The following is a 71,509-nucleotide window of genomic DNA, read 5'->3' as shown; positions in this document are numbered from 1 at the left end:
CAATATCATGGTAATCCAAGCCTATGCCCCAACTAGTAATGCTGAAGAAGCTGAAGTTGAAAAGTTCTGTGAAGACCTACAAGACCTTTTAGAACTAACACCCAAAAAAGATGTCCTTTTCATTATAGGGGACTGGAATGCAAAAGTAGGAAGTCAAGAACCACCTGGAATAACAGGCAAATTTGGCCTTGGAGTATGGAATGAAGCAGGGCAAACGCTAATAGAATTTTGCCAAGAGAATGCACTGGTCATAGCAAACACCCTCTTCCAACAACACAAGAGAAGACTCTACACATGGACATCACCAGATGGTCAACACCGAAATCAGATTGATTATATTCTTTGCAGCCAAAGATGGAGAAGCTCTATACAGTCAGCAAAAACAAGACCAGGAGCTGACTGTGGCTCAGATCATGAACTCCTTATTGCCAAATTCAGACTTAAACTGAAGAAAGTAGGGAAAACCACTAGACCATTCAGGTATGACCTAAATCAAATCCCTTATGACTATACAGTGGAAGTGAGAAATAGATTTAAGGGACTAGATCTGATAGACCGAGAGCCTGATGAACTATGGACAGAGGTTCATGACATTGTACAGGAGACAACGATCAAGACCATCCCCATGGAAAAGAAATGCAAAAAGGCAAAATGGTTGTTTGAGGAGGCCTTACAAATAGCTGTGTAAAGAAGAGAAGCGAAAAACAAAGGAGAAAAGGAAAGATATTCCTATTGAATGCAGAGTTCCAAAGAATAGCCAGGAGAGATAAGAAAGCCTTCCTCAGCGATCAATGCAAAGAAATAGAGGAAAACAACAGAATGGGAAAGGCTAGAGATCTCAAGAAAATTAGAGATACCAAGGGAACATTTCAGGCAAAGATGGGCTCAATAAAGGACAGAAATGGTATGGACCTAACAGAAGCAGAAGATATTAAGAAGAGGTGGCAAGAATACACAGAAGAACTACACAAAAAAGATTTTCATGACCCAGATAATCACGATGGTGTGATCACTCACCTAGAGCCAGACATCCTGAAATGCAAAGTCAAGTGGGCCTTAGGAAGCATCACTATGAACAAAGCTAGTAGAAGTGATGGAATTCCAGTTGAGCTATTTCATATTCTAAAAGATGATGCTGTGAAAGTGCTGCACTCAATACACCAGCAAATTTGGAAAGCTCAGGAGTGATCACAGGACTGGAAAAGGTCAATTTTCATTCCAATCCCAAAGAAAGGCAATGCCAAAGAATGTTCAAACTACTGCACAGTTACAGTCATCTCACACACTAGCAGAGTAATGGTCAAAATTCTCCAAGCCAGGCTTCAATAGTACATGAACCATGAACTTCCAGATGTTCAAGCTGGATTTAGAAAAGGCAGAGAAACCAGAAATCAAATTGCTAACATCCTTTGGATCTTAGAGAAAGCAAGGAAATTCCAGAAAAACATCTACTTTTGCTTTATTGACTATGCCAAAGCCTTTGACAGTGTGGATCACAACAAACTGTGGAAAATTCTTAAAGAGATGAGAATTCCAGCCTTATCTGCCTCCTGAGAAATCTGTATGCAGGTCAAGAAGCAACAGTTAGAACTGGACGTAGAACAACAGACTGGTTCCAAATCAGGAAAGGAGTACATCACAGCTGGATATTATCACCCTGCTTATTTAACTTATATACAGAGTACCATGCAAAATGCCAAGCTGGATGAAGCACAAGCTGGAATCAAGATTTCCAGGAGAAATATCAATAACCTCAGATACACAGATGACACCACCCTTATGGCAGAAAGCGAAGAACTAAAGAGCCTCTTGTTGAAAGTTAAAGAGAAGAGTGAAAAAGTTGGCTTAAAACTCAACATTCAGAAGACTAAGATCATGCCATCTGGTCCTATCACTTCATGGGAAATAGATGGGGAAACAATGGAAACAATGACAGCCTTTATTTTTGGGGGCTCCAAAATCACTGCAGATGCTGACTGCAACCATGAAATTCAAAGACTCTTACTCCTTGGAAGAAAAGCTATGACCAACCTAGTCAGCATATTAAAAAGCAGAGACATTACTTTGCCAACAAAGGTCCATCTAGTCAAAGCTATGGTTTTTCCAGTAGTCATGTATGCATGTGAGAGTTGGACTGTAAAGAAAGCTGATTATTGAAGAATTGATGCTTTTGAACTGTGGTGTTGGAGAAGACTCTTGAGAGTCCATTGAACTGCAAGAAGATTCAACCAGTACATCCTAAAGGAGATCAATCCTGAATATTCATTGGAAGGACTGATCCTGAAGCTGCAACTCCAATACTTTGGCCACCTGATGCGAAGAACTGACTCATTAGAAAAGACCCTGATGCTGGGAAAGATTGAAGGCAGGAGGAGCAGGGAATGACCGAGGATGAGATGGTTGGATGGCATCACATGCTTTATTCAGATTTCCTTAATTTTTACCTGATGTACTTTAGCTGTTTCGTGATCCCATCCAGGATACACATTCCAAAATATAGAATGCGAATTCCTTTCAGATACACAAGGAACGTTTACCAAAATTGACCACATGCTAGGCTTAAAGCAAAATACAGAATGCTTTAGAGGATTTAAAGCCTATGTTCTCTAATCAGAATGAAATGAAGTTAGAAATCAGCAACAGATACAAAAACTGTCTAAGTTTAGAAATTTAAAAATACTTTTCTAAATAGTGCACTCTGTCTTTGTGGTTTCTATATATTTCTATTAGGTTAAGTTTTGATTACATTGTTCAAAATTTATATTTTAACTGTTTGCTACGAACAGAGTTATTGATATCTTAGGGTCATTGAAAATCTAACACTGAGAAAACTGCATGGGCTCAGATAGTATTTTTCAGTGGTAATTCTTAAAATTTCAGGAAGGAAGTAGAGAAAGTGAGATAGGAAAGGAGCAAAAAGTCAATAGAAGAACATACCACTAACCTAGATCCCACCTTGAAAACTGGGGCTTACTGCTATGGGGTTGCACAGAGTCAGACACGACTGAAGTGACTTAGCAGCAGCAGCAACTGCTGTTTGAGAAAAATGTGTATCACTGCCCTCAGAATTTTCCCACTCTTGTACAGTAAAGCAAAATAAGTGACCTCCTAAGTTCCATCCCGTTTCTCAGAATACAAGTCTTGCAGCACACTGAGATTGTTAGATGAGCTGAGAGGAAAGTGGCACAGAATGTTGGGATAATGCGAATTTCACTCCCTTTTCTCCAGCATCCTGACCTCGCAGGTTCTGGGTAATTTGATAGTTCTCTGATAATTCATCTTCGTTGCAAAAACTTTTTATTTGTATTGTGCTTATTTATTTTGTTCCTTTCTGTGGGATGACTAGTGTAGTACAAGATAGTCTGTTATAGCCAGAATAGAAATGTATGTGTCTTGGTTATTGATTTCTAACTATTCTTCCCATTGATGTTCTCTCTTGCTCTGTCTGAATTTTATTATTGATTGCCCCTTGGATCTTTATTATTTCTTTCATCCTCCTTGCTTTGGGTTTATTAATAATTAGCTTTTCTTTTAAAAAAAAATATTGATTGATTTGGCTGCATTGGTTCCTAGTTGCTGCATGTGGGATCTTTGTTCCCTGACCAGAGATTGAACCCACACCCCCTGCATTGCAAGACAGATTCTTATCCACTGGACCACCAGGAAAATCTCTTTTTCTGGTTTCTTAACACAGAATTTTGATCACTGATTTCAGATATTTTTTCTAATGTAAGTATTCAGTGCCGCATCTATTTAAACACTGCCTTATCTACCTCCTACATGTTTTGATATTTTGCATTAATGTTCTGTGAAGACGTACAATATCTTCTAGTGAGGAAAAAGTGAAAAGTGTTAGTCACTCCATTGTGTCCAACTCTTTGTGACCTGTGGCCTGTAGCCCACCAGGCTCCTCTGTCCATGGGATTCTCTAGTCAAGATTACTGGAGTGGGTTGCCATTCCCTTCTCCAGGGGATCTTCCTTACCCAGGGGTTGAACCTGGGTTTCCTTCATTGCAGGCAGATTCTTTACCATCTGAGTCACCAGGGAAGCCTTCTAGAGCTAACATGATAAAAAGACATACTCTTCATTTTAGGGGATTGGAATGCAAAAGTAGAAAGTCAAGTGATACCAAGAATAACAGGCAAGTTTGGCCTTGGATTACAAAATTAAGCAGGGAATGACTAACAGAATTTTGTCAAGAGAAAATGCTGGTCCTAGCAAACATTCTTTTCCAACAGCCCAAGAGATGACTCTACACATGGACATCACCAGGTGGTCAATACCGAACTCAGATTGATTATATTCTTTGCAGCCAAAGATGGAGAAGTTCTATACAGTCAGCAAAAATAAGACCTGGAGCTGACTGTAGCTCAGATCATCAGCTCCATATTGCAAAATTCAGTCTTAAATTAAAGAAAGGAGGGAAAACTACCAGGCTATTCAAGTATGACCAAAATTAAATCCCTTATGATTAAACTGTAGAGGTGACAAATAGATTCAAGGAATTAGATCTGATAGACAGAATGCCTGAAGAACTATGCATGGAGGCTTACACTCCATGTACACTCACTGTACAGAAAGGAGTGACCAAAACCATATCAAAGAAAAAGAAATGCAAGAGGCAAAGTGGTTGTCTGAGGAGGCTTTCCACATAGCTGAGAAAAGAAGAGAGGTGAAAGTCAAAGGAGATAGGGAAAGATATACTCAACTGAGTGCAGAGTTCCAGAAAATAGCAAGGAGAGATAAGAATGTCTTCTTAAATGAACGATGCAAAGAAATAGGGGTAAGCAATAGAATGGGAAAGACTAGAGAGCTCTTCAAGAAAATTGGAGGTATCTAGTTTAGGGAACATTTCCGGAGAAGGCAATAGCACCCCACTCCAGTACTCTTGCCTGGAAAATCCCATGGATAGAGGAGCCTGGTGGGCTGCGGTCCATGGGGTTGCTGAGTCGGACACGACTGAGCGACTTCACTTTCACTTTTCACTTTCACACATTGGAGAAGGAAATGGCAACCCACTCCAGTGTTCTTGCCTGGAGAATCCCAGGGACGGGGGAGCCTGGTGGGCTGCCGTCTATGGCGTCTCACAGAGTCGGACACGACTGAAGTGACTTAGCAGCAGCAGCAGGGAACATTTCATGCAAGGATGGGCATGATAAATGATAGAGAAATTAAGGATGTAACAGAAGCAGAAGAGATTAAGAAAAGGTTACAAGAGTATACAGAAGAACTACACAGAGAAGGTCTTAATGACCCGGATAATAGGGATGGTGTGGTCAATCACCTGGAGCCAGACATTCGGGAGTGTGAATAGGCCTTAGGAAGCATTACTATGCACAAAGCTAGTGGAGGTGATGTAATTTCAGCTGATCTATTTCAAATCCTGAGATATGACGCTGTTAAAGTGCTGCATTCAATATGTCAGCAAATTTGGAAAACTCAGCAGTGGCCATAGGACTGGAAAAGGTCAGTTTTCATTCCAATCCCAAAGAAGGGAAATGTCAAAGAATGTTCAAACTACCATAAAATTGCTCTCATTTCACTTGCTAGCAAGTGCTTAGAAGTGCTAAGTTGCCTCAGTCATATCTGACTCTTTGCAACCGTTTGGACTATAGCCTGCCAGGCTGTTCTACCAGGCTATCCTTGAATAGGATTCTCCAGGCAAGAATACTGGAATGGGTTGCCATTTCCTTCTCCAGGAGTTCTTCCACACCCAGGGACTGAACCCTCATTTTTTACATCCCCTACACTGGCAGGTGGGTTCTTTACCACTAGCACCACCTGGGAAGCTAGCAAGGTTATGTTCAAAATCTTTCAATCTAGGATTCAGCAGTATGTGAACTGAGAACTTCCTGATGTACAAAGTAGTTTAGAAAAGGTAGAGGAACCAGAGATCAAATTGCCAACATCCTTTGGGTCTTAGAGAAAGCATGGAAATTCCAGAAAAATATTTGCTTCTCTTTTCATTGATTACATTAAAGCCTTTAACTGTGTGGGTCACAACAAACTGTGGAAAATTCTTAAAGAGATGGGAATATCAGACCACCTAATTATCTCCTGAGAAATCTGTATGCAGGTCAGGAAGCAACAATTAGAACTGGACAAGAAACAACTGAATGGTTCAAAGTTGGGAAAGGAGTATAACAAGGCTGCATATTATCTCCCTGCTTATTTACCTAATATGTAAAGTACATCATGGGAGATGCCAGGCTGGATGAATCATAAGCTGGAATCAAGATTGCAGGGAGAACTGTCAATAACCCCAGATATGCAGATGGTACCACTCTAATGGCAGAAAGTGAAGAGGAACTAAAGAGCTTCTTCATGAGGGTGAAAGAGGAGAGTGAAAAAGCTGGTTTAAAACTAAACATTCAAAAAACTAAGGTCATGGCATCCAGTCCCATTATTTCATGGCAAATAGATGGGCAAAAATTGGAAGCAGTGGCAGAGTTTGTATTCTTGGGCTCCAAAATCATTGCAGATGGTGACTGCAGCCATGAAATTAAAAGATGCTTGCTCCTTGGAAGAAAGGCTTCTCATACACTTGTAATACACTAGACAATGTATTAAAAAGCAGAGACATTGCTTTGCTGACAAAGGTTCATTATATTCAAAGTTACAGGTTTTTCCAGTAGTTGTGTATGGATGTGGGAGTTGGACCATAATGAAGGCTGAGCACTGTAGAATTGATGCTTTCAACTTGTGTTGGAGAAAACTCCTGAGAGTCCCTTGGACTGCAAGGAGATCAAACCAGTTGATCCTAAAGGAAATTAACCCTGAATATTCATTGGAAGAACTGATGCTGAAGCTCCGATACTTTGGCTACCTGATGCTAAGAGTCAACTCATTGGAAAAGAAGCTGATGCTGGGAAAGATTGAGGGCAAAAGGAGAAGAGGGTGGCAGAGGATGAGATAGTTAGCACCACCAACTCAATGGACATGAATTTGAGCAAACTCTGGGAGATAGTGGAGGACAGAGGAGCCTGGGTGCTGTAGTCCATGGGATCACAGTCACATACAACTTAGTGACTGAACAAAAACAATTGACATTTTCATTCAATCCCAAATATTTTCTAATTTCACTTAGCTTCCACTCTGCCCCATGAATTATTATTATTTAGAAGTGTGCTATTGATTTCCAAATTTGGGAAGCTGTCTTTCTGTAACTGATTTCAAGTTTAATTCAATTATTGACAGCAAACATATTTTATGTGGTTTCTATCCTTTTAAATGTAAGGTTTATTTTATAACCCAGAGTATGATCTGTCTTAGTGACTATGCCACGTTCACCCAAAAGGAATGTGTATTCTGCTATTGTAGGAGGAATTGTCTATAAGTGTTGATTAGAGCAAGTTGTTTGTTCATGGCTTCTATATACTTACTAATTTTCTGCCTCTGTTCTATCAAAATAACTCCTTTGAGTGTTGAAGTCTTCAATAGTAATTGTAGATTTTTAAATTTTCTCTTTCTTTACTGTAAGTTTTTTTTTGTCAGTGTGTTTTGGTCTCTGTTGTTATGTTAATATTCATTTAGGTTTGCTGTTTTCTTGTTGCAGAACTTTTTGGCCATTATTTAATGTATTTCTTTATCTCTAGTAATATTCATGCTCTGATGTTAGCTTTAATATTAACATAACTACTCTTTTCCCATTAAAATTTTTAGCCCATCTATGTGCTAATATTTAAAATATGTATCTTTTAGACAGCATGTAGTGGGGTCTTTAAAAACTGAATATGGCAGTTTCTGTCCTTCATTTGATATGTTAAATCCATTAATCATTTAAACTTAATTAAAATATTGATATTGATGTGATTGAAATTTACAGTTTGTTCTCTTGCTCGTAGGTTTTCCTTTTCCTGCTTTCTTTTGGATTATTTAAATTATTTAAATATTTCACATTAACTAATCTCTTTTGTATCTCTGAAGGATTTATTTGAGATTATAGTACATATCTAAATTTTCCTTTTGTTCATGTTTAAATTTATAAATTGATGATGATTTTAAAGTTTTTCTCATATAAGTTTTAAATATTTTATCACTTCAAACACAGTGTACATAGAATTCCTAGAACTAAACAGGTTCCTTTACTCTCCCCTGGATCTTCATGTTACAGTTTGCACATGTATTAATCTTACATCTACATGCATTGACAACTCCAGCATTATAAGTTTTGCTTTTCAGCAATCAAAGATATTATAATGAACTTGAGAAGAGAAAACTTAATCCTTGATATTTACCCAGATATTTATCATTTCTGCAGCTCTTAATTATTTTAATTAAATTAATAATTAAATAATTTAATTAATTAAAATTATTAATAAATTATTAATTTATTTTTATTTGGAGGATAATTGATTTGCAGTATTGTGTTGGTTTCTGCCATACATCAACATAAATCAGCTGTATCTATTCATATGCCCCCTCCTTCTTGAACTTCCTTCCCACCTCCCATCCCATCCCACCCCTCTAGATAGTCACATACCATTTAAGGGACTTTCCAGCTGGTGCAGTGGTAAAGAATCTGCCTGCCAATGCAGGAGGTGCTAGTTTGATCCCTGGGTTTGGAAGATCCCCTGTGGGAGGAAATGGCAACCCACTGCAGTATACTTGCCTGGGAAATCCCATGGACAGAGCACCCTGGTGGGCTACAGTCCAAGAGTTCACAGAATTGGGTGGGGCTGAAACCATCATTGTTAAATTTGGTATGCTAATTTTGAAAACTAAGGTAGAATATATAGAATATAAAACTTACCATCTGAATCATTTTTAAGTGTACACTTCAGCAGTGTTAAGTACATTCACACTGTGGTGTGAATCTTTGGAAGTCTTTCATCTTGCAGGATGGAAATTCTATACCTACTAAACCACAGTTCGCCATCCCTCCCTCCCTCCAGCCCTGGTAACCACCATTCTACTCTCTGTCTTTATAAATGTGACTGCCCTGGCTTCCTCATATAAGTGGAATCACACAGTCCTTGTCTTTCTGTAACTGACTGGCTCATTTCACTTGCCCTCTTCTCCTCAAGGCTCATACATTTTAAAGCACGTGTCAGAATTTCCTTCCTTTCTAAGACTACTAATACTTCCTTGTGTGTGTGTGTATATATATATATATGTATATAGTACATTTTGTTTACCTGTTCCTCAATCAATGAAGACTTAAATTGCTTTCTACATCTTGGCTTTTGTGAATAATACTGCTCTGAGAATGGTGTACAACCATCTCTTTGGTATCCTGCTTTTAATTCTTTTGGATACACACCCAGAAGTAGAATTGCTGGATCATTTCTGATATGTACTGCACCATTTTACATTCGCACCAACAGTGCACAAGGGTTCCAGTTTCTCCACATTCTTGCCAACACTTGCAACTTTCTATAGTAGCTGTTCTAATGACTGTGAGGTGGTGGCTTTCTAATATTTTAGTTTGACTTTTTGCTTCTCTTTTCATGAAAAGTGTTGGCCTATAACATACCTGTCTTTCATTATCTTTGTCTATTTTTTATCAAAATTATTTTATTCTATATGAAATGAGCTAAGGAGCTTGACCTTTCTATTCTCCAAAAAGTTTTGCTTTGTAAAGGGAGTAGCATTTCTTAATATTTGGTAAATCTTTACATTTAAAATGACTTCTCTATATGCTATTCTTTCTTTTTTATTTTTAAGAGTGTTTATTTGTCACATCCATTTTTTCCTTCTGATCAGTTCTTTCCTTTATGTATACATTATATAAAACTAGTACTTCCCTCCATGTACAGCTTTAGCTGTGTCCTGTGAATTTTGATATAAAGTTATCATATGAGCTTGGTTATTTGTGTTGTTCTGTTTAATATATTCTATAAACTCTGCATTATGATTTTCCCAAAAACTGGTGAATATGGCAGTTTTAAAATGCAAAAAGCATATGCTTGGTTTCTAATTTTAATAATCAGTGGTCTATATGAAACTAAATTTTTATAAATTAAGAATAGTATAAATAAATGTATCTGCTCATATTGTGTTTTAATGAGTGAATGCAAATAAAAATATGGATGTTTATATGCCAGAAAGTTAAAAGTACTTATCCCTAAGTGCTGGAATTTAAAAGTGAAAGTGAAAGTGAAGTCACTCAGTTGTGTCTGACTCTTTGTGACCCTGTGGACTGTAGCCTACCAGACTCCTCCGTCCATGGGATTTTTCAGGCAAGAGTACTGGAGTGGGTTGCCATTTCCTTTTCCAGGGGCTCTTCCCAACCCAGGGACTGAACTCTGGTCTCCCGCATTGTAGGCAGACGCTTTACCCTCTGAGCCACCAGGGGAAGTTGGAATTTAAAAAGGTATCTTTAATTATTTTTGCATTTTTCTGTATCTTCTTGATTTAAAATGTAGATATGTATCTTTATTAGAAAAATAGAGCTGTTTGCAATATATTGGGGATAAAAAAGAGCTTAGATGAATATAAACTATCCATATAAAGAACCCATTTATAACCCTCTACAGATTATAGAGTTCAGATTTTATTCACTGAAATATCAAAAATGAAATAAAAATTTAAAATCCTATTAATTCCTTTGGCATGGATTTAAGGCAAATATGTGATTAGTTATTATAAACTTTTTGTTTATATTTGAAGAGATCCTTTAGTTCTTTTTTTTTAGCTTTCTCCAATTTAAAAAATTTTTTATTTATTTATTTTTCATTTATTTTTATTAGTTGGAGGCTAATTACTTTACAATATTGTAGTGGGTTTCGCCATACATTGACATGAATCAGCCATGGATTTACATGTGTTCCCCATCCTGAACCCCCGTCCCACCTTAGTTCTATAATTGTTGGAAATTAGAGAATTTCCTTTCTTTAGAGTTCATTTTTTAAAAAAACCTTTGATTTATTTTATTCAGTATTTCAGCATGTTTCTAGTTGAAGTATGAGGACTGAGTCTATAGGGTCATGAAATCTGGAGGTTTATGTCTTGTTTGCTTGCTTGTTTGATTGTTAATATATCTGAATCAGTACTGGATTATTATGTCCTGCAGGACAGAAATCAGATATTATTATTGATCTCTGTATTCCGAGACGCAGAACCTAGCATATTATAGAAACTTAAAAATGTTTCATTAATGGTTATTGAAATAGGTAAAAAAAAATATAAACTTCTAGCTATAAGATAATTAAGTACTACAGATGTAATGTACAGTCCATGACTATAGTTAACACTGCTGCGTGGTATATATGAAAGTTGCTAAGAGAATAGATCCCCGAGTTCTCATCACAAGGAGTATTTTTTTTTTAAGAAATAAAACACTTTATTTACAAAATTCAAATATGGTCCAAATAAAAGCTGTCCCTTTATTAAACACCCACAAAGTTCCGAACATTGTACAAAATGTTAAAACACTTATTCATACTCTTTTGAAGCAAATTGCCTGTTCTGCCGCACTCATTTTTTGCATGACGTTGACATTTTAGCGCCACTTTTCTTAAATGACCAGTTCTTCAAAATTTGCTCAAGAAACAAGTTTCTGATCCACTGAAGTAAATTATGAGGTTAACGCAGAAGTCAACTGGTGAAGTTTCTGTCAACTGTTACACTTAATGTCCTCTTCCTCGGAAACCACCACCCCCTCTTCCTCCTCTGAAACCTCCACCTCCTCTTCCACTTCTAAAACCACCACCACTACAATATTGTAAAGTAATTAGCCTCCAACTAATAAAAATAAATGAAAAAATAAAATAAAATAAAACCACCACCTCTGCCACCTCTGCCTCCTCCTCCTCCTTCTCCTCCCCTGCCACCGCCTCTTGGAGGCCCCTTTTCACCAGGAGGTCGAGGTAGAAACCTCTGCAACGGCAGCAGCTTATATGGGCCTATATAAAACTTCTGTAGTGTTTTAAAGGAAGATGCTTTCATGTTCTCTGATAATTTAACTGAAAAATAAAAATCTCTAAGCTGTCCAAATATTTCATCCACTTTTCCAATTTGTTCTTTGTTTTCTAAATAAACTGGAGCATTGAAATAAGGTACTTTATTTTCATCGGTGGTACATTTACACACTATGTCATCTTCATAAGGAGGCAGGAACTCTCCTAATAAAACTACTTGTTCTGGAGGTCCTTGATCTTGGCCTTTGTTAAAAGCCTCCCCGGCCGCCCCCTTGTCTGAACCCTCCTCTGCCGCCGCCTCCACCTTGGAAGTGGTGGTTGCTGCTGCCGCCGCGACCGAAGCCGCCACGTCGATTAAATCCTCCGCGACCTCCGCCTCGAAAGACGCGCTCGCTGCTACCCGCGCCACGTGCGCCTCAGGCCCGGGTGCGCACACCCACACGCCGGTACTTCCGCCTCACGGGAGCCTTTTCGCCACCGTCCCGGGACCAAACTGAAGTGGGAGGGAAGCACCTGGAAACTCGAGTAACTGGTTTAGAAAAAGTCAGGCCCCTGCGGAAGCAGGTCCGCTGTAGCCTGTCCGAAAGAGCCTTCAGTGCTGGAAGAGTATCAGTAATATCTCAACATCAGCCGTTACTTTACGACAATCAGCTTTACTTGCCTATGGCGAGCAGAACAAGGAGTATTTTTTTTCCTTTTTTTAACCATATGAAGTGAGGGATGGTAACTAAACTTATTGTAGTAATCATTTTGCGATATATATAAGTCAGTTCATTCTGCTATATGCCTTAAACTTTACACGGTGCAGTATGTCAATTGCATCTCAATAAAACCGAAAGAAAAAAATAGAAAAGTGATTTCTATGGAAATGCTACTTTTAACTAGTTCTTCCCTGAACTTAAAAAATTCCTTGAGGGCAAAGACTGCATCTCAGAGTCTATTACATCCTCAGCACATCGCTGGGCACCTAGCAGTGCCTCAATAAATATTTGCTGGATGAATGAATGGTTGGCAACTTGACTGTGATCTTGTTCAAGATCACTTGTTATTAAATCAGATGAATTTATACCCTTCTTATTTGAAGGGAGAGCACAGGTAAAGAAAACCAGGATATCAATACTTTGCTTTCTAATCAACACTACTCCATCTGTAAGTCAGACTTATATTACACTGTCCTTCCTTTTATCTGTTCTCTCTCCTGCAGCATTTGTGTTTACTCTTCTGAAATCAGTAAGTAAGAATTCTTTCAATATAGGCTCAATGGACCGGGACCAACAGAGACAGTGATGTTCCAGTTTAACTTCAGTTTATACTTTCATAGCCCCTTGAACTTCTTCTTTTCTGAGCTTTGCTTTAGGCCCACTTCTGAGAAAAATTTTATAAATCAATAAAAGACCCTCAAATTTTCCCTGTATTAATAATTCCTTACTCTCTACATTTGACAGTGTGCTGACAAAGAAGATTTTTGTGTTTGAGTAGCATTTGCTCCAGGCAGATTGATAGCTTGTGCAAATGCCCTCTGTTACCCTCTAGTTGACTGACACACAAGTAGGATGAAGAAGTACTGTGTTTTGTCTTATTGGTCCTTGTACTTGATGACTGTAGGCATATATATATATATATATATATTTGGTTCTGATTTTAAATTGTGATCTTTCACATTTTGTGACCGTTCATTCTGACTGATTTCCCCTAATACCTTTGTATCACCCCATTATACAGACCTATGAACATGCACACACCGAAAGCTGATTCTAATGCCCTCAAGACTATGCACAGGAGGTGAATGGTGCTTTGGTATTTCAGTGAGTAGATTTCCTTGGAAGGCGTACAAGAGAAACCAGACTGACATTAAGCTCTATAGTGGGTTAAAATGTGTTTTGATATACTTGTAACATATATTCATCTGAGTTCCTTTTTTCCTGGGGATTAACATTTACATTTTGGCGTTTATTCTTTCAGATTTTCTTTCTTAGCATTCACTCATTCAATACAATGTGTAGGTATATATATATATGTGTGTGTGTGTGTGTGTGTGTGTGTATGCATACATATTTATATTTGTGCTTCTCTGTGATCATAATATACATAGATTTTAACCTGCTTTTCCCACTGAGATCTTTCATTCAACTCTGAATCAATGTGCCTTTATATAAGCAATTACCTTACCATCTAATATCAAAACACATTTTCCTTCTAAGGCTTTTCTGTGTTTATTATATACAGTTTTGTAACACCTCTTCACTAAGCGAGTGCAAGGCACAGTCTGTAAATCTTTAAGTGAAAACCTCCAAAAGGAGGAATGGAAATAGGAAGGCAAGTGAGAAAGAAAGCAAGAGTATAAAAAACAAACAAGGAGGAAGAGATGGCGTGTAGCTTTGGAAATGAGGGAGTGGGTAACCTCATGTTTTGAAAATTATTGGATCTCAAGTTCTCCCGGTTCTCTAAAAACATTTAGCTGCTTTAACCCTATTTATGTTACGTCACAATATGTGATATGGTCTCACAGAAGTTCCCCCGGTGTGGGAGATGCCACTGTCCCCTCAGGCAATGGCTTAGGTCAGCCCCTTCTGGCCTTCCTGCCCTCCTATTTCTTCCCATGTCTGCTAAGGGACACTATGTTGAGGCTAATTTGCATGACTTTCAGGCTATTTTAGTGTTTTCTTAGCTGGTTTGGGCTGCTTTAACAAAATACCATTTAGAGTGTGTGTCTTAAACAATAGAAATTTACTTCTCATAGTTCTGGAGACTGGAAGTCTGAGAAGAGGGTGAGGGCAGGGTTGAGTTTTGGTGAGGGCTCTCTTCCTGATGTGCAGAAGGCCACCTACTTTCTGTGTCCTCACATGGCAGCAAAAAGAGAGGAGGCTCTGGTCTCCTCCTTCCTAGGAGGCTACTAGTCTGATCACGGGTGCTCCACCTTCATTGCTGTGGATGTTGTTGTTTAGTCGCTAAGTTGTGTCCAACTGTTTGCAACCCCATGGACTGCAGCATGCCAGGCTTCTCTGTCCTTCACCATCTCCCAGAGTTTGCTCAAACTCATGTTCACCAAGTTGGTGATGCCATCCAACCATCTCATCCTCTGTCGTCCCCTTCTCCTCCTGCCCTCAATCTTTCTCAGCATTAGAGTCTTTCCCAATGAGTCAGCTGTTCGCATCAGGTGGCCAAGGTATTGGAGCTTCTGCGTCAGCTTCAGTCCTTCCAATGAATATTCAGGGTTGATTTCCTTTAGGATTAACTGATTTGATCTCCTTGCTGTCCGAGGGACTCTCAAGAGTCTTCTCTAACACCACAATTTGAAAGCATCAGTTCTTCAACACTCAGTCAGCCTTCTTTATGGTCCAACTCTCACATCCATAGATGACTACTGGAAAAGTCATAGCTTTGACTAGACAGACCTTTGTCAGCAAAGTGATGTCTCTGGTTTTTAAAATGCTGTTTAGGTTTGTCATAGCTCTTCTTACAAAGAGCAAATGTCTTTTAATTTCATGGCTTCATTCACCATCTGTAGTGATTTGGGAGCCCAAGAAAATAGAATCTGCCACTGTTTCCATTTTTTCCCTATTTGCCCTGAAGTGATGGGACTGGATGCCATGATCTCAGTTTTTTGAGTGTTGAGTTTTAAACCTCCATGACCTCATCTAAACCTGTTTGCCTCCCCAAAGCTGCACTTCTAAATACAGTGGGTATCAGAGCTTAAATAATTAATTTTAAGGGGGGGGTGGGAAACAGACATTGAGTCCATAGCATTTTCTTAACACTTAAAGGTTAGAATTCCCTGATAAACCAAGAATCTTAATGATCTTGTGAAGGAAGCTCATCAATGCAACTTAGCTGCTTCATTAGAAATAAAATGGAAAATTAGAAGTGATGGTATTTTGAATGCAGGCTTGATACTGAGGAATAAAGCAAAGGAATAAAATCACTACAGCATATCTTAGAGGGTCCTGAACACAACGAACTCCCTACAGAAGATGATGAAGATGCTGGGGCAGGTGGCGAGGATGTGATCACAGAAACGAATTGCACAGAGGAAGGACTCAGCACTCAGAAATAACAGAGGGGTGAGGTGGGAAGTACCATAATTCTGTAACGCTGAGCATATGATAGCAGAATTCTGAGTCTCTGTTTCCCAGCAGCAGAGTAGAGAGTATACTCTTTGAGAGGTTCATCCCACCTCTATAATGCGTGAAAAGCCTGGAAAGCCTTGGATGCCCTGGAATAGCTTTATAAACTCTCAAAGCAGTAGAAACTCTTTTAATTGGCATGTCCAAAGCTGACTCACTAAATTAACGAGTGATTTCAACTCTTTCTTTAAAAGATACTGACTGATGCCTCCACCCAATGTAGGCTGTAGGCTCCTTTTTAGTATCTCATCCACATCGGCTCCTTCTAGATCTAAGAGTCAGTGGGTAGATGCTAGTTGAGTTTGTTATTATAACAATATATGTTAATTAAACATTATATGATATAGTGAAATATAACTGTGAAAATTGTTGCTGTGCCCATGAAAACAAAGTTAAATATTTCAATAAGAATTTGAAAAATTATTAAAGCTTTGCTGTTGTTTCAGGTGTGAATTAGAGGAATTTAAATTATCAGGAAATTTTTGAGAGATCAACTCTTCCTTCCATATTCTTTCCCAAGGGGCCTTGCATTGCATCATCTTTAAAGAAACTGAAATTAGAAGTCACAGACTTCTAATGAATTGAATCACACTCAATTCACATTGAGTGTGAATCATGCTTTTGAAATGGTAAAATGGTGTGGAACTTTAATCACTGGTCATCCATGTTGAAAGCAGGGATTGACTATTGATTAATCAAAAAATATTTTTACTTAAAACATGAAATATATGTATATTCCACATATATTTTTCACATATACTTTACCTATATTATTGCTTTCATATATAATTTTAAAACTGATTCTCTGCTTTAATGAACTATTTTGATTAGATGACTATGGTATTCTACAATATTTCACTAAATAAACTGTGTGGGTCACCTGTGAAATAGGATTTTCAGAGCAGTCACCACAATATCATATCCATTCCTAAAGCTAAATGCTTAACTTGGTGCAGAAAGGGATGGTAAGCTTTTAATTTTTATTCACACTAACATATATATATACACACACACACAGACATACATATATAGGCCTTGCCACCCTTGTAAGAGCCAAGTCTCAAAAATGTCTCATTAATATATGCTCACCAACAATGAAAGAATAATACCATTTTAGAAATGAAGACTAAATTATGCAGAACAAAACAAAATAGTCATGGTCTGAAGAGTAATTGGGAACAAAAAGATTAGAACTGAGACAATAGGAAAAGAATATATTTAAAAAATGGATGTGGAAAAAATGATATAGAGAAGAGGAGAAGGAAATTTAATATTTCTACAATTGAAATTCCTCCAAAAGAAAATAAACACAGTGGAACAAAGAACAAATATCAAGACTATAATTCATATCATTTTTCTTGAAATGAAACAGATGTTAATGTGTCACCAAAAGTGAAAATTGACCCCAAACTGCTAATGCGGACTCAACACTGATTGCAATTTGATTTGGAAGACAAAGCAAGTGTCTTTATGGCACTCAGGTAAAGGAAAGCCCTTTCAAGGGAAAGAATATTGGGTTGGTTGGCAGCAAGCTTCTCAACAGCAACATCCTATAGCAAACATCATCAAACAATTTTTAAGGCATCTGAAGAGGAAAAGTGTAATCTGAACATTTTATATGCAGGCAAGTTGCTCACAGTTATAAAGACCAATCTGAACATATATTGCTGAGGAATCCACTAGAGAATGAGCTTTGGCCAAACAAGATGAGATTGATGCCATTTTGGGAAAAGAACTAGTGGTACATTTTAAATATATCTAACTCAGAGGAAAGTTATAAGTAATTGTAATAAAATAACATGTACATTTCTCCAAGCAAGGCTTCAGCAGTACGTGAAACGTGAACCTCCAGATGTTCAAGCTGGTTTTAGAAAAGGCAGAGGAACCAGAGATCAAATTGCCAATATCTGCTGGATCATCGAAAAAGCAAGGGAGTTCCAGAAAAACATCTATTTCTGCTTTATTGACTATGCCAAAGCCTTTGACTATGTGGATCACAATAAATTGTGGAAAATTCTGAAAGAGATGACCACCTGACCTGCCTCTTGAGAAACCTATATGCAGGTCAGGAAGCAACAGTTAGAACTGGACATGGAACAACAGACTGGTTCCAAATAGGAAAAGGAGTATATTGTCAAGGAGTATACGTCAAGGCTGTATATTGTCACCCTGCTTATTTAACTTATATGCAGAGTACATCATGAGAAATGCTGGGTTGGAAGAAGCACAAGCTGGAATCAAGATTGCCGGGAGAAATATCAATAACCTCAGATATGCAGATGACACCACACTTATGGCAGAAAGTGAAGAGGAACTAAAGAGCCTCTTGATGAAAGTAAAAGAGGAGAGTGAAAAAGTTGGCTTAAAGCTCAACATTCAGAAAACTAAGATCATGGCATCTGGTCCCATCACTTCATAGAAAATAGATGGGGAAATAGTGGAAACAGTGGTTGACTTTATTTTTCTGGGTTCCAAAATCACTGCAGATGGTGATTGCAGCCATGAAATTAAAAGACACTTACTCTTGGAAGGAAAATTATGACCAACCTAGATAGCATATTAAAAAGCAACGACATTACTTTGCCAACAAAGGTCCATCTAGTCAAGGCTATGGTTTTTCCAGTGGTCATGTATGGATGTGAGAGTTGGACTGTGAAGAAAGCTGAGCGCCAAAAAATTGATGCTTTTGAACTATGGTATTGGAGAAGACTCTTGAGAGTCCTTTGGACTGCAAGGAGACCCAACCAGTCCATCCTAAAGGAGATCAGTCCTGGGTGTTCACTGGAAGGACTGATGCTGAAGCTGAAATTCCAATACTTTGGCCACCTCATGCGAAGAGTTGACTCATTGGAAAAGACCCTGATGCTGGGAGGGACTGGGGGCAGGAAGAGAAGGGAATGACAGAGGATGAGATGGCTGGATGGCATCACCAACTTGATGGACATGAGTTTGAGTAATCTCCGGGAGCTGGTGATGGACAGGGAGGCCTGTAGTGCCGTGATTCATGGGGTCACAAAGAGTCGGACACAACTGAGCGGCTGAACTGAACTGAATTAAACATGTATATTTTATACCCTCTGAAAATGTAGAAGTAGTATATCAATAAAAATGGGAGAATGGGAAAAAATGATTGAAAGTTCTGTAAGATCATACTTTTCAGAGGTGATAACTGGGAGTCCAAAATTATCATCTAAAGCTGACAAAACAGGCAGTAAATGTTTTAACTTATTGTATAGCACAAGGCAAAATAAAAGACAGTAATTGTATTGCTTAAAATTAGGTGATGAAGGAAAGGAAAGAAGCTTACAAACTAATTGTTGCTTTTAATAAGAAACTAATATATAATATCTAAAGCAAAGAGAGAATTAGGGACATTATATAAAAGTTTAATGTAAAGTAATTCCAAGAACAAAACAAATAACTTTCTAAATATTAAACAAGAAAACCAACAATAGCAAACCAAATTGAAAAAAGAGAGCACATTGTGAAAATTAAACATGCATATTCATGCATACACACAAATATAAACATTATATGAATTGGTATTACAGCCTAGCGAACATACTTATCTGTTACATGAGTAAATAAAAATAGACCTAACTCACTTAAAAAAACTCAGATTGGGTTACAAAGCACACATAACTCTATGCTATATACAAAAGAGAAAACTAAAAATGATTAAGAAAAGTTAAATAGCAGGACAAAGTTATGCCAGGAAAATGCAAACAGAAATAGAAATAAAGGTTATAATCTTAATATGAAACAAGGAGGAATTCAAGCCAAAGAACATTAATAATGACAGAAATGAGACCTTATAATGCTCAAGGCTACAATTCAGACAAGATAAAATAATTAAGAATATTTATACAGCAAATGACATTGGGAACTTCTCTGAAACAGAAAACACAGCAGATATAAGAAGTTCACTGATTAACTAGAGGCTGAAACTCACCTCTCTTAGTGTTAAAAAAAGAACCCAAACAATAAAAGAACACAGTAAGTTAACTCTTCTGGATATATTTCAAATACCCAAAACTCCTCCTACTTTTTAAGTGCTCATACATCCTTCACAAAATAACTGATCACATGCCAATTAAGACACAAAGAAAATCTCAGTAAATTCTAATAAAGTAGAAATATAAAAATAGCACAGCAAAATTATCTGGCAACCATGCATTGAATCTACAGTTCAATTCAGAACAAGGCCCTCTCACTTAGAAAGCAAAATAAAAGTGCTAATTATTGGGTCAAAGAGGGAATGCAAACAAAAAATACAAAATTTAATATTGATGAAACGTATGTCAGAATTTTGGAATATAAGTCGTTTTGCAAATGGTCATGACATAAAATGCTTAGATCAATAAAAAATAAAACAAAGAAGATAAGATACGTATCTGATGTATGTATTACATGATTCCAAATGTTGGAGAAACAAAAGAAAATAATTATGAAGATACAAGTATAAATTTATGAGTTAGAATACAGAGAACATGTTCTTAATCACTTCAATATTTATTATTTAATTATATTTGTTATTATATAAATAATTATTTATTAATAATAAGAAAAGGTTAGAAATAGCACAAATACAGAAGACCAGGTGGATGACTGACCATGTTGACACAACGTGACTTTGGAGGCATAGGAGGCAAACAGGGAAGATCTCTAAGCACTAATATGCAACACTTATTAACTGGAAAAGCAAGGTGCAGAATGGTATAAAATGAAGAGAATTTAAAGGTACAGTTTCTTCTACTCCTTTTTTCCATCAAGAAGCCTTGGAGGTCCCCAGGAGAAACTGACACAAATGATTTGTTGTCAGGGTCCAGGGGGAAAGAACAGGGGTTGGCATGAGACATTTCGCTCAATGCATCGTTAAACATTCTCTTGGGGGACCATCTTAATATAGGAAAAAACAATACAAAGAAGTGAGCCAAATACAGGCAAATAAGAGATATGTTTTCCTACATCTCTGGGCTGAGAAAAAAAGAGCTTGTGAGAAGGTTGAGTGCGAGCCTGGCTATCATTAACCCTTTTGTGTGTGGTCACAGACGGGAGACACGTACATCAAATGGAAGAAACCCAACTGCTCTATTAACAAGCTGAGTAGTGTCTGTCAACGGCAGCTGCCCCGTCTCATCTGGGCCTCTGTCAAGGGGCCTGTGCTCCTGGTTGGACCACCCGTTCCCTTCTCCCCTGCCTGCCATCTCAGGATGCAGAGAGGGAGACAGACTCTGATTCTCTTCCTTCTTCCTCTGGGCCTGCCCGCCCACCAGCTTCCCAATGGGGACTGAGAGATGGGGGCCCTGAAGTGTGCTTAACAGTGCCTTATCTGAAATGGCTTAAAGTTCGTGTACGTGTGATACGTGAATGAGTATACTGTATATTTAGATAAGTTAGCCCACAGACACAGGCACATACCCAAGGAAGAATTTTTAATCGGAGACTGGCAGTTTGTCTTTTTTTAGAAATCAGAATCTGTTTTCCTCACATAGTAGGAACACAAAATATCAAGGAACTCATGAAGCTCCTGAATTTTATTTTTACACTCACAATTTCGAGAAGAATCTTAACAGATTTAGTCCAAATTTAGTGTTAAAAAAAAATGCTGCTCTGGGACTGCAAATGTAACTGCCAAGTTTCAATCCACAGCAAATTTTTACAGCTGAGCTGGCAGGTCTTTAAAGAGGTCTTGTCAAAACAGAAACCTTCAAGAACCAAAAAAAAAAAAAAAGAAACACCTCACCTGCCTTACCACTAATGTCTCTAGGTGTAGAAGTGAAGAGATATTACACAATATTACAGAGTTAGAAGGCATACACCCCACTCCAGTACTCTTGCCTGGAAAATCCCATGGATGGAGGAGCCTGGTGGGCTGCAGTCTATGGGGTCGCTGAGTCGGACATGACTGACACGACTTAGCAGAAGGCATACCTGTGGCAAATGAGATGTCTCTTTATCTTCTCCTTCCTTCCTTTTCTCCAAGAAGAGAATTTTTAGTAACACAGCAAATGGACATAATCATTTTATTAAAAGAAAATACCTGATTAAAAGTCCCTTGGACAGCAAGGAGCTCAAACCAGTCAATCCTAAAGGAAACCAACCCTGAATATTCATTGGAAGGACTGATGCTGAAGCTGAAGCTCCGATACTTTGGCCACCTGATGCGAAGAACTAACTCATTAGAAAAGACCTTGATGCTGGGAAAGATTGAAGGCTGGAGGAGAAGGGGATGGCAGAGGATGAGATGGTTAGATGGCATCACCAACTCAATGGACTTGAATTTGAGCAAACTCGGAGATAGTGGAGGACAGAGAAGCCTTCGTGCTGCAGTCCATGGGGTCACAGTCAGTCAGATACGACTTAGTGATTCAACAACAACAATTAGCATTTTCATTCAACTCCAAATATTTTCTAGTTTTGCTTATACTGACTAAACAACAACCACCACCCAATCAAGGTTTTGCTGGGAGGGTGATTCATATTAGTAAGAAAAATCACATTTGTTTAGCCTGCAGAAGCTCTGCTCTGGACTATCTGAGTCAGAAATCCTTGCTCAGAATCTTCCTTTGGAGATGATAGAATTTTGGCTGGGTGGGGAGAGGGAGAGGGATAATGTTGAAGAGAGAGATGAGAGGTGCACAGGGAACAGTCTAGGGGGGTGCTCTAGGATGCCTGCCTCAGGTAGATCACCTCTGACAGACTTTTGTGCGGACCCTGCCTGTTTGGTGACTGACTCTGGAATGGTTGGTCATGTGGAAGTGGCCTGGACCTGCCCAGACGGAAGGTGTGATTCTCACTGCATCACTGCCTTCACTGTAATTGACAGGGCATCACTTCCTTCACTCTTCACTCCCATGGCTCTCTGGAGTCTAACAGTTGGTCCTTAAGAGAAAGAAGAGGGTTTGTGTTTTAGGTATTGAAAGCAAGGTAAAAGGACGTTGCAAGTTTTGATAGATTTGGAGGCGGGGGACACATTTTGCCATTAAAATTATTTTTAATTGCTTTCTAGATTAAAGCATAAGCATAGATCAATGAAGTTAAACGTCTTAATAGTTGTCTCTTAATAGTGTTTTCCAGTTTCCTTTGATGCCCCTTCCCTGAAACAAACAAAACAAATAGAAAATAGTGGGATATAAATGTATTTTCGGCTTCCCAGGGGGCACTGGTGATGAAGAACCCACTTGCCAATGCAGGAGACGTAGAAGATGCAGGTTCAATCCCTGGGTCGGGAATATTCCCTGGAGGAGGGCTTGGCAATCCACTCCAGTATTCTTGCCTGGAGAATCCCATGGACTCAGGTGCCTGGTGGGCTACAGTTTATAGGGTCACAAAGAGTCGGACACAACTGAAGCAACTTAACACACACACACACACACACACACACACACACACACGTATTTTAGTTATGGGGTTGCAGATAGTCAGAGGGTGAAGGCAGAGTTCCCAGACTCCCAACCTCCTCGAACACCTTTAAATAAACACCTCTTTCTCTCTTTCCCTCTCTCTCAAGGGAAATGGCACAACTCTGTTCTGCTTTCACTCCTTCGGCATTGAGTCCTCTGAGAAAGGGATCTCCCCTTCTCCTCCGCTGTCCTCTGCCTTGCCTTCCCCGCACCTCTTGCACCTTTCAGGCTGGTGTCTTTGTCCTCCAGTCTAGACCTGTCAGCGATAAGCACCACAGAAGCCCTTCAGGAGAGGCCCAGGCGCCTCAAATCTGCAGAATCCTACCCGTATATAAAACTGGCTCACAAATCTCCTCTTCCTGTCTCCTCTCGCTAAATGCCTGGTGTTCAATATCTGATTCCCTCTGCTTGATTTGTGACGTCCCCAGCATTCCTGGGAAAACCTCACCTGTGTAATGAGAGCAGGCCTTCCTATCTCATCCTATCTCTGCCGATACGTCCCCTTCTCAACTTAGCTCTGTTTGCTTCCCTGCATCCCTGGAGCCTTTGGGCGGACATGGACTATCAAAACTCCAACCTTCCTCATGCACTTAAAAAGAAAAAAAAACAAAAAACAAAACATGTAGCTGCAAACAAACCAGAGAGGCCTGGGAATTAAAGACAAATCGACTGGCAAGTGGCAGCTCTGTTGGGATATTAAAAAAAAAAATGGTTTCAGTCTCTTAATTCAACAAGCCCAGTTGAGGTTATTTTGAAAGTCACTAACTGCTCTGGCTGTAACAGGAGTGTCGTCCAAACGAAATCATTATTCCCTTCTTGTTGAGTTTTTCTTATTGGAGTTTCTAGCTCTCTACTCTCTGGTGGTAAAACAGTAGCTACAAATAACATCCTTAAAGGTGGCATTCTCTATGAGATGACTTTTTTTTTTTTTTTTTTCTAAATAAACTTTAGCACCTTCATCCTCCAGGAGGAAATGTTAGCAGAGCCAAGATGTGGAAACTTCTGAGGGAAAGTTTTAGTATTTGTTCCCTTTGGAATTTGTGTTAATTATAGGGTCAAAAATCAGGTTACAGGTGGTGCAGTGGTAAAGAACCCGCCTGCCAATGCAGGAGGTGCAAGAGATGGGGGTTTGATCCCTGGGTAGGGGAGATCCCTGGAGGAGGGCATCGCAATCCGCTCTAGTATTCTTGCCTGGAAAATTCCATAGACAGAGGAACGGTGGTGGGCTACAGTCCACAGGGTCTCAGAGTCCGACATGACTGAGCATTTACAGTATAGTAATAGGGCCAAATACAGTGCCAACCCAGTACCTTCTATGGGCTACATATCACTTGCATTTTAATTTCCTTTTGCACACAGGTTATGGGAAGACTTTATGTTCTATGGTGATTCATATATGAAACATAACAATATTCTTTCCCTTTTGTCTACCCCACCCCCCGCCCCATGCTCCCAAATCTGCTATCTATAGTTCTACAGCAGAGATCTTTTAAATCACACATTTGGTTACTTTGCTTTCCCCGTTTGTAACCTCCAAAGTCTCCCCCTCAGCTGCTGCAGACATGGCCAGATGATTTCATCCTGCCCTCAGACGGATTGAAATGGACTCCCTAGAGACACGAGTGGGGGTGGGGTGGGGAGAAGGATTCGGAGGCTGCCTCAGGGTTCCTGGGAGTGCTGTGATCGGTTAGCTATGCCTGCCGTAGACCTGGGAAGAAGGTGCGGTGGTGGGTATGTCATACTTAGGGTACGTGTTTAGTCAGACCATGGCCATGGCATCTGTCTCTCCATGCAATATGCTACTGTTAAGCAGTACAGAAAATTCTTCCCATTTTCTAAAGACAATATTGTTTCCAGGCAATTTCAAGAGTGATCTAAGATTCACTTCCTAGAGAAATCATTTTTCCCCTCTCTTTGATTGTAGACCAGGTCCTAAGCCTATATGCTGCTGTTGCAAACTGTGTTTTTGCCGCTACCATTTTTCTTAACCCACTGTTTGAGGATTACCTATGCAGGTGACTGATACCTTCATGAGGTAGACTTCAGAAGTCTCTGAGGGCTGAAGTGTTCAATTTTCTCATTAATTACCTAGCATAGGGCTTGAACTCTTAGCTGGCATACAGTAATTGTTTATTAAAAAAATAATAAATGCATGAATGAATGAATGGCATATTTCCTATGGGGTGAGAGGAAATAAAACAGAACTTACTGGTATTTGCACTTGATAATAGCCATACAAGCAAATGTAAAAAATGAAATTCTAAAAAAATAACAAATGGAACTGTTAGATGATTTTAGTAACTTCTCGTAACATTTTTTAGCATTTTTTGGTACATTGATTTCGTGTTAAATTCAAGATTTAAGGTTGTTCTTTTTTTTTTCCTTTTTTTTTTTTTTGTAATATTCCTGAACCCTTCAGGTGAAAATCAGCTTTCTATTGCCTGTCTCACTGTTTCTTCAAATAGCATTCATATATATCTTAGTCAGCTTAGCCTACTATAACAAAATACCGTAGACTGACTTAAACAACAGATATTTAGTTTTCATAGTTTGGAGGCTGACAAGTCCAAGATCAAGGTGCTGACAGATTGAGATTCAGATTCTGATGAGAGTTCTCACCCTGGCTTCTTCCTATGACCTCATGTGATGGAGACAGGAGAGAGAGAGAGCGTGGTGTTTCCTGATTATTCTTATAAGGGCACTGTTCCCAGTGTTCCACCCTCATGACCTGTCTACTCCCAAAGGCCCCATCTCTGAATCCCATCACATTGAAGGTTAGTGCTTCGGCACATGGATATATATATATATACATGTATATGTGTGTGTATATATATAGTGTGTATATATGTATATATGTATGTATGTATGTGTATATATGTATACATATATGTATATATATAGTGTATATATGTACACATAGGTATATATGTATATATATAGTGCTTCCTTGGTGGCTTAGACAGTAAAGAATCTGCCTGCAGTGCAGGAGACAGGGATTTGAACCCTGGGTCAGCAAGATCCCCTGGAGAAGGGAAGGGCTACCCACTCCAGTATTCTTGCCTGGAGAATCCCATGGACAGAGGAGACTGGTGTGCTACAGTCCGTGGGGTCACAAAGAGTTGGACATGACTGAGTAGCTAACACTAGCTCTATAAATACATACATATGTGTATATATATATATTTCCTTTGTTTGTTTACCATATATACTTAGATATGTAAATAGAGTAAATATGGATTCCCAGAGTTCTTTACTATATTTATTCACTCTTCAAATATTTACTGATCGCCCACTATATTCAATGTACTGGGAAAACAGTGATGAAAATACAGACATAATATACAACCTGATGCAACTTATAGCCAGATTTGCCCTGCCTACATTTCTCCAATTTGAATGCATTGATGAACTTCCATTAGCAGTTACCTTGTACCCATTGACCATCCCCAAGAAAAAGAAATGCAAAAAAGCATAATGGCTGTCTGAGGAGGCCTTACAAATAGCTGAGAAAAGAAGAGAAGTGAAAAGCAAAGGAGAAAAGGAAAGATATTCCCATTTGAATGCAGAGTTCCAAAGAATGGCAAGGAGAGATAAGAAAGCTTTCCTCAGTGATCAGTGCAAAGAAATAGAGGGAAATAATAGAATGGGAAATACTAGAGAACTCTTCAAGAAAATTAGCGATACCAAGGGAACATTTCAGGCAAAGATGGGCTCAATAAAGGACAGAAATGGTATGGACCTAACAGAAGCAGAAGATATTAGGAAGAGGTGGCAAGAATACACAGAAGAACCATACAAAAAAGATCTTCACAAACCAGATAATCATAATAGTGTGATCACTCACCTAGAGCCAGACATCCTGGCATGTGAAGTCAAGTGGGCCTTAGGAAGCATCATTATGAACAAAGCTAGTGGAGGTGATGGAATTCCAGTTGAGCTATTTCAAATCCTGAAAGATGATGCTGTGAAAGTGCTGCACTCAATATGCCAGCAAATTTGGAAAACTCAGCAGTGGCTACAGGACTGGAAAAGGTCAGTTTTCATCCCAATCCCAAAGAAAGGCAACCCCAAAGAATGCTCAAACTACTGCACAATTGCACTCATCTCACATGCTAGCAAAGTAATGCTCAAAATTCTCCAAGCCTGGCTTTAGCAGTACGTGAACCATGAACTTCCAGATGTTCAAACTGGTTTTAGAAAAGGCAGAGGAACCAGAGATCAAATTGTCAACCTCTGCTGGATCATCAAAAAAGCAAGAGAGTTCCAGGAAAACATCTATTTCTGCTTTCTTGACTATGCCAAAGGCTTTGACTGTGTGAATCACAATAAACTTTGGAAAATTCTGAAAGAGATGGGAATACCAGGCCACCTGACCTGCCTCTTGAGAAATCTGTATGCAGGTCAGGAAGCAACAGTTAAAACTGTACATGCAACAACAGACTGATTCCAAATCGGGAAAGGAGTGCATCAAGGCTGTATATTGTTACCCTGCTTATTTAACTTATATGCAGAGTACATCATGAGAAACACTGGGCTGGATGAAGCACAAGCTGAACTCAAGTTTGCTGGGAGAAATATCAATAACCTCAGATATGCAGATGACACCACCCTTATGGCAGAAAGTGAAGAAGAACTAAAAAGCCTCTTGATTAAAGTGAAAGAGGAGAGTGAGAAAGTTGGCTTAAAGCTCAACATTCAGAAAACTAAGATCATGGCATTCGGTCCAATCACTTCATGGCAAATAGATGGGGAAACAGTGGAAACAGTGGCTGACTTTATTTTTCTGGGCTCCAAAATCATTGCAGATGGTGATTGCAGACATGAAATTAAAAGAGGCTTGCTCCTTGGAAGGAAAGTTATGACCAACCTACACAGCATATTGAAAAGCAGAGACATTACTTTGCCAACAAAGGTCCTTCTAGTCAAGGCTATGGTTTCTCCAGTAGTCATGTATGGATGTGAGAGTTGGACTATAAAGAAAGCTGAGTCCTGAAGAATAGATGCTTTTGAGCTGTAGTGTTGGAGAAGACTCTTGAGAGTCCCTTGGACTTCAAGGAGACCCAACCATCCATCTAAAGGAGATCAGTCCTGGGTATTCACTGGAAGGACTGATGTTGAAGCTGAAACTAATACTTTGGCCACCTCATGCAAAGAGTTGACTCATTGAAAAAGACCCTGATGCTGGGAGGGATTGGGGGCAGGAGGAGAAGGGGATGACAGAGGATGAGATGGTTGGATGGCATCATCGACTCAATGGACATGAGTTTGAGTAAACTCCGGGAGTTTGTGATGGGCAGGGAGGCCTGGCGTCCTGTGATTCATGGGGTCGCAAGGAGTCGGACACGACTGTGTGACTGAACTGAACTGAACATGAAAGTACTAATATCTCTTTGAGATTCTTATTTCAATTCTTTTAAACTAGTATGCAAATGTGGGATTACTGAATCACTTGACAATTCTTTGTAAATTTCTTTTTTTTGAAAACTGTGTACTCTTTTCCATAAGTTTCACTGTATTGCATTCCTACCAATAGGTGTAAAGGTTTCAGTTTTCCACTTCCTCACTGACATTTGTCGTCTTTTTAAAAAAATAATAGCCACACTGACAGTTACTAGGTGGTTTGCATTTTAATTGTAATTAGTGACATTAAGCATTTTTTTGTGTATCTGTGGACCATTTGTATTTCTTCTTTGGAGAAATGTTTATTCAAATCCTCAACCCATTTTAAAATTGGGTTATAAATTTTCTTGCTATTGAGTTATAGGAGTTCTTAATATATTTTCAGATTAATCCCTTTTATGATATATGATATACAAATATTTTCTCTCATTTCACAGGTTGCTTTTTATAGACATCCAATGTTCATGATTTAGAAGACTTAGTATTATTAAAAAGTCCATGCTACCCAAAGCTATCTACAGATCCAGTGAAATTTCTATCGAAATCCCAGTAGCATTTTTTTTTTTTCAGAAATAAAGAAACAATCCTACGTTTCATATAGAACTACAAAAGACTGCTGCTGCTGCTAAGTCGCTTCAGCCATGTCCAACTCTGTGCGACCCCATAGATGGCAGCCCACCAGGCTCCCTGTCCCTGGGATTCTCCAGGCAAGAACACTGGAGTGGGTTGCCATTTCCTTTTTCCAATCCTTGAAAGTGAAAAGTGAAAGTGAAGTCTCTCAGTCGTGTCCGACTCTTAACGACCCCATGGACTGCAGCCCACTAGCCTCCTCCGTCCATGGGATTTTCCAGGCAACAATACTGGTGTGGGTTGCAATTTCCTTCTCCAGTAAAAGACTAAGGGTAGCCAAATAATCTTGAGAAGGAAGAATAAGGCTGGAGGCATTAACTTCCTATTTCAAAATGTGTTGCTAAGTTGCAATAATCAAAATAGTATGGTAAAGGCATAAAGTCAGACATAAGAGCCACCTCACTGGAAAAGACCCTGATGCTGGGAAAGATTGAAGGCAAAAGGAGAAGCAGGAAGCAGAGGATGAGATAGTTAGATAGCATCGCCAACACAATGGACATGAAATTGAGCAAACTCTGGGAGATCGTGAAGGACAGAGGAGACTGGTGTGCCGCAGTTCATGGCATGGCAAAGTAGGACACAGCTTCATAACTGAAAAGCAATCAGTCAGTGGAACAGAATAAAAAACCCAGAAGTAAATCCATGAACATGTGATCAACAAATCTTAAGGATGCTAAGAATGCACAATGGGTAAAAGATAATATCTTCAACAAAGCATAAAAAGACTATTTTAACCAAAAGAATTAAATTAGACTCTTACCTTACACTGTACACAAAAATGCAGCTCAACCTGGCTTGAAGACATAAGCATAAGACCTGAAACTATAAAACTCCTAGAACGCAAAAGGGGGAAAGCCTTTTGATGTGGGTCTTGGCAATAAATCATTCAAGAATTCATTCATGGATAGGACACCGAAATTTCAGGCAACAAACACGAAATAAAAAAGTGGGACTACACCAAATGAGTTAGATTCCACATGAGGGGAACAATCAATGGAGTGAAATGATCCAATTTACTATTATCTTGGGGAATTTGCTCTAGGAGGGTAGAAGTAAGTGTATGACTATTTATTCCCTGTTGTTGTGTGACAATAACTTTACATTTTGTGCTTTCAAAATTGATTCTCAAAATAGCTTTATGAGCAAAGTTATTACAGTCTTTGTATGGATGAAGAAGAATCAGAAAGTTCTGCTGTTTGCTCAAGGCAGCCCAATCTGAGAAACCGGGGTGCTTGCCAAGACTTCAACAACTGTTGGGTGTCTCTTAAGTCCCCTCTGCCCCACAAGCCATGCACAAGCCTTCCTATGTTCTCTTTTTCTAAGACAAGGATGATGAAATGGTGGCCAAGAGTACTGGTTGGTAGACTCTGGTAGTAAATGGAAACCTCTTCACCTCTCCTGTCACCTGCTGGCTCAGATCTTTGCAAATACTCATCTGTTTTGCATTTCTGGTGGGAATTATGAGTAAACTAAGGGCTAGATCAGTAGCAGGAGGATAGAATTGTGCAATCTTCATGTGGGTCTTTTGGATAGCTCGATGGGCCCAGCCTACTGTGCCTCACTTTGAACCCCCTGCTTTCTACTTTCTTGGACTCCCATCTCCATCCTCTGCCCCTGCACTCAAAAATGTTTTAATACTGTTCACTCTCTTCTCTCACCCCATCCTCCACTCTGAGCCTTCTCTCTACTTCACCAATCTTTCTTCCCTTAAAAAATGCTTCCTCCCAAGTGAAAATGAATAGGTAGGCTTCCCCTGAGAAAAATCCTCTCTTGCCTGGATAGCTATGCTTTTCCTGAACTATCAGCCTGTTTTTATCTTGTGGAAACTGAACTGTGTAACTTATCAAGTTTTCTTCATTGGGTTCTCTGTTAGAAAAGTGAGAACCAAGTTAATTAATTTCCTGTAGCAAATACCTGGCTCTCTATCATAGTTATTATTTTATTAACTTCATTTCAGGGTTAGCTTAATATCCCTCCCTGTGTGTCGCTTTTTCCATTCTCACTTATTTTAAAACAGGCTCAATTGCTATAATTTATGTATCTTTCTAGGCTACTAGAATCTTGTTTGGAGCAAAGTGAGGGGAGAAATAGTTTTATGGGAAACTACACTTGTTTTTCAATGTTTTTTTCTCTCCTATTCCCTTGCTTATGGAATATTTGACTTTTTAAAATTGAAATTATGGCCATTTGGAATAAATACTGTATTTTCTGATCTCCTTTGCAAGGTGTGGTTTTGGAATCAGATCTGACCAAGAGGGATCTTTGGAAGTATCACTGTGTGACTTTGGGGAAGTGTCCTAAAAGGGAGGGCATATGCCCTTACTCTTTTTCTTACTGCTTGTTGAAATGTGAGTGTAATGACTGGAGCTCAAGCAGCCATATTGGTTCATGAGTCAATAGCCTAGGCTAAGAAGCAATTATATAGAAGAAACCTGGTTTTCTTATGATTATGAAGTGTCCTCATGAGTTCTGTATTGTCTGCTTCTATGTTGTCTACATGAGAAAATGAAACTTGATATATTTAATACACAGTTAACTGGGTTTTATTTCAGTTGCACCAAGACATAATTCTAATACGGTGGACTTCAATCTTGCAGGGTGAGACAGAGAATGTATCTGCCGTGACACGACGCGAGCCCTAAATAGACTAAATTTCTGTGAGCAGTAATAATGTCTTTAAGGGATTTGATTCTTATATTTGTGCTGCTACCCATATTTTTATGAAACTGCATTCTTATATTTTTCTCTTGTATTTATCACTCTTACAACTGTATATATTAGACTAGAGCTCTTATAATCTTTGCACAATGCCCAATACTGTGCATATGGTTCCACATACATCCCTACTTTCATGTAACCTTCTTTACTTCTTCTCAATGTGTCTTCCGGAAAGACTCATAACAGGTTGGACCTTTGCATCTTGTTTTTTCACAAAGGTAAGTAATAGATCATCTGGTTGAGGTGATAATCCATAAAACTTTAACAAAGCCTGAAAATGATAAGTCCCGTGAGAGAAGCTGAGATAAGTAGAATTTGTGTCCCATGGAGCTTTATCTGGTTCCTGGTAATCTCTTTGATCTCATCTTCTGTTCTTTCCTCTCACTTACCCTCCTCCAGCCAGAGTAGCCTACTTGCCATCCACAAACATGTGTGCCTAAGGTACTCCTGCCTCAGGGCCTTGGCACATGCTGTTCCCTCTACCAGGAATGTTGTTCCCTCAAGTTATAGCCTTCTCTCAAACTGGACCTTCGGTCTTGTGTCTCTGTTTTATTTTCCTCCATAGCCCATGTCAGTAAGGGCCATTCTGTTTATTTAACCTGTTTATTTGGTTATTGCCTCTCTGTACTGATTGCATATGACTGCAATTGACAGCATGTGACTCTACTAAGGATTTACTTATTTATTTTTTGTTTACTGCCAGACCTCCAGAATCTGTAATAAGGGATATAATATAGTGGGGACTCAGTAAATATTGTTTGAATGAATGAATGAAAGGTTTAAAGAAAAAGTATATTTCTGATGGCAGTTTACTTGTAGGGGTGGTATTTAGGTTTGAATTTGACATGTATGGTAGAATTAAGTTGGCATGAAGATGCTTTCCAGAGCACTGCTTTTACTGGCTAGCAACTGGAGACAACTTAGATACTTACACTAGAGGGTGGGGATGAGTAAAAGTAAAAATGCAGCAGATGGAGATAATGACCTAGATTTACAAGGCATTACACTCAAAAGGAGGCAAATTGAAGAGATCAGAAAAATACTATAACATAATATCATTAATGTAAGTTTCAAGTTCACAAAAACAATATTCCATGTTTTAAAAGAAATGTATATATATCTAGATAGTGTTATATATATATATATGTAAATAAATATATACATACATAGATATCATAGAAGGATATGTATTATGTGATTGGAGACGAAAAAGACGTGAGGATGAGAGATAAGTAATACAAACAAATATAAACAGAAGAAGGACCTCACAGAGACCTTCAGTGAAGTATGCCAGGCCTAGAGGGTTCACTTAACTTTCACACTTGTCACACAGCACTAAAAACAAATGGAGGGAAATTCTCTGGGGACCAGGAGGGTAGAAGAAAATGGGAAATGAGTATTCTCATACTGATAGAGCCATCGCCAGGAAATACCAAGGAAAGGAACAATTAGGACAGTAGTGGGTAATAAAGATGGAAAGATAGGTTGGGCCTAAAATTTTAAAGAGACCCAAATGCTAGGCAAAGGAGATTTTCTCACTTCATTAAACAAGGAGGAACCATTAAGAGTTTTTGGACAAGGTGAAATAACAGGAAAATTAATGTAGTGTGTAATGTATTAGATAAAATAACAGATTCACAGGCAGGGAAAAAGAGTTAAACAGGAGAATGCAATAGTCCAAGCAGGAAGTACTGCTTAGTGTGAACCTGGAAAACAGTGATATGAAGAAGCCTGTGATTTAATCTCTATCTGATATTTACAAATTTTGATGAATTACATACATCTGACTGTGTTAAAAACTAGAGGAAGGAATCAAGTGTGGGATATTTAAATGACCTCTGTACAGTCCTTTGGTGGGAAACCAGCATGGGGACAAGTGCTTTGACATCTTGTGGGTGTTACAGAAAATTCAGAAGGAACAGAAAGGACTACATTTGGTGCATGCAATGTAATGACTAGGGCTTCCCAGGTGGCTCAGTGGTAAAGAATCTACCGACAACACAGGAGACGCAGGTTCCTGGATTTGATCCCTGGGTTGGGAAAATCCCCTGTAGAAGGACATGACAACCCGCTCTAGTATTCTTGCCTGGGAAATCCCATGGACAAGAGGAGCCTGGCGGGCTACAGTCCATGGGGTCTCAAAAGAGTCAGACATGGAGACTAAACAACAATAAATGTAATAACTACGTGAGTTGCCATGTAGCTGAAAACACAGTTGTCAGGACCTGAGGACAAGTCTGATTTTGGTGGAGAAAGCAAGCAAAGGAAACTAGAAATGTTCTACCTTCATGACTAAAGAAGCTGATATATGATTAACAGCTAAAAGCTGGTGAGCTGTTTTAGGGGTAGATGCTTTTGGTTTGTGGGAGAATCCTATTTAAAATTATGCCAAGTCACCCCAATAGATAGGTATAGTAGGCTGTTGGGCACATGAGATTAGTATTTGAAGAATCCAAGGCTGTCATTATTGAGCTGGGACCCACTCTCTCAGAGGGGACTGTCAGAGCCGTGGTCATCACCGTGGTTACAGAAGCAACAGATCAGAATGCGTTTGTGTGATGGGACTGACCAATAAGGAGTAGATCTTTCTAAATGTGAAGCGATGGAAATATGAATAATGAATTTTTTTTAACAGTAGAAGATTAATAACAGCATATTTTAAAAGTAAGCTCTTTTAAAAAGGGGAATCTCCACGAAGCCCCATCTATGAAGCCCCATCCAGAAGCTTTTGGCTGAGAAGTCATATAAAATGCTCTGGAATGAAAAGTCATAGGAAAAAAGCAAAAGGAAAAGAGACCAGAGTAAGATTTTCAAGTCAAATCATAGGTAAACTAGAGTTTGGAAATGGTTCAGCTGAAATCAGATCAGGTGACACTTATATTTCTGTTCAAGGGTTGTACTGAAATTCAAGGTCTGAACTGGAGCAGGGTTGGTCCAGAGGGGACCATTTCTGACAGAGGGATGGGTCCTTTGTAAGAGGACGTGCTCTTCAGAAGTTTCCTCACTGAGATGTGCAGGGGAACCTTTCCACCACGTGGGAGATGGCAATGTATTCTGTCTGCATTTTATCCTCACTTACAGGTAAGCTGACATTAGTTTGCCAACAAAGGTCTATATAGTCAAAGCTATGGTTTTTCCAGTAGTCATGTGTGGATGTGAGAGTTGGACCATGAGAAGGCTGAGTGCCGAAGAATTGATGCTTTTGAACTGTGACGCTGGAGAAGACTCTTGAGAGTCCTTTGGACCACAAGGAGATCAAACCAGTCAATCCTAAAGGGAATCAGTCCTGAATATTCATTGGAAGAACTGATGCTGATGCTGAAGCTGAAGCTCCAATACTTTGGCCACCTGATGCAAAGAGCCAACTCATTGGAAAAGACCTTTAGAGAAGATTTCCTAGAAGGGGCAACAGTTTTGCTTTGGCTAAAAGGGTGTGAGAGAGTTTGTTAAGATGGGCAGGCAGAGTGAGGCCTGGGGTGAAACTCTTTAGGCCACGACATGTGCAAAATATATGGATGTTTGAGAGTGGGTATGTTCAGGGAATGCTGGCTTAGGGTTCATGGCAGGCTTGTTGAGAGATTAGGTTGGAAAAAAGCAGGCAGGGGTCAAACAAAGCAATTTCTGTTCTCTTGTAGAATTTAGTCTTCCTTACATTTGAAACTGAACCCATTGATGAGAGACTGTCCTAATTCCAAGGTACTAATTCTAATGGTTCCCATTGATTATTAATTGATAAAAATTAACAACCAGTAGTCTCTGAGTCGATTTTTATCTATGGCACTTATAAACCCACATTGCAGTTTGACATGGAAAATAACTTTAAAGCAACTGCCCTATTACTTCTTAGTTCATTACCGTCAGAATTGATTTGAATCCAGAGTGGTGTCAGAAAAATGGTACAAAGTGAATCTGGTCTCTGAGCTTCATCTTAACAAAGACAGCACACCATTTAAAATTTCCTCCTTACAAAAAAGGAGCTACTGCTTTTACTATTGCAGGATGTTAAAATACCTGTCAGTACACCCTTGGCCACAAGTATGACTTCACATTTTTTTTTCTGAAAAAAAAAAATTAAGGTAAGAAAGGACATGGATGAAAATCTTAGGGACCATGAGATTGATTTTGTTTTCATTAACTGTGCCCAAGTTTCTTCTTAAACACTAAGATTATACAGAATGTAGCACTTTATTTAAAACTAAAATGTCAGTTGTTGTGTTTGGTATAAAAATGTAATGACTCCAGGACCCACTGAAGATTTTCAGTCTGAGCTCTGAGACTGTGCTTCTTGTTCAGTTTTTAGACTCTCCACAAAAACATTTCTATAAAAAAATATCCTCAACTAAGGAACATGGAGGAACTCCAGGCTCTTAGCTGATCTCGGTGAATTGGCAAGCTTGGAAAAACATTTTCCAGCTGATTTTCAGTTACAGCATTAGCAATCAACAAATATTTTCTGAACTTGCACACACACATTAGGGATTTCTTTGAAATAAGATGCTAGAAAAATAGGATGTGCTATTAAGGGCAATGTGGACCCTGCTTCTTCATGGAGACATAATATATTTGTTTTCTCTCTTTAATATAGCCTTGTAAAAGCACCATGAACCTTTTGGGGAAAAATGATATCAATCAAATAAATATCCCTTTATGTAGTCTCAAAGAGAATGATACAATTTAAACTATAGGTCACTATTAAAGAAAATGGGCTCCATCCTCTATGGTGTGTATGTGTGTGTTTCTATTTTGAGGTAGTTAGAAAGTTGAGTTAAAAACAATGTGAGTGGTTAATTTTTCATGTTTCTTCCTTTGCAATACTGGATTTCATCCCTCTAGTATGTAAACAGTGTACTGTGAAAGGGGAAGGAAAAGCCTATTCTTCCCATAGCATCAGGAGATACCATTGAGCATTGCTGTCATCTGCGTCACTTGGAACCTAAGTGTATAATCACTGCTGAATCAGTTTTCTTTATCATTGCAGTGGATGTGGGTCTGATTCACCACACCAAAGATATTTGGCTCTGCTAGTCAAAAGATACCTAGGAAGAGTAGTGTCTGCAATCCGACCACCGAAACCATGAGTCATGGGGATCCGAGGCTGGGATTTGGGGGTGCACAGATGGTGGTGCTGCTAAGAGCCCACCTGCCAATGCAGGAGATGCGGGTTCCATCTCTGGGTCAGGAAGTTTTCCTGGATTAGGAAATAGCAACCCACTCCTGTATTCTTGCCTGGAGAATCCCACGGACAGAGGAGTCTGGTGGGCTATAGTCCACCAGGTCACAGAGAGACGGACATAACAGGCCCGTGGCACAACAAAGAGATTTTGCTGCAAGGGGTGTTTAGACCCAGCTAGTGTGAGTTTCTGAAGATTCACTCATTTTTTTTTTTTCCTTTTTCTTTTTAACAAGTTCATGTCCACAGTGATTTCTTTTGATTTGTGTTGTTGGGAATGCGGACCTGGTATGTTTCTCATCCTTTAATCAAGACCTGATAGATGAGAGATTCTTTTTGGAGTTAAAGGAAAATTAATAAAATTGACCTGAAGTGCCTATTTGGAAGTTAAACACAAGTATGAACTGACTGTTTAAACTTTTCCTTCTGAGGGGGAAGGCTTCATGGAGTGTATACACGTGCAAGTGTGTGCGTGTACATGCGTGTCTGAACTCTGCTGGTGAAAGCCTCTGCTTCCTCTGCCAGGAAAGGAAGGGCTCTGCTTCCTTTTGTGTGGAGCGAGGTCACACCCAGTGGCCAGTTAGGTTAATGGCACGTGTGTGTTCCCCGAGGTTACCTGAAAAAGAGCAGCTGCCCCAGCCGCTTCCCAGAGTGGGTGCCAGAGGCCAATTTGGATAATAGCAGAACCTCTGTGTTCCTTTCCTTTGTTCCCGAAGGTGGAGCCTGGGTAGGAAAAAGCCCCACACCATTCATGATGTTAACAATAGCGGCATTAACGTTCACTGGACTCCCACTGCGTCTGTTATTCTTTAAATGAGGACCCAAGAATATAATGAGATGGATTTTCACAGGCTAAAACAAAGAGGGATTGCTTTTTATTTTTATTTCCCTTTATTTGGGCGTAATTGAAATATGTTGAACTTAACTATTCTTTTCATTTTGTTTTATTTTTGAGTTGGGGGTGGCAATCGCCAATAATATTTTCAAAAAAAAATGACTGTACCTTTTTAGCATACAAATCAGGGCAGAAACCCTAATTATAAGTTTTTAAACAACTAGTTGACGCAACTCCAAACTGACGTATCCTCTAGGAGCACCAAAATGACACTTGCCTTTCTTGTGAGCTTGCTTTTAAAAACTCTCTTCGTAGACACCGCTGAGGTTCTGTTTTCACTCAGGGGCAGGCATGATCTGTGGGGAGAACTCTGGGAAGTGAGTTTGTGACATGTACCTCCTTGTTAGACTGAGCAGAAAGTGGACTTTGTGACCATGCGAGATGGCCCACCAAGTGAAAATTCAGCCCATTTCTTTTTAGGAGAGAGCCTGTTACAGGCTTCCCAGGTGACCCTAGTGGTAAAGAATCCACCTGCCAATTCAGGAGACATAGGAGATTTGGGTTTGATCCCTGGGTCGGGAAGATCCCCTGGAGAAGGAAATGGCAGCCCACTGCAGCATTCTTGCCTGGAGAATCCCAAGGACAAAGGAGCCTGATGGGCTACAGTCCATAGGGTCACAAAGAGTTGGACTTGGCTGAAGAGCCTTAGCACACATGCGCACATGCCTGTTACAGCCTTGTTCCTTGGACTGGAGATACAGTTTTCAGACTCTATGAGGTTTGCGGGGCATCCTGTATAGCCAGGTTCTCACACCTGCTCTGATACTCATAGTTTAGAGCCTAAATTAAGCCTCATTTTTCTATGAATAATTGAACTGACCGTAGGACTTCTAGTCCATAATGATCTCTCCTGTCTGAAGTTCAGTCATTAGCACTTTTCAGAAAAAAATAAGGACTTTAACCACTCAAATCAAATCGAACCTGAGAGACCACGGTCTGAGTCCACAGCTCTGCCCCTAATGAGCAGTGGAACTTGCATTGAAAATTACTTGGTTCCAACCAGAACCTGATTTCCTTCTATAGGTTCAGGCAGTTGCACTAGAAGGTACATATCTTCCTTCCCGTTCCTTGGGAGGGTAACTTTAATCACACCCTCTCTCCTCTTAATTCACTTCTGCAACTTGATTACTTTCTGCTTGAAGTTATTCATTTCTCGATGAAGAATAGCTATTTATGCTGAGCCATGCAGTCTCTAGGCTGGTGCTTGGATCCCCTTGTCCCCCACCATGCCACCCTCGTTTTTGTGCTTCTTATGGATCCTGTGCGTGCTAAGTCACTTCAGTCGTGTCTGACTCTGTGTGGCCCTATGAACTGTAGCTCACCAGGCTCCTCTATCCATGGGATTCTCCAGGCAAGAATACTGGAGTGGGTTGCCATTTCTTTCTCTAGGGGATCTTCTTGATCCCAGGGATCGAACCCTCATCACTTACATCTCCTGCATTGGCAGGAGGGTTCTTTACTAGGGATCGAACCCAGGTCTCCTGTGTTGCAGGCAGATTCTTTACATCTGAGCTCCCCAGGGAAGCATGGATCCTCTATCATGTTGTATTGCCAAGGTTCACGTGTGTGCAAGGTGATACCTGTTCTTGTTTTATGTTGTTCTAACTCCAGGATCATCCCCCACTTGTTGCTCAGAAGTGGGAGACCCGTAATACTTTACTATTAAAAACACAACCCTGAGTTCATTGTTCATGTTTGCTCCTCCTTCTCCACCTGACTCTTGCCAACTCAACCTCTTCCGAGAAGCTGTTGTGGCCCCAGATGACTGGCCTACTTGAAACATTTCACCAGGAAGACGTTTAACGAGGTTACACGGAAAGTAACATGGCATTCTTGTTGCTGCATAAAGATAGACTTACTTCCTGTTGTGCCTCAAAGCAGGTGAAATATTTTCCTGCCAGAGGAACTTTGAAACCCCTCTTTGGCCATAGTGAAAACAAAAGACAAAAAAAGCAAAACAGAAAATCTGATATGCTGATAGGAATGCAGGTGCCAAAGAGAGTATCAGTAGAGCCACAGTGAGCGCAGTTTTACCAGCTGGGGCAAAGTCACTGCCAATAACCAGCTTTGGTAGAATTTATAAAAAGAAAATCTTCACCAGAAATCCAAAGTTAAAGGCTCAGTGCTTAAAGACTGAAGTTTGATTAAGTGGGTAATAGATGCTAAGAGAAACTATATTTCTTAAGCAAGAAGACCATACTTTTGATCAGTGGTTCTCAAATTTTAATCATCAAAATCACTTGGCTATCCCTTGGTCAATCTGAGTTTCTGATTCTGTCCATCTGGGGTGGGGCATGAGAATCTGCAGTTTTTAACCCTTTCCCAAATCATGTTGATGCTGCCCTTCCTAAGATCACATATATCTGATACAGTCATTGTATTAGATGAGCTTGTACTTTTCCAAATACTCAGATCATGTTGAGTACTCAAAAAATGTAACAACAGTTTTAGGAGCCTGATTTTCAGAATCTTTTCAATTACTATTACACATAATGTCTGGATTCTGCTACAAAGTTTAGACCAAATCAGGTAAACGCTACATAGAATTTTGTTTGAACAAAGCTGATTACTGTCTGATTATGCTATATGATGCTCTGTCCCACTGTGATTTTACCTGCCTATCAGAGAATGCCTTGCTATATTTTAAGACCTGAGTTCTTTGCCCCTCGAGGGTATGTGTCTAGACTTATTCTGGTTCTCTGACTGGAGCTAATCCCTAGTTGGTGCTCAGGTTGTGGGTTTATCTCTATCATTGCCCCTCTAAGCTAGATAAGAGGGGCTTCCTAGGTGGCGTTAGTGGTAAGGAGTCTGCCTGCCAGTGCAGGAGACCTACAAGACACAGGTTCGATCCTTGGGACAGAAGGATCCCCTGGAGGAGGACATACCAACCCACTCCAGTATTCTTGCCTGGAGAATCCCATGGACAGAGGAGCCTGGCAGGTTACAGTCCAAAGGGTCTCGCGGAGTCAGACACGACTGAAGTGACTTAGTACAAATGCACAACATAGATGAGAGGGGCAAGAATATGGCAGACACAAAGAAGAGACATCCTCTGGCCCCTGGGAAACGTGTTCAGCATGCGTATTTAGATACAGAGAGCAAACATCTAGAACACACAAAGAAATCTTACCACTTGATAATAAGAACACAATACAATTTAAAAATGGACAAAAGTTTTGAATGGAAACTCTACTAAAGCTATCTGAATGGCCAGTAATCACATGGAAAGATGCTCAATTATCATTAGCCATTTGGGAAATGCAAATTAAAGTCTTAATGATGAACCATTTCTCCCACTAGAATGGCCGAAATTAAAACTGTGGACAATACCAAGAATGTGGAACTACTGGGTCTCCCCCTCTTTGCTGGTGGGAATGTAAAATGCGATAACCACTTTGGGAAACGGTTTGGCCGTTTCTCACAAAATAAAGCATCTACTTACCATACAAACCGGAAATTCCATTCCTAGGTTTTCACCCAAGTGAAACAAAAGCTTATGTTTTATTCATAAAAGCCCCAAACTTGAAATTCCCCAAATGCCCATCAAACATATTGTGGCATAGCTCACAAACACAGAAATGAAAACTTTCAAAAGCATTATGCTAAACAAAAAAACAAGACACAAGGTAATGAATACTGTATTATTCCTTTTATATGAAATTCTTAACAAAGTCTAAAACATCACAGTTAAAAGTAGATTGGTGGTTCCTGGGACTGAAGGTGGGACGATGATGAAAAGTTTCTATATCTTGATTGTGATGTTACTTTTCAGTTCAGTTCAGTCACTCAGTCGTGTCCAACTCTTTGCGACGCCATGAACCACAGCATGCCAGGCCTCCCTGTCCATCCCAGCTCCTGGAGTTTACCCAAACCCATGTCCATCAAGTCAGTGATGTCATCCAACCATCTCATCCTCTGTCGTCCCCTTCTCCTCTCGCCCTCAATCTTTCCCAGTATCAGGGTCTTTTCAAAAGAGTCAGCTCTTCACATCAGGTGGCCAAAGTACTGGAGTTTCAGCTTCAGCATCAGTCCTTCCAATGAACACCCAGGACTGATTTCCTTTAGGATGGACTGGTTGGATCTCCTTGCAGTCCAAGGGACTCTCAAGAGTCTTCTCCAACACCACAGTTCAAAAGCATCAATTCTTTGGAATTCAGCTTTCTTTATAGTCCAACTCTCACATCCATACATGACCACTGGAAAAACCATAGCCTTGACTAGACGGACCTTTGTTGGCAAAGTAATGTCTCTGCTTTTTAATATGCTGTGTAGGTTGGTCATAGCTTTCTTTCCAAGGAGCAAGCGTCTTTTAATGTCATGGCTGCAATCACCATCTGCAGTGATTTTGGAGCCCAGAAAAATAAAGTCAGCCATTGTTTCCACTGTTCCCCATCTATTTGCCATGAAGTGATGGGACCGGATACCATGATCTGTGTTTTCTGAATGTTGAGCTTTAAGCCAACTTTCTCAATCTCCTCTTTCACTTTCATCAGGAGGCTCTTTAGTTCTTCTTCACTTTCTGCCATAAGGGTGGTGTCATCTGCATATCTGAGGTTATTGATATTTCTCCCAGCAAATTTGAGTCTAACTTGTGCTTCATCCAGCCCATCAAGGCTGTATGTTGTTACCCTGCTTATTTAACTTATATGCATAGTACATCATGAGAAACGCTGTGCTGGATGTTACTTTTACCATTTGCCAAAATTCATAAGGCTGTATTCTCCAAATGGGTGGATTTTATTGTATGTAAATTGTACCCAAATAAAGTTGAAAAAAAAGCTAGATAAAAAAATAAGATTTTAAATACTTTGCTCTTTAAACTTCAGTGTCAAGGGTGAATCTTCAGCCTCCTCCTTTAAGTGACCTCTCTGGAAGTCCTCTCAGAGGTCAACCAACTGGCCTTCTCTGGTTGTACCACGACCCTGAAGGCATCCTAGTCCATACAGACCTTTCTGTTCCTTTTTTCATCTCTGCTTTTATCTGGACTGCAGCCAGAGAATCTTTATCTGGGTCTTTTGATTATGTTTTAAAAATGGGGAATAATTTTAGAAGATCTTGTTTACTGACTAATGATGAGGAAATGTTAAAAAAGTAAGGCATGTCTTCACAAAAGAGTATCTTTATCTATGCATGCGTGTCAGTTGGTAGGTATCTACCTATATTTTCTCCCAGGGTGTGGATTACCTTTTCGTTTTCTCAGTGGCATCTTTGGAAGAGCAGAAGATTTCTTTTTAATCAAGTGTATTGTTGGTTTTTCCTTTTATATTTAATTTTTTGTATGTCATAAGAAATCTTTACTTATGCCAAGATTGTAAAGATTTTTCTCCTGTACACATTTCTAGAAGTTTTATGCTTTTACCTTTCATGTTGAGTCTTTAATACATTTCAAATAGATTTTTGTGAATGAGACAGGGCTTGAGGTTCCTTTTTTCCATACCAAAGTCCAGTTGTTTAGCATCACTTGTTGAAAAATCTATACTTTTTCTATTGAAATGTATCAATGCCTTTGTCAAGAATTAATCGACCACATGAGTTTAGATTTATTTCTGGAATCTATTCTGTTTCATTATTCTGTGTATCCTTACACTGAAACCATGTCTTGGTTTCTGTGCTTTTAGAACTTTTGAACTCAGGTAGTGAAAGTCCTCCAACTTTATTCTTTTCCAAAATTGTTTTGGCTTGATTCTATGTCCTTCGTATATCCTCGTACATATTTTAGAGTAGCTTTTTAATTTTTGTAAAAGAATCTGATGTGATTTTAATCAAGATTGCCTTGAAGCTGAGATCAATTTGGGGAGAATGCTTATCTTAATACTGTGTCTTCCAATTTATGAAGATGATGTATTGTTCCATTTATTTATATCCTTTATTTCTCTCGGCAATGTTTTCTGGTTTTCAGCACATAGGTCTGACACAAATTTGGTTCAATTTATTCTTGACTACATTTTTTCATTTTGTTTTTGATGCCAGTATGAGCTTTATTATTTTTTTTTTAATTTTCAATTGCAATTGTATATTGCTGGTGTATTGTATTGCTGGTATGCATTTGAATTTGTATATTGACCTGACCCATGACTTTATTAAATTCACTTAATTTTAGTAGAGTTTTTTAATAGATTCCTTAGAATTTTATATATGGACAATTGTCTGTCTTACTTTAAAATTTTGTACTTTTTATTGATATTGTTGCTGTTTAATTGCTAAGTCCTGTTTGACTCTTTTCAACCCCATGGACAGTAGCATACCAGGCTCCCCTGTCTTTCACTATCTCCTGGAATTTATTCAAACTGACATCCATTGAGTTGGTGATGCCATCCAACCATCTCATCTGCTGTCACCCCCTTTTCCTCTGGCCATCAATCTTTCCCAGCATCAGCTTCTTTTCCAATAAGTCAGCTCTTTGCATGAGGTGGCCAAAGGATTGGAGTTTCAGCTTCAGCACCTGTCCTTCCAATGAATATTCAGGGTTGATTTCCTTTAGGATTGACTGGTTGGATCTACTTGCAGTCTAAGGGCCTCTCAAGAGTCTTTTCGAGCACCTCATAATTTGAAAGCCTTAATTCACTGGTGCTCAGCCTTCTTTATGGTTCAACTCTCAACTCTACTACTGGGAGCACGTAGCCTTGACTATACGGACCTATGTCTTCAAAGTGAAAGTGAAAGTCACTCAGTTGTGTCTGACTCTTTTCAACCCCATGGACTATATAGTCCATGGAATTCTCTAGGCAAGAACACTGGAGTGGGTAGACTTTCCCTTCTCCAGGGGATCTTCTCAACTCAGGGATCGAACCCAGGTCTCCTGCATTGCAGGTGGATTCTTTACCAGCTGAGCCACAAGGGAAGCCCAAGAACACTGGAGTGGGTAGCCTATCCCTTCTCCAGTGGATCTTCCTGACTCAGGAATTGAACTGGGGTCTCCTGCATTGCAGGCGGATTCTTTACCAACTGAGCTATCAGGCAAGACCTCTGTCATAGAGGGACCTTATTGAACTTCAGTATAATATTACATCATAGTGAAGAGTAGTGAGAGCATATATCCTTATCTTTTCTCTTCAGGGGAAGCATTTTTTTTTTTTTAACCATTATGTGAGGTTTTCTACAGATGCCTTATGTTTGGATATGGAAGTTTTCTTGTATATCTACTTTGCTGAGAATTTTAGAATGCTTGTTGAATTTTCCAAAATGCAACTTATGAATCTATTGAAATACTTCAGTGATCTTTTTCTTTATTCTGTTAATGTGGTAAATTGCATAGATTGATTCTCCAATGTTGGGCCAACATTGCATTCCAGAATGAACTGTACCAGCTCATGACATCATAGTCTTTTCATACATTGCTGGACTCTATTTGCTAATATTTTGTTGGTGATTTTTGCACATATGTTCATAAGGGATTTTTACAGTTTTCTTTTCTTGGAATGTCTCTGTTAGTTTGGTTTCAGCATAATGGTGGGCTCATGAAAAGGTTTGGGAAGTGTTTGGTCCTCCTGTATTTTCTGAGAGTGTCTTTGTTTAAAGACTGGTATTAATAATTTCTTAAATGTTTCATAGACTTTAGCATTAAAGCCAGCTGGGCTGAAGTTTTCTTTGTGAAAATATTTTGATTATGAACTTAATTTCTTTACTAGGTCTGGGGCTACTTAAATTTTATATTTCTTCTGCAGTCAATTTTCTTACATTGTGTTTTTTGGGAAATCATTAATTTCATTTAAGTTATCAAATTTACTGGCCTAATAGTGTTCATGATGTTTGCTTTTTTAACCATCTAATTTCTGCAAGAATTTTAGTGCTGTCTTTTCTGTAATTCTTAATTTTGGTAATTTATGATTTTTCTCTAGTTTCTTTTTTTTTTTTTTTTTTGGTAAGTATACTGCGGCTGCTAAGTCACTTCAGTCATGTCCGGCTCTGTGCGACCTCATAGACAGAAGCCCACAGGCTCCTCTGTGCCTGGGATTCTCCAGGCAAGAATACTGGAGTGGGTTGCCATTTCCTTCTCCAACGCATGCATGCATAGCAAGAGATTTATCAATTTTATCAGTATTTTCAAAGACCCAACTTTGTCTCTCTTGTTTTTTGTTTTCTACTTCATGCGTTTTTTACTATTATCTTAATATTTCTTTGCTTCTGCTTTTTCTGGATTTACTTCTTCTGACTTCTGGGGATGGAAACTTAGATTCCTGCTTTTACAGTTTTATTATTTTGTACTATGGGTATTGTTAGCAAATTTTTGCCACACGCACCACTACTGCTTCCATTTGAGAGATAGAGAAACTGAGGCTCAGAGAGCTTGTAACTCTTCTAGGGTTAGAGGGCTACAGTGGGTGGAACCTAAATTCAGACCCAGGAAGCAAGTCTCCTCAGCCTGCTTGTGGGCCCTTGAAACCCAAGGATGAGAGAGAGGCATTGCACCTTGACTGAACTGGAATGGTTCCTTCAGTCGTTTTCTGCATGCCTCCCAGTGGATTCTTTTCTCCAGCTTCTTTCTTCCCTTCTCCTTGAGCAGCCTGTATGATACAGGATGCTAGACATCACCAGCACATGCTTAGGGAATTCAGATCCCAGTGGGTGGCTTACACACTCCTGTCAAATGAGGCATGTTTTTAATGCAGCGCCATCAATTATTAACCCCCACTTTCTGTTCCACCCTACCCCACCCCTCAACCCCCACACACCCTCACTCGCCTTCCTCCCTCCTCCAGCGTGGATGCTTGAGGGCTGCTGGGTGGGGATCTCACTGTGATCAGCCAGCCAGTCTGTAACATCCAGGGGGCTGCCGGGACAGGAGTGCAGGAAGTTTTCAAGGTCTGTGCTCCAGGCTGTGTGAGGCATGGACTACTCCCTGAAGAGCCCTCTGCTTATAATTGCCGAGTTTTTGGCATGTGCTGCCTGACAAAAGAACAGATGTTTCCTTCAAGAACAAAAGAACAGGGCATAGCTGTTGGCCTAACGGTTTGCCACGAATAATGTTGAATGGGGAAGCAACAAGTCCTAACGAGAATGTCCCTACAGGATCACGCAGCCAGTGCCAGGAATCAGAGTGAAATGAAAGGACTCGGTGCTGCTTTTACGTTTTAATGGGCCGAGTGCTGGTTGTTTTTAGCCCCTTTAGATAAGAGGCAACTGAATGTTCTTTCTAGCTGTGTTCCATGTAGCTGGACGCTAATGACGGCTTCATGAATTACTTGATGAGATCCCAAGGATGTGTGTTCATTGTAGAAACACAGTTAGAAGATGACTTACAGGCTCTGCTAAGCCTGTGGCCTCGGTGTGCAGTGCGTATATGGGGGAAGCCATCCCTTAATCACGGCTCTCCGTCAAACGAAAAATACCAGCGCAAGTTTTTCTCTTCTTCATTGCTGGCTAGAACTTCAAAGCCCCAAGAGCCCACACACACAAATGAAAAACAACAGGCCTAGCTTCAGAAACCCCCCTCATCCGCCCACCCCCAAATCAGCAAGCCTCTCTTGTTAGAAACCTCCACCCATCACATCACGTGTCACCCAAGCTTCAGCATTCCTGAAGTATTAATAGTTCCTCCGAGTTTTTGTCTCTGAAGATGATCTTTGAGGTTGTCCTTGGCTTTCGCCCAAAAGAAAGAGTTTCTTTTCCCCAGCCTCCTATTCCAACTTTTTTTTTTTTTAATTAGCAGAAGTGGGCAAAATATTCTTTTTATTGTCTTAGCTTCTTTTACCAGGAATCAGTTATCACACAAAGAGACCAGTGTTAGAGTTTTGTTAGGTCATGGTCAGATAAGAATATTCACAGCATCTCCTGTTAAAATCTGTGCTCTGTCAATATGGTCTTTGCAGACCTCTCCTCCAATCTGCTCCGGACTTGAGCTAGAGGGATAGTACAGTCCAGTGTTTCATCTGGGCGGTTCTAGCTTATTTTTGCGGTCCTGGGTTATCCCTCTTCTCCTGACATTCTGTTTGCTGCTTTAGACAATTATTACATGATCGTAATCTCTTTAGCAAATGTTTTTGAAGATGTTTATCATTATTCTGACAGTTTATATCAAATTTTCTGGTGTTATCCTTATACTGGTGATGTGGGACCATAACACTTGGAGTGACTTAAAGTTTTCATAAAGTGAATCTCTTTAATTACATATATATTTGAGCTCATACCATTTTCCTTTAAGTATTATTGATGTAATGTGATTATGAAAATACTTTTTGGAAATTTTAAGGTTTTAAATTCAGTAAGGTACATAACAACAGTTGCAAGTACTCTCATATTTGGGTTCTAAACGTGGGTTAAATTTTGGGTTGAATACCAGCTCAGGAATACATTAAAAAACATGGCTATATTATGGTTTTATTTCTTATAGAGTGTAATGTATAATGATGTATTCTGTGTTACAGAGACCAAATATCAGCAGCAGATTCCTTTAGAAACTGGGAGGGGGGTGGCGATGAATTACACGGTGACAAATCTTAACGTTCTAAGATGGTGGCAGAATTGATTTAGGAGTTTCTATAGAAAATCGGTCAGTACAAAAGTCAGAAGCATCAGTGTCTACTGCTAGGCTAGTCTCCAGTCAACAGTGTGGCTCTGGGTAACCAGCTTCCTCCTTCTGTCACAGTTTCTAATCTGCTCTTGAGAGTCCCTTGCTGCAAGGAGATCCAACCAGTTCAACCTAAAGGAAATCAGTCCTGAACATTCAATGGAAGGACTGATGCTGAAGCTGAAACTCCAATATTTTGGCCACGTGATGCGAATAACTGACTCATTGGAAAAGACCCTGATGCTGGGAAAGATTGAAGGCAGGAGGAGAAGGGGACGACAGAAGGTGAGATGGTTGGATGGCGTCACCGACTCAATGGGCATGAGTTTGAGTAAGCTCTGGGAGTTGGTGATGAACAGGGAGGCCTGGAATGCTGTAGTCCATGGGATCGCAAAGAATCGGACATGACTGAGCAACTGAACTGAACTGACTGAACTGTTCCCAAATGCTTGCTCTATGACCCCTCACAGAAGTCTGGTAAAGATAAACCAGCCTCTATTTGGGATAGCGCTTTGGAAGTATCAATACAACATGTTCTACATGTTACTGTAGTGGTACTTTATATAATGCACTGTGATTCAATGACAGCCATATCACAAGATGTTAGAACTCTTGGCCTCTGCAGGACAGCACTCAGGTTGAATTAAAAGTTTTAGTTGGAAGGGCCCAACTGCTAAATGGCTAATTTTCATGTTCCAGACTGTGGGTGAAATTCCATGAGTGTCTCTGTTTTATTTTCATGACTTGATACTAAAACTTAATAAAAACAAATATGCATCAGTTGCAATTCAAAATTGAACTTCCTGAACGGCTTCGGGCGGGAGCAAAAGATAGATATGAGGGAGCGGAAAACTTACATTTCTATGATAATTATGAAATAGTGTTACAAAGCTGAAAGCCATGGAAATTGAGCTAATGAAAATGGTATACTACAACCAACTGAATTCCTGCGATTGGAAGCAAACTAGGACTTTGTGACTGTATTTGGTTCTCTCCCTTCTTTTCAGAATACTGGATGCCATAACTTCAGGGAATACACACTGCTATGTTGATTTTGTTCAGTCACTAGATCATGCCCAACTCTTTGCCACCCCATGGACTGTAGCACACCAGGCTCCTCTGTCCTCCACAATCTCCTGGAGCTTGTTCATACTCATGTCCGTTGAGTAAGTGATGCCATCTAACCATCTTATCCTCTGCCACCCCCTTCTCCCTTCTCCTGCCTTCAATCTTTCCCAGCATCAGGATCTTTTCCAGTGAGTCAGCTCTTCTCATTAGGTGGCCAAAGTATTGGAGCTTCAGCTTCAGCATCAGTCCTTCCAATGAATATTCAAGGTTGATTTCCTTTAGGATTGACTGGTTTGATCTCCTTGCAGTTCAAGGGACTCTCAAGAGTCTTCTCCAGCACCACAATTCAAAAGCATTAGTTCTTCAGCTCTTAGCCTGAAATGTTTACATTTTAGTTAATAACAAGACACATACCTATCCCTATTTAATCCAGAATGAAAGCTCTGGCTTAAAAATATCCCTGACCAGATGAAAAGGAAAAGTGTAAAAACCATAGAAGTCCAGGACTGCTGTCCTGATGGCTGATGGGCAAGTGATTGGACGTTGCTGTTTCTAGCAGGAATGATAACTTGAACTCAAGTTATTTCCCACTTTTTCCTATAACTTCTTATGAGTGAAGGCTCATATTGTCAAGGCAGCTACTGTGTCAAGAATCCTAGTCTATGACAATGGGTTTCTGGGAGAGTTAAGTGTCCCTGATAGGGTGTTGATATACCCTAGGTTGCCTAGGTTGCCTAGGACAGTCTGGGTTTGTGCTGATGGCCCAGCGTGATTATTCATAGCACCTCCTCTGGATCTGGGTGACAAATTACTTGATCACACCACCTCTCCTGGATGCTGAGCACACAACCTGGGCATTACGTATTCTCACCCACCCAGTGACATCAACCCGATACCAATGCATGACATCGGGGTGGACCCAGAATCCTTGATGACAGTCATGTTGTCAGTCTGTGCTCTGCCTTTTCATACATATTCCCAAACTAATTGTCTCACTAAATTCGCTAAGTGCATTTTCTGGCTGCAACATTTCTATTTGGGAAAGATGCCAGAATTGTCAGCCAGTAAAGACTTCAGCCCTTTCTTGGCCAATTTGCCAAAAAAACATCAGAGGGAGTTATTGATCCTTTCCCTTGTACTCATTCAGCTAATTTTTTTCTCCAGTTTCCTTTCTTTTCTTCTTCTTAAGCTGACATCCAATAAAAGCTATTTCTTTCAGGTGCCAGCTCCATGTCAGCACCGGCACCATTCACAATATGAGCTGCCGGTTCCCCTTTGCTCTACAAAACCCTTTTTCTTGTTTCTATTGACAACTCAGGTATCTGTCAAGCTTGCTTCTCTCCTGTATTTATTCCTCCTCTTCCTTGGGTGACTGTGAGCCTTGATTGGTACATTCCAGTCCACACAGATTACACTTGGATACTATTGCAAGTTACACTTTTTTTTTTTACTACACAGTATACAAGTTATCAGGGCAGTCTTATTTTATACTTAATTTGTAAAAGAAAGTCTAGAAGATTAGTCAGGGACATTTAAATAGCTAATTAGTTTCTCAACAGGAGTAAGTTTGGGATTTGGCCTTCAGAAATAGGAACTATTCTTTCAAAATCCCTGACACTGGCTCGAGCTACGCGCCCCCTTGTGAGAGCTGTTCACCTCCGGCCTTTTCTTAGCTGGAGGCCCAGTCTCCTGTAGTCCTATTAGGTAAGATAAAAGAAGGAGGCCTTGGGAATTGCAGCAGAATTACCAGAGAGATGAGCCAAGTGGTTATGGGGATAATAAATATTTAAGGTATCTGGGAAGCTGCGAAGAACGGATACTGACAGCTGTTAGCAGATGCTGGTGAGCACCACGCAAGCAGAGTTAGGCTGGACAAATCTGCCGCCTGTTTGCTGAATTATCCCAAGGACAGCTCACCCGTCCCCTTGAGCCTGCTGTGCAGAGTTGCCCTGATGACTCTCGAATTCATGGTCACATGGACGCTCCACAGTGAGCACAAAACTGTGGACCCAAGGTGACCAGATCTCAGCAGAGCTCTCACTCCATTATGGGTCAGCAGGAGAAGAGCTGCGACCAGCATCACATTTCCTACATCGACAGTGGAGGATGCTGCTTGTCAAACAACCTCGTCCAAACGCCTCATTCCCTTTGATGCTTCCTGATGCTGCTTTGTAGAATTTCAACTCCATGGGAGCTCCAGCTAGCAATCTTTTCTTTTTCTTGCCAGTTTTTTTCCTTCTTCCTGCCCACTCCTCTTTCTGGTGGCCCTGAGGAGTAGGACTCCTGAGGTTACAAAAGTCAATTTGGGTGAGAATTACTTGGAGCTGCAAAAGCAGTGTTGATATGGTGATATATAAGTAATTTACAAATTGATATATGCATTCTAAAAATATGCCTGTGAAATTTTTGTAATTCTAAAATGGGAATGGAACCAAAATGTTTAGTCAGACGTGATAATTACAGCTAACATTTATTGAATGCTTACAATGGGCCAGCTACTGTTCTAATTGCTTTACATTTATTAGCTAATGTAGTTCTCACAATAGTCCAATGAGACCATTATTATCACTATTTTACAAAGCAAGGAACAAGCACCAAGAGGGTGGAACATATGGAAAGTCACAGCTGATGGATGATGGAATCGGTGCTCTTAAGGACAGACTGTGCTGCCAATACAGTTTCAAACTGCCCCTTCACATTCAGAGCTTTGCAAGGACAGTTCTCATCAGACATGAAGAACAATATTTGAATTTCTTGCCTCAGAAGTGTTAGTAGGCGGGAAATAACATTCTAGAATAGATTATCGTATCATATCCTGCTAATGCTCAGACGTATCCAACTCTTTGTGACCCTTTGGACTGTAGCCCACCAGGTTCTTCTGTCCATGGAAATTTTTAGGCAAGAATACTGGAATGCGTTGCCATGTCCTTCTCCAGGGGATCTTCCTGACCCAGGGATGGATCCTGAGTCTACTGTGTCTCCTGCATTGCAGGTCTATTCTTTACCTGCTGAGCTGTTGGGGCAGTACAGAAAAGATTATGGCTGGATATTAATTGCCTTGCTTATGTGTGCATTAGTTTCCTAGAGCTAGTCAGCTTAAAACAACTAGTCAGCTTAAAACAACAGAAATATATTCTTTCACAGACCTTGGAGACTAGAAGACTAAAGTCAAGGTGTGGGAAGAGCCGTGCTCCCTCTGAAGACTCTAGGGAAGAATCTATCCTTGCCTCTTCCAGCCTCCGGTGGCCACCAGCAATCCTTGGCTCTCCTCGGCTTATAGATGCAAACCTCCTGTGTCTGCCTCCGTCATCACATGGTGTTCTCCCTGCCTGTATGTTTGTGTCCAAATTTTCTTCGTATAAGGACACTAGTGATTGAGTTAGGGTCACCCTTATCTAGTATGACTTCACCCTAACTTGATTACATAAGCAAAGACTCTATTTCCAGATAGTCACGTTCACAGGGACCAGAGATTAGGACTTGATCATATCTTTTGGGGGGATGCAATTCCACTCACAGCAATATGTTTCAGAAAATTTATTTTATTGAAGTATGCTTGATTTACAGTGTTGTGTTGGTTTCTGCCGTATAGCAAAGTGATTCCATCATACATATATATATATATATATACACATTCTTTTTGTATTATTTTCCATATGGTTTATTGCAGGATATTGAATATAATTCCTTGTGCTACATAGCAAGACCTTGTTGTTTATCTATTCTATATATAATAGCTTGCATCTACTAACCCCCAAATCCCAGTTCATTGCCCCCCGCCCCCAACCTTGGCAAGTACAAGTCTGTTCTCTGTGTCCGTGAGTCTGTTTCTATTTCATAGATAACTTCATTTGTGTCATATTTTAGATTCCACATATCTGTGATAACATATGGTATTTGTATTTTTCTTTCTGACTTACTTCACTTAGTATGAAAATCTTTAGATCCATCCATGTGGCTGCCAATGGCATTATTTCATTCTTTTTTAATGGCTGAGTAATATTTCGTTGTGGGTATAAAGATACACACACACATACCACATCTTCTTTATCGGTTCATCTGTCAATGGACTTCTACATTGCTTCCATATTTTGGCTATGATAAATAGTGCTACAATGAACATTGGGGTGTGCAACTCATAACAATATTCATATCTGCTTCAGTTCAGTTCAGTTTATTTCAGTCACTCAGTCGTGTCTGACTCTTTGCGACCCTGTGAATCACAGCACGCCAGGCCTTCCTGTCCATCACCAACTCCTGGAGTTTACCCAAACTCATGTCCATTGAGTCAGTGATGCTATACAATCATCTCATCTTCTGTTGTCCCATCTCTTCCTGCCCTCAACCTATTCCAGCATCAGGGTCTTTTCAAAAGAGTCAGCTCTTCATATCAGGTGGCCAAAGTAGTGGAGTTTCAGCTTCAACATCAGTCCTAATGAACACCCAGGACTGATCTCCTTTAGGATGGACTGGTTAGAACTCCTTACAGTCCAACGGACTCTCAAGAGTCTTCTCCAACACCACAGTTCAAAAGCATCAATTCTTTGGTGCTCAGTTTTCTTTATAGTCCAACTCTCACATCCATACATGACTACTGGAACAAAACCATAGCCTTGACTAGACAGAACTTTGTTGGCAAAGTAATGTCTCTGCTTTTTAATATGCTGTCCAGGTTGGTCATCTTTCCTTCCAAGGAGCAAGCATCTTTTAATTTCATGGCAGCAATCACCATCTGCAGTGATTTTGGAGCCCCCAAAAATAAAGTCAGCCATTGTTTCCACTGTTTCCCCATCTATTTGTCATGAAGTGAAGGGACCGAATGCCATGATCTTAGTTTTCTGAATGTTGAGCTTTAAGCCAACTTTTTCACTCTCCTCTTTCACTTTAATCAAGAGGCTCTTTAGTTCTTCTTCACTTTCTGCCATAAGGGTGGTGTCATCTGCATATCTGAGGTTATTGCTATTTCTCCCAGCAATCTTGATTCCAGCTTGTGCTTCCTCCAGCCCAGCGTTTTTCATGATGTACTCAGCATATAAGTTAAATAAGCAGGGTGACAATATATATCCTTGATGTACTCCTTTTCCTATTTGGAACTAGTCTGTTGTTCCATGTCCAGTTTTAACTGTTGCTTCCTGACATGCATACAGATTTCTCAAGAGGCAGGTCAGGTGGTCTGGTATTCCCATCTCTTTCAGAATTTTCCACAGTTTATTGTGATCCACACAGTCAAAGACTTTGGCATAGTCAATAGAGCAGAAATGGATGTTCTTTTGGAACTCTCTTGCTTTTTCAATGATCCAGAGGATGTTGGCAATTTGATCTCTGATTCCTCTGCCTTTTCTAAAACCAGCTTGAACATCTGGAAGTTCATGGTTCACATATTGCTGAAGCCTGGCTTTGAGAATTTTGAGCATTACTTTACTAGCTTGTGAGATGAGTGCAATTGTGCAGTAGTCTGAGCATTCTTTGGCATTGCCTTTCTTTGGGATGGAATGAAAACTGACCTTTTCCAGGCCTGTGGTCACTGCTGAGATTTCCAAATTTGCCTGCATATTGAGTGCAGCACTTTCACAGCATCATCTTTTAGGATTTGAAATAGCTCAACTGGAATTCCATCACTTCTACTAGCTTTGTTCATAGTGATGCTTCCTAAGGCCCACTTGACTTCACATTCCAGGATGTCTGGCTCTAGGTGAGTGATCACACCATTGTGATTATCTGGGTCATGACGATCTTTTTTGTATAGTTCTTCTGTGTATTCTTGCCACCTCTTCTTTATATCTTCTGCTTCTGTTCGGTCCATACCATTTCTGTCCTTTATTGTGCCCATCTTGGCATGAAATGTTCCCTTGTTATCTCTAATTTTCTTGAAGAGATCTCTAGAGTCTTTCCCATTCAGTTGTTTTCCTCTATTTCTTTGCACTGATCACTGAGGAAGGCTTTCTTATCTCTCCTTGCTGTTCTTTGGAACTCTGCATTCAAATGGAAATATCTTCCCTTTTCTCTTTCGCCTTTCATTTCTCTTCTTCTCACAGCTATCTGTAAGGCCTCCTCAGACAGCCATTTTGCTTTTTTGCATATCTTTTTCTTGGGGATGGTCTTGATCGTTGTCTCCTGTACAATGTCACGAACCTCCTTCCATAGTTCATCAGGCAGTCTGTCTGTCAGGTCTAATCTAATGCCCTTAAATCTATTTCTCACTTCCACTGTATAATCATAAGGGATTTGATTTCATACCTGAATGGTCTAGTGGTTTTCCCCACTTTCTTCAATTTAAGTCTGAATTTGGCAAGAAGGAGTTCATGATTTGAGCCACAGTCAGCTCCCAGTCTTGTTTTTGCTGACTGTATAGAGCTTCTCCGTCTTTGGCTGCAAAGAATATAATCAATCTGATTTCGGTGTTGACCATCTGGTGATGTCCATGTGTAGAGTCTTCTCTTGTGTTGTTGGAAGAAGGTGTTTGCTATCATATCTGCTTAGCCCTTATTATTTCCTAAGTTCTAATTTGAGAATAAGTCAATAAAGATATTTTCCCCATACAATTTCTTTTTCCTTTAGCACATGCACCTAATTCTTTTATTTCCTCCTTCTACATTACCTACAGATACTTTTCCCATAAACACAAGCAGATAATACCCCACTTGAAGCACCTAGGATCACGTTGAAGCAGTTTTCCTGACAGACTTTTAATAGCACTTATATTTTGTCTTCTTACCTGCTTTCCGTTTCTCATCCATAGTAAGTATAACTGTAGCTTAGTAGTCATCCTACAGTAGTCGTTATGCCACAGGGACTTCTCCACACTATAATAAAAACTTTGGTTATGACTTAATCTACCTCATAGTTTCAGCAACTAAAAAATACAGAATTTAACCACTTTTGTATTTAACAGGTTGTTTCCATTTTTTCCTTTGCTTTAGTACTGCAATGAATATTTGTGCATATATCTTTTTTGTTGCTTTTGATTTTTTTTGGAAGAGAAATTTCTAAAAGAATATATTATTTGCTATATCTTGATGACTTATTGTTTGATTCAGATTGGTATTGGGATAGCAGAATCCTTCCAATATTGTTATTATTGAGCTTATCATTTAAAATTTTGTTTTAAATCATCTTTAGTTATTTTAATTCAAAGTTGAAAAACAGGACTGCTTATCTTTCTTTCACAGTTGTTAAAAACCCTTGAGAAGGAAGTGAGATTGAATTAGTTGCATAACCCAGTATTTAAAGTTTCCTGAGTTGATATGGTTGTAATAAGTTTTGTTCATAATGTTCACATTTTCAAATTTCATAGTTAAAATTAGGTAAGAAATTAAAATACATATGCTGTTTTATTAGCATAATTATGAGTTTGTGAGAGAAAAGACCCAGGACATGTAACTTCTTATTTTAATTAAATAGCATTGTTGAAGTGTCTGCTAAGCTTGGTGGTGTTTTCCCCCTAATTTGCCGTGGTAAACACATGTCCTAAATACTCACTACAAACTTTCTGAATAGAAGATGATTCACCCCTTAATGAATTCATAAGTATCTGCTTAAGTTAGCTGTAGTAAATAAAATTGCCACCATATCATTCACTTTCCTAAAATGACTGCTGCTAAATTAATTTGCAGGTTTGTCAAATTTCATTATGATTTAAAAATGTATAGTGATCCACATTGATTATGAATTTCCCTTTATATGGGATTTCTGACATGTGAACATTTAAGATAGTATGTATAATTAAAGTTCAGGGCTTCCCTGATAGCTCAGTTGGTAAAGAATCCATCTGCAATGCAGGAGACCCTGGTTTGATTCCTGGGTTGGGAAGATCTGCTGGAGAAGGGATAGGCTACCCACTCCAGTATCCTTGGGCTTCCCTTGTGGCTCAGCTGGTAAAGAATCTGCCTGCAATGCAAGAGACAGGTTTGATCCCTAGGTTGGGAAGGTCCCCTGGAGAAGGGAAAGTCTACCCACTCCAGTATTCTGGTCTGAAGAATTCCATGGACTATATAGACCATGGGGTCACAAAGAGTCAGACCTGACTGAACAACTTTCACTTATGGTTCAAAAAATATATATCCTCAGTGATAGATATTTTAAATCATGTCTACTTTATGTCAGTTATTTATTGTGATTGAATCCAAGAGTAGTCTGCTGAGGACTGACTGGCAAAATGGGATTTTATTTAACCATTATACTTTATTTCAAATTAATTATGTTTTTCCAATTCTGCTATTTTTTACTGCAAGCATGGAGTTAGCCCCAAACTTAGAGTCAGTCTGGATACTCAATCTTACGTTTATTTAATGCCAGTCTCCTTGTTGGCTTCTACCCACAGACGTAGAATTGCCTTAGGTTTAGGAGACCTGGCCACTGCCAAATAAGACAATAACATCAATCTCCATGTACTGAACTCGATATATAGTAGGTCTCGATTCTGGTACTCTTCTGATCCCAGAACCACACCACAGAACCAAGCAATCACACTTCCTTCTTTTATATATATATATATATGTGTGTGTGTGTGTGTGTGTATTTAAATTTCCACCTTATCTCTCTCACGTTCTAGGCTTGTTTTGCAATTCTAAAGTGGGTGGATAGTCAAATGTTTGTAATAGAAAAGGAAAAAGAATGCTATTATAACTAACTTTAACTCCAAAAGGGAGAATCATCATTTATTCTTAGGCCAGATACCTTTTTGTCTAAGTGAAATATCTTGGCCGAACACATGCTGCCACATTTGAATGCTCGAGACTGAATTGGGAAGAAACAGTGACCCCAAGAGAGAGCAGAACTCCTTTGCCTGAAAAATGAACTTGACTTTGTGCAGGTGGGTGAGGCAGAAAAGAGGGGGTGGGAAGGAGAAAGGGTGAGAATGGGAGGGGCCATCTGGAAATCTGAGGAGATACTTAATATCTCTTAATGGTCATGACCAGAAGAAATTAGAAAGACAAGGAAGGTCTAACATTTAATTTGAACTTGTTACTTTAGTGTGTTCCTATTTCCATCTCTCTATGTCTTTGGGGAATCCAGAGAAAGAGCCCGTGTTCCCTATCGGGGTTGACATGAGCACAGTGAATGGAGACTAGGCAGGAAAGATATTCTACTTCTTGAGAAATAATGACCTTGGTTTTATGGACCAATCATCCCCTCTCTTGAACTGTGTTTATTACGGAGTTCTTCCATTAGCTGAGAAGGCGTCTATTTGAGTCAACACTATTCCCAGATAGTTTTGTCTGATCCCAGATGGTTCACCTGAGGGTAGCATGGCTTGACCTCAGCTTGTCCAACACCAAGCCAGGTCCAGGAGGCTATAGGACATTGCGCATCACGCAGCTGACATTCAGGTCCACACTGATTGCAGTCTGCCACATGGGGCTGTGGAACCTTCCAGGGCCTGTGATTCCAGTATCTGCCTGCTTACTCTTGAGCTGTTCCTGGCCATGTGGAACCTGCTGGTCATCAAGATCCCAGTTTGGACAGACTGGTCCTTGGACTCTGTTCTCTCACTTCTCTGGTATTTCTTCTTTATGCTTTGTCTGGTTTAAACTCTATTTTTTAGATCTACCTCCATATTTGTCTGTAGAAAAACAGACGCCCACGCATGTTCCCTGATAAATAGTTGGCCTTTGCCCACAGCTGAAGGATAGCCCCTAAATTTTCAGTCTTGGCCTTCCATAGAAGGACTGTCAGAGGCTTCTCCCTAATTATTACACAAAGTAGGACTCAAACCAGATAAGGACTCAAGCCTGTGCCTAGGACTTCCCTAGACACAGCCCTCCTGACTAAGCTACAACTCAGCATTGGTTCAACTGGCTCCATCACCTCTCTTTCCCCTAGTGCTTTGCAAATAAAATGCACTCAAAGTACATTTCTGAATAAAAGGATGAATGTTTTATTCTGACGGGAAAACAAAGGGAAGAAGAGAAATGGCAAAGGCATTCTAGTTGAAAAGGAATGCTATTAAGGCTAAATGTATTCATTTGTCTTTTTACCTAATAGGCAATAAAAGATTGCCCCATTCGAAGAGAAACTCAAGGCTGGATGAGATGCCAAAGGGACTTTTGTACAAAGTTTCCTAATATCCGTAAGCTTGTCATAGTTCCCCCTGGAGCATCTTTTTTAAAGTTCAGAGGCATCAATTATAGATGCAGGAGGAAAAACACAAAAAAGGGAAACAAAAACATAGGGTTATATTCAGCAGAAATTAAGTAGGAATAGAAATTCATTACGGAGATACCTGCCTTTACAACAGGTTTCAATTTTTGTAGATCACACTCTACATTATCCATTAGTGTTTGGGAGAGAGGCTTGAGATGTGGAAACAAGCAAGCAAAGAACCATGATTTAGGCTTTGGTCCATTATCTATAAGTTATTTTATCTTAAACAATCACCAGCCCCTTGAAGTTTTCAGTTGCCTCATCAGGGCATTGGAAATAAAAATCATTGCTCTACTTGCTTCCAGAAATAATGTTCATTATCAAGATGAAGATAATAGTAACTGGTTCAGTTCAGTGGCTCAGTCATGTCTGACTCTTTGCAACCCCATGGACTACAGCATGCCAGGCTTCCTGTCCATCACCAACTCCTAGAGCTTGTTCAAACTCATGTCCATCGAGTCAGTGATGCCATCCAACCATCTCATCCTCTGTCATCCCTTTCTTCTCCTGTCTTCAATCTTTCCCAGCATCAGGGTCTTTTCCAATAATTTAGTTCTTTGCATAAGGTAGCCAAAATATTGGAGCTTCAGCTTTAGCATCAGTCCTTCCAATGAATATTCAGGACTGATTTCCTTTAGGATTGACTGGTTTGATCTCCTTGCAGTCCAAGAGACTCTCAAGAGTCTTCTCCAACACCACAATTAAAAAGCATCAATTCTTTGGCACTCAGCTTTCTTTATGGTCCAACTCTCACATCCATACATGACTAATGGAAAAACCATAGGTTTGACTAGAGTGACCTATGCCAGCAAAGTAATGTCTCTGCTTTTTAATATGCTGCCTAGGTTGGTCATAGCTTTTCTTTTTAGGAGCAAGCATATTTTAATTTCATGGCTGCAGTCAGTCATCACCTGCAGTGATTTTGGAGCCCAAGAAAATAAAGTCTGTCACTGTTTCCATTGTTTCCCCATTTATTTGCCATGAAGTGATGGGACCAGATGCCGTGATCTTAGATTTTGGAATATTGAGTTTTAAGCCAACTTTTTCACTCTCTTCTTTCACTTTCATCAAGAGGCTCTTTAGTTCTTCTTTGCTTTCTGCCATAAGGGTGGTGTCTTCTGCATATCTGAGGTTATTGATATTTCTTCCAGCAATCTTGATTCCAGCTTGTGCTTCATCCAGTCTGACATTTCATATGATATACTCTGCATAGAAGTTAAATAAGCAAGATGACAATATACAGCCTTGATCTCAATTTGGAACCAGTCTGTTGTTCCATGTCTGGTTCTTGACCTGCTTCTTGACCTGCATACAGGTTTCTCAGGAGGAAGGTCAGATGGCCTGGTATTCCCATCTCTTTCAGAATTTTCCACACTTTGTTGTGATCCAAACACTCAAAAGCTTTGGTGTAGTCAATAAAGCAGAAGTAAGTGTTTTTTGGAACTCTCTTGCTTTTTTGATGATCCAATGGATATTGGCAATTTGATTTCTGGTTCCTTTACTGTTTCTAAATCCAGCTTGAACATCTGGAAGTTCATGGTTCACATACTGTTGAAGCCTGGCTTGGAGAATTTTGAGCATTACTTTGCTAGCATGTGAGATGAGTGCAATTGTGTGGTAGTTTGAGCATTCTTTGGCATTGCCTTTCTTTGGGATTGGAATGAAAACTGACCTTTTCCAGTCCTGTAGCCACTGCTGAGTTTTCCAAATTTGCTGGCATATTGAGTGAAGCACCTTACTAGCATCATCTTTTAGGATTTGAAATAGTTCAACTGGAATTCCATCACCTCCACTAGCTTTGTTCATAGTGATGCTTCCTAAGACCCAGTTGACTTTGTATTCCAGAATGTCTGGCTCTAGGGGAGTGATCACACCATCGTGGTTATCTGGGTCAAGATCTTTTCCATGTAGTTCTTCTGTGTCTTCTTGCCACTTCTTCTTAATATCTTCTGCTTATGTTAGGTCCATACCATTTCTGTCCTTTACTGTGCCCATCTTTATGTGAAATGTTCCCTTGGTATCTCTAACTTTCTTGAAGAGATCTCTAGTCTTTCCCATTCTATTGTTTTCCTCTATTTCTTTACACTGATATTTGAGGAAGGCTTTCTTATGCCTCCTTGGAATCTGCCTTCAGTTGGGCTTATTGTTCCTTTTGTCCTTTGCCTTTTGCATCTCTTCTTTTCTCAGCTGTTTGTAAGGCCTCCTCAGACAACCATTTTGCCTTTTTGCATTTCTTTTTCTTGGGGATGGTCTTAATCACTGCCTCCTGTACAATATCATGAACCTCTATCATAGTCCTTCAGACACTCTGTCTATCAGATCTAATCCCTTGAATCTATTTCTCACTTCCACTATATAATTGAAAGGGTTTTGATTTAGGTCATACCTGAATGGTCTAGTGGTTTTCTCTACTTTCTTCAATTTCGGTCTCAATTTGGCAATAAGGAGTTCATGATCTGAGCCACAGTCAACTCCCAGTCTTGTTTTTGCTGACTCTATAGAGCTTCTCCATCTTTTGCTACAAAGAATATAATCAGTTTGGTTTTGTTACTGACCATCTGGTGATGTTCATGTGTAGAGCAGTCTCTTGTGTTGTTGGAAGAAGGTGTTTGCTATGATCAGTGGGTTCTCTTGGCAAAACTCTGTTAGCCTTTGCCCTGCTTCATTTTGTACTCCAAGGCCAAACTTGCCTGTTACTCCAGGTATCTTTTGACTTCCTACTTTTGCATTCCAGTCCCCTGTGATGAAAAGGACATCTTTTTTTGGTGTTAATTCTAGAATGTCTTGTAGGTCTTCATAGAACTGTTCAATTTCAGCTTCTTTGGCATTAGTGGTTGGGCATAGACTTGGATTACTGTGATATTGAATGGTTTGTCTTAGAAATGAACAGAGATCATTCTGTCATTTTTGAGATTGCACCCAAGTACTGCATTTCAGACTCTTTTGTTGACTATGATGGCTACTCCATTTCTTCTAAGGGATTCTTACCCACAGTAGTAGATATAATGGTCATCTGAATTAAATTTTCCCATTCCAGTCCACTTTAGTTCACTGATTCCTAACATGTTGATGTTCACTCTTGCCATCCCCTGTTTGACCACTTCTAATTTACCTTGATTCCTAGACCTAACTTTCCAGATTCCTATGCAATATTGTTCTTAGAGCATCGCACTTCACTTCCATAACCAGTCACACATCCACATCCACTATTATTAATAACTGGCTATTCATAGTAAATAACTTGTTATTAATAGTAACCTGTTATTAATAATTATACTCCTTTAATACAGTTGTTTTGGGTTAAGATTGAGTGAGATGTGGTCCTTACCCAAACTTGGGCTAGGGATTTGAGATTTCTACTGGGAAGAGAAGTTGTAGGATGAGAATGTAAGGTCTTGGGCAGAAAATAGGATTTAAAGAACCATCATCAGTCTCATGTCTATGAAAATCTTTTTTGTTTCTACTTGAATAAAATAATATAGACAGCACACTGGGCTTCCCTGGTGGTCAATGGTTAAAAAAAAAATCTGCCTGCCAATAAGAGTCACAGGTGTTTGATCCCTGATCCAGGAAGATCCCACATGGGGCATAGCTATTAAACCCATGCTCTAGAGCCCAGGAGCCACAAGTCCTGAGACCTTGCAGTGCAGCTACTGAAGCCTGAGGGCCCCAGAGCCCATGTTATGCAACAAGAGAGGCTACCGCAATGACAGGCCCACACACCACAGCTGGGGAGTGGCCCCCACTCCCCGCAACTAGAGAAGAGCCTGTGCAACAGCGAAGACCCAACACAGCCAAAAATAAATAAATAAATAAATAAATAAATAAATAAATAAATAAATAAATAAATAAATAAATAAAATTGCCTAAAAAAGACAGCCCACTAAGAAAAAACAATCTAGGTGCCATTTTACATATATAGCAGATGGATGACTCTGGATCCTAAACTTTCTAAACCTCAGTGTCCTCATAAATAAAATGACAAAAATACTGACTCATGCATTTGTACATTTCCTTTCAGCCATTTCTTTTCTGCTAGACACTTTCCAGGATTTTTCAAGGAGATTATTTTGTTTTGCTTTTTTGTTTCTTTCAAAGATGTATATATTAAGATGTGCTTTTTTTTTTTTTTTCTATCCAATCTTTTTACAAGAGACTCAATGCCTCTTGGATATTCTTGGGATATTTTCCCAGTCCTGCCCCCCCCCCACCCCCTGGGCTCTCCCAACCTCTAAAATTCCCCCCAAATGCAAGGTAACTGAATGCTTTAGCTGGGAAAATCTTTAGTTCCGTACGCATCTTAAGTTTTTTTTTTTTCCTCATAGCTATCACTAAAGTGTGCTTCTAAGCATGAGTTGACTTTTCCTATTTTTCTTTTCTGCCACTTTCATCCCCCCACCTCCTCGCAACTCAGCCACTCCACAACTGAAGGCTGAGATGCAATCTTTTTCAGTTGGAATGAAATGTTAAAATGTTGAAGATGCCTCAAAGCCATGATGAAATAAATTGGTATACACTAGAACTTCGTGTAAGAGAATCTCTCATTTTTAGAAGGTTTGTTATATTGGCTTAACTGCAGGTGCTTCCTTTCATGGGGTAAGGAAACTTGATCCAGACTGGGAGTCTAGTGGCCTGAGGGGCAAATTACAAATCTGGTCATCGGGAGAAAGTCATAGCATCTGACGACTGCCAGCTACACCAAACTCAACACCCCAGGGGAAAAAGAAGCTGCCTCCTCTCCTCCTCCTAGCCCTCCACATTCCTGTTCTCCTCTCTTCTAAACCTATGTGAAAGGAAATCAGATCCACTTTCTTAAAGGAATTCTCTCTCTTCCGAGTTCACTTTAAACCTATATATGTAATCTTTCAGACTATTTTCACCGTGACAATTTGATATGGACTTGGCAAAATTAGTGACAAAGATTATTTCACACTTTTGATTCCAAGGTAGTAGTCAATGTTCAGTGTCAAGACAGTTTTACCCGTATTTTGAAGGTTAGGAGAAAACATTCACTCAAGTGGAGTGTCTCTGCAGCTCTGTGATTTCCTTTTTTTTTTTTTATACTTAACTACTCTTAAAGTTCACACCTGAAGGACAGGTGAGGGTAAGTAGGGTTTCTTATTTCAGTTCTATCGAGTGTTGAGCACTAATTAGATCATCAGTTCAGTTCAGTTCAGTTCAGTCTCTCAGTCGTGTCCGACTCTTTGCAACTCCGTGAACTGCAGCACGTCAGGCCTCCCTGCCCATCACCAACTCCTGGAGTTCACCTAAACCCATGTCCATTGAGTCGGTGATGCCATCCAACCATCTCATCCTCTGTCGTCCCCTTCTCCTTCTGCCCTCAATCTTTCCCACCATCAGGGTCTTTTCAAATAAGTCAGCTCTTTGTATCAGGTGGCCAAAATATTGGAGTTTCAGCTTCAACATCAGTCCTACCGATGAACACCTAGGACTGATCTCCTTTAGGATGGACTGGTTGGATCTCCTTGCAGTCCAAGGGACTCTCAAGTGTCTTCTCCAACACAGTTCAAAAGCATCAGTTAAAAAAAAAATTAAAAAAAAAAGCATCAATTATTCTGCACTCAGCTTTCTTTATAGTCCAACTCTGACATCCAAATTAGATGATCAGATCTCTAGATTTATAGCACAAATGCACAACCACACATGCGCATATGAATAATTACAGCAAACATTTTTCTTTTCAAAGTGATCAAATTTTAAGTTAAAAAAAGAAGTCAGCATCTAACAAATAATTAAATTATTAAATCGGAGTTGACTATTCACATTTATAAATGCTTTTACTTTTTGGCTTTAGAGAAGTGCTCAAATCAGGAAGCTTTCAAGTTTCTACCATGCAGTAGAAGTTAGTCATGTATAATACAATGATCTAATATTAGACAGCAATGGATCTTATATAAGAACTGAAACAAGTTAGAATTGAAACGATTTCATGTGAATGTGAGGGGGTTGGAAATATTTTTAAAAGAATGTTTCTCATTGTTGCATGGATAGTGAGAGTAACTGCCAAAATGTGGGCAAAACGAGAGAATTATACAATGGGAGGAAAGAAATCAAAACATGTAACATAATTTTGAATCTATTGTTATCAGACCTTTTTAAAAAAATTAATAATAAAATTGAGCAGGTGGAGTGATTCAGTTGATGACTCAGGAAGACCCATAGGAAACTTCAAACCGTTTAGCAAAACACTCTTCCTTAGCATAAATTTCAGTTTCTTTAAATGGTCTTCCAACAGAAAACTTTATCTGTAAGGAGATCTGTCCACTGGGGTTAGCATCAAGCCCCCTAGCCCCATCTGACTCCAAACCTTTATGACAATGATAGACTCCTGAGACAGATTGTTGTTCACACCATGTCTTTCAAACTCAGGAAAGCAAATGTTTTTAGGGCATAGCCTAGCAGTCCCTTGGGGAGAAGGAGATGTGGGGGATTTAACCTAGGAAATGGCCTCTATTTTGTATCTTTACTTTTTGTTTTCTTTTATTAAAATTTTTTTTCAAGTTTAGTTGATTTACAATGTTGCATTAATTCCTGCTATCAGCAAAGTGATTCTGTTGTACATATACACATATATATGCATTCTTTATCGTATTTTTCCATTGTAGTTTATCACAGGATATTGAACCTGTTTCTCTGTACTATACAGTAGGACCTTGTTGTTTATCTACTTTGTATCTTAAATCAAGAAGGAGATCACTCTTGGTTTAGGCCTTTACTCTCACCTGTGCCCTGAAATGGTTTTCTAACGTGTCTCCTGCGCAATTCTCTCCCTTGTGTTCCCAAGACTCTGCAACAAGAATTTTTTTTCTAGACTGTGATGGTGATCATGATGAAAACTCCTCAGTAGCCAGTCCATGGCCACCCCAGGTTCTGGCGACAGGGGGCTCCTTCCCGCTGCTTTCAGGTTCTGTCCAGCCTCGAGCTCCGGGGACATACTGTGGCCCCATCAGAGATACCTCGCTTCATCTGTCATTTCTTCTTCGTCCTTTCACGTGTTACCTTGAGGTCTTTTCTGATCTTGTAACTGACATGCCGTCCATTGTGCCTTCCTCTCCGTTCTCACGGTGTTTTCTATGCACCTCGTTTAGCACTTTATGGGGTTCTACAATATATCACATGGCTCCTCCACTTCTGGATTGTGCATTCCTGGCCCCTATGGGCCAATCTTTCTGTTTTGGTGACCTTAACATTCCCTGGGCCCCTGCTAGGTTTCAGATGAAGCCATGCGAAGGGTTTAGTGTAGATTCTGCTGGCTGATGAAGAACCTCAGCTTCCCTGATGGAGTCTCTTCTTGACGTTCTTGGCCTCTGGAAATGCCTCCTGTGGGTGGATGTCACCCACCAGGCCTCCCTGCTTGCACTTTTGTGGAATCCGTACAATAGGGAATAGGGCTGTGTAGGAGCCCTATCCGGGTTCCAACTCCTCAAGGCCTCAAATGTCTTCTCATGCCACCCCTACTGGCCCCAGAAGGTCCTGTGTTCTGTGTAGCGATGGGGGCAATGTTTTCTTCATCTCAGGGGTCAACGTTGGTCCGTGGGGCCAGAGCCAGACTCAGAACCACATACTTGATTCTCTCTATTGTTTTTTCTGCAAATCAACTCCTGTGCAGATGCTCAGGAGGAGCCATTTACCAACTGCTTTATCAAATTCACCCAAGATGTGCATCCAGTTCCTGTCTCAGTGGGGGCCCCCCAGTGCATTTATATTCCCCTCATCACCTTGACATTGGCTGGTATTTAGGAGCTTTCCTAGGCATTTCTGGGACTCTCTAAAGAAGGCTTTCATGTTCCTCAAAGCCTCCCTATTGACACTGGCCAGTTGGCCTGGGATTCAGTACCCAATGCTGCCATTTTTCTCTGTGCTGATGGTAATCCACACCCTTGGAGCTGAATTCTCAGGCTGAGCCTTACTTCCGGGTCCCTTAGCTAAAGGCTGGGGAGTAACCTATAAAAAATAATACAAAGCAAGAAAGAAAACTCTTAAAACCAGACATTGGAAACAGTTGCCTCATGAGGGCCTCTCAGACCTGCTTTGATGAACTCTCTGAGAACCTCAGAAAATAAAGTATTTTATTCTAAATGAAAACCACATACATCAACTGTGCCTTTTTGGACATTATTAAAATTTAGATCTTCATTGGCATCGCAACTCCCTCTTCTAGGAAAAGATGTTTACTTCGTTTTGACATAATTGAAGGGAATCCCTAAAATAATCCCACAGGAACACAGTGATAATTTGCTTCCATATCCCAATCTCCTTTCAGAAGATATGCTTTCAGTTTCCAAGTTGTCAAAACCTCCTGGGGGACCCTCACTCATAGTACGGTGGCACAGCCCATGACGAATCAGTCAGGGTGCCCCTCTGTTATGATAGGGATGTGTCTAGGATGGAATGTTATGTTTTAGAAATGCTGGTCTGGAAAAGCGTTAGAGACCTCACATGTATTACCACCATCATATGGACAGAGGAGCATGGCAGGCTACAGTCCACGGGGTCACAAAGAGTCCATGGGGTTACAGAGTCCATGGCAGGCTACAGTCCATGGGATCCAGACACGCCTGGAGCGACTTAGCACAGTAAAATAATAGATTATATTAGTAATGATATTATTTTTATCCACCACTAGACTTTTAACTGGAAATTTGTCAGTATTTCACGACAATCCTTTTTCTGAAAAATGTTCATGCCAGATGTATTTCAGAGTCCAGAATTATTCCAATTTTATAATTTCTGTAACATTTCCAGTGGGGTAAGCAGTGCCCCTAGTCAGACACCACCATTGCAGATGAGGGATTTTGTGGTCAATGGCATAAAAGCAGAAGTATCCAAGCCAGGTTTTGGAAAACATTCTGGAGACAGCTAGCACTCATCCTTGCTCTCTGTATCTTCATCCTTGTCTCTATTTGGCTGCCTAGAAGATGCATGCTGCCATCTTGGATTCTGAGGATGAGGAATGAGGAATGTGAGCTGAAAGGACTATCAAGCTTCATTTGCATAAGGAAGAAAGCAATTTTTATCTTTTAAGCCACCATTATGTATGTATGTATGTATTTTCTGTCACATACAACCAAAGTGAAAGAGAAAGTCGCTCAGTCATGTCCAACTCTTTGAGACTCCATAGACTATACAAATAGATGGGGAAACAGTGGAAATAGTGGCTGATTTTATTTTTCTGGGCTCCAAAATCACTGCAGATGGTGACTGCAGCCATGAAATTATAAGACGTTTACTCCTTGGAAGGAAAGTTATGACCAACCTAGACAGTATATTAAAAAGCAGAGACATTACTTTGCCAACAAAGGTCCGTCTAGTCAAGGCTATGGTTTTTCCAGTAGTCATGTTTGAATGTGAGAGTTGGACTATAAAGAAAGCTGAATGCTGAAGAATTGATGCTTTTGAACTGTGGTGTTGGAGAAGACTCTTGAGAGACCCTTGGATTGCAGGGATATCCAACCAATCCATCCTAAAGGAAATCAGTCCTGGGTGTTCACTGGAAGGACTGATGTTGAAGCTGAGACTCCAGTACTTTGGCCACCTGATGTGAAGAGCTGACTCATTGGAAAAGACCCTGATGCTGGGAAAGATTGAGGGCAGGAGGAGAAGGGGAAGACAGAGGATGAGATGGTTGGATGGTATCACCGACTCAATGGACATGAGTTTGGGTGAACTCCGGGAGTTTGTGATGGTCAGGGAGGCCTGGCATGCTATGGTTCATGGAGTAGCAAAGAGTTGGACACGACTGAGTTACTGAACTGAACTGAGACTATACAGTCCATGGAATTCTCCAGGCCAGAATACTGGAGTCGGTAGTCTTTCCCTTCTCCAGGGGAATCTTCCCAACCCAGGGATCCAACCCAGGTCTCCCACATTGCAGGCAGATTCTTTACCAGCTGAGCCACAAGGGAAGCCCAAGAATACTGGAGTGGGTAGCCTAACCTTTCTCCAGTGGATCTTCCCCACCCAGGAATCGATCCGGTGTTTCCTGCATTTCAGGCAGTTTCTTTACCAACTGAACTATCAGGGAAGCCCACACACCACCTAATCTAACCCTAAATAATTCAGATCTAATAGAGAACGTAAGTTCTAGATTTGTAATTCCTTACTGGACTGACACATCTCAATTTGTGTATAAAGAAAGCCATATATCAGTGTATTATATTTAGTATGCCTAGTGCAGATAATTAGATTTTATTCATGAAAATAAGAAGACACCACAATAGAATCCAGAGTAGAGCAGGTCCTTTATAGGCTTGAGGTGGGCTCTCTGTATTTTCCTCATTTATTTTTGGAATGACAGTTTTTTTTTTTTTTTTTTAAAAAACAAAACAAAACATGTTACACAAAATTAAGTCATCATAGTACAGGAAACCATTCCCTCATCCTAATGGTAAGTTTAACAAGTAGTTTATTTTATATCAACTTTTCTAATTCTCACTGCATTGGTGATTAAACAGTGACCAAAAGACACATTCAGCTCGGAGCAGTCAAGGAGAGGTATACCTACTTGATCACATTTACTATGGACAAGGTTAAGAGCAATCCTAGAACAAAATTTCTTCTTCTCATTCATTTAGGGCTTGATTCTTCCTGTGCATGGAAGTCACAACTATTATGTGTACCTAAATTCCGGTTGCCCATAACAGAATGATTGACCACGCTCAACAACTCATTCCAGACTCCTTTAGAACTTTTTTGAGAGGTCATGGTTGGCAGAGTCTGGAACAGTAGGGCTCCAAACATCTCTGAGTCAGGAGCTGCCAGTATTGGCACTTGGCTGCTCTTATTAATGGGTTTTATCGCTATTGGTATTTTTAACAAAATATTTTCTCTCCTGAAAAGGCCCAACTTATCCTTCAGTTTTATTTTATAATTAATGCATATGCTTTTCCAAGATAGTTCCTTTGACTAAGGGCTCAGATGGTTAGTATGCAGCACTCATGATATATATACTGTTTGTGCATAATGAAGCTTTTTCCTTGTTACCACAACCTCTCTTGTGCGTGCATTGGTTTGTTTTGCCTGAATGCCTGGGGCAGAGGTCTGCAAACTCTGCCCTCAGAACTGGTAGGATTCCACAGAGATCTCTCAAGTGCTGCCAAGGAATATAAAATGGTTCCTGATCCCACTACCTACTTTTCTCATAACAGATCAAATTTTGTCTACTTTATGTACTTTACGTATCAGACTACCATGTACACTTCTGTTTGAATGAAAGGACTCTGCTGCTGGAAGATAAAATAAATTGAAAAGTACTGGCAGGGGGAAAATCCATCACTGCTATTGAAAAACAGCCTCCGATGTATATTCCATTAAGTGTGGATAAACATGACTGGTAATAAAGCATTTGAAGTACAACAGATTAATTTAATCAGTTTTGATATGTCATGGGTCGATCAAAACAAAGAAAATAGGTTATTACTTTCTGTTCTTAGCAGGAAAGCCATTTTCCAATACTTTCCTTGTGAGTTAGGGATGCTGGGAAGTCTAAGGGGTTTCAGGACAGAGAGATTTAGGAGACACTCGTGTCCTGAGCTGCTGCAGTGACCTAAAGAAGACTGAATCTGT

General features: G+C 39.8%; 1 pseudogene; it reads right to left on the bottom strand.

The window, feature by feature from the left end:
* Positions 1 to 11,419: 11,419 nt before the first annotated feature.
* Positions 11,420 to 47,034, bottom strand: LOC122684260 (annotated as a pseudogene).
* Between the last annotated feature and the right edge of the window lie 24,475 nt (positions 47,035 to 71,509).

The sequence above is a fragment of the Cervus elaphus genome, chromosome 26 (assembly GCF_910594005.1).
Source record: "Cervus elaphus chromosome 26, mCerEla1.1, whole genome shotgun sequence".
In the NCBI taxonomy this organism is placed as follows: domain Eukaryota; kingdom Metazoa; phylum Chordata; class Mammalia; order Artiodactyla; family Cervidae; genus Cervus; species Cervus elaphus.
Note: the sequence above shows the minus strand (reverse complement) of the source record. Positions and strands in the feature narration are given on the sequence as shown.